The following is a 71,760-nucleotide window of genomic DNA, read 5'->3' as shown; positions in this document are numbered from 1 at the left end:
GTCTCCGTTGTCCAGGGCCGCACCGTGGATCTTGATGACTGGGGGGCAGTGCTGTGTGGCGAGGACAGGCTGCTGGAGGACCTTTGTCTTACGGATGTTTAGCGTAAGGCCCATGCTTTCGTACGCCTCAGTAAATATGTCGACTATGTCCTGGAGTTCAGCCTCTGTATGTGCACAGACACAGGTGTCGTCCCCATACTGTAGCTCGACACAGAGGGTGGGGTGATCTTGGACCTGGCCTGGAGATGGCGAAGGTTGAACAGCTTCCCACTGGTTCTGTAGTTTAGTTCCACTCCACTGGGGAGCTTGTTGACTGTGAGGTGGAACATGGCAGTGAGGAAGATTGAGAAGAGGGTTGGGGCGATGACACAGCTCTGTTTGACCCCGGTCCCGACATGGATTATGTCTGTAATGGATCCGTTGGTAATGATCACGGCCTCCATGTCATCGTGGAGCAGACAGAGGATGTTGACGAACGTTTGGGGGCATCTGAAATGGAGGAGGACGCTCCATAGACCCTCGTGGTTGACAGTGTCAAAGGCCTTCGTAAGGTCGAAGAAGGCCATGGATAAGGGCTGGCGCTGTTCCCTGCATTTTTCCTGCAGCTCTCACGCTGCAAAAATCATGTCCGTTGTATCCCGTAGAGGACAGAATCTGCACTGTGACTCCAGGAGGAGCTCCTCGGCCACAGGGAGAAGACGGTTGAGGAGGACTCTAGCGACGACTTTCCTAGTGGCTGATAGCAGGGAGATTCCTCTGTAGTTGCCGCAGTCGGACTTGTCCCCTTTTTGAAAGATGGTCACGATCACTGCATCTCTGAGATCTCACGGCATGCTCTCCTCCCTCCAGATGAGAGAGATGAGGTCATGTTCATGTACATTCCTGTACATGTAAATACACAAGGTAGTTTATGTTATATCCTGAGATTGTGCTATGGAGCCTTTTCTGAGACTTTGCTATGTTGAGCTAATTATACCTAAAGTAAACCCAAGAGTGATGTAGGAGGTGATGTAATGCCTTTTTAGCTGAGGTTAAAAGCGAGACCATTGTAATTTGAGATTGGGAGCAATCGGAAGGAGGGTGTTAAATTAAAGTGCAGTAACGTGCTGTTCGTGCGGCATCTTATGTAATTTGGCATTAAAAACAAAAGTGCTGAAAATACTCAGCAGGTCAAGTGGCATCATGTGGAGAGAGAGAGAAACAGAGTTAATGTTTCAGGTTGATGACCATTAAACCTTAACTCTGTTTCTCTCTCCACAGATGCTGCCTGGCCTGCTGTGTATTTTCAGCATTTTAAGTTTTTACTTCAGATTTCCAGCATCTGCAGTAATTTGCTTTTGTGTAATGTAATCTTGGTGTTGGCTGTGAGTGCATTGGGTCAAATAACCCTTAATAAACCTCCAACTGCCTTGACTCCATGTTTTGAACTCATTAATATTGGGCCGAAGATTGCGGCCTCTCCGGGTCTGTACGAAATGCGCACACACCCGGCGAGGCCTCGCAAAGCCAGTTCTCGGGGCGCCATGCGTATGCACCGAGAACAGGCTTTTCCGATCTGTCAAAATTTCTCCAACTCATACCCAGAAAATGTCCTTCAAACTCTTATGCCCGGTAAAAGCAAGAGCATAGCTTACTTTTACCAGCGTAACACTTGTAAAACATAGAGAAATTCAATTTAATCATTCATTTTTATATTAAAAACTCTGTCCATTAAGGTAAGTTAATTTTTAACCCTATTAAAACATGTCCAACAAATACTTTTCTTCTAAAACATTTAATTTCAATTAATTTTAAATATGCGAGATGTTTTTTTAAATTTATTGTGCTGTGTTTCGGTGTTTTAGGGGATTGCTTTCATTGATAGTAATTGGAGCCCGTACAAACAGAGCTCCCATTTTTATCAATGAGAATGCTGCATAATGATTGGTGGTCCAGGCCTACGTGACTCCAGCAGATGCATTCATATATGGAAGACAGGTCCCTATATGCTTCGCAGCAAATGAAGCCCTCAGACCAGAATCCTCCGTTCCTCCGGGACCAACAGATAGTTTTGTAGATTTTTTTCGGGGCATTCGTACGAAGGAAGCCGCCGACTGCAATTTTCGGCCCATTATGTTCCGCTAAGTTTTTTTGATGCACTGCCCCTTTAACTGGCTGGGCGACACATGCAAATTTCCGTGCATGCGCGTTTTTCCATTGTAAAGCCTAACTGGAACATTGGATAGGACTTTGCTACAAACTATATCAAAATGCATTCTGTTATATAAACAGTAAAGGTTCAAACTGAGTACTGTAACTAAGCAAGGTACAACCTTGCTTCTGCTTGATTTAGGCCCAAAGTGTCTGACTCACGAAATGGCTGACCTTTTATACCTGAGCAGCACCATGTGCGTGCTGCTCAGTGGCCTCCATAAATGACACCATCTGGTGGCTACAAACAGCATGTACATACATGACAATACCCCTCTCTGCGATCTTATCACAGTCTTTCACAGGTTAAGACGGTCCGGTGCGTTACGCTCCCGGGTTGACCGTCCCAGTTCGATTCCGGCCCTGGGTGAATGTGCGGGGTCTGTTGTGGCTAGTGGCTGGATGGCTGACTTGTTGGGGCTGGCAGTGGCCATGTCAGGAATTGCAAGTCCATTTTTATTGAACAAGTCCGTGATGGAAATTCCGGGTTCAATGATGACCCTTGAGTCCATTGAAGGCTGCTCGTCGACGGTTTCTTCGCCCGACTGCTCTGGCTCGTCTGTGTGCCTCAGCTTTGTTTGATCCATGTGTTTCCTGCAAGTTTGCCCTTTCTTGAGCTTAATAACAAATACTCTGTTGCCCTCCTTGGACATGATCGTACCAGCGGTCCATTTGGGACCCTGACCATAATTCAACACATATACAGGATCATTAACAGAAATCTCGCGTGACACAGTTGCGCGATCGTGGTACCCTTGTTGACTCTGACTTCTGTATTCAACATGATTACTTAAATCCGGGTGTACAAGAGATAACTTGGCTTTAAGACCTCTTTGCATCATGAATTCAGCAGGCGAGACCCCTGTGAGTGTGTGGGGTCTTGTCCTATAACGCAGCAGTATGCAAGACAAGTGGGTCTGCAGTGACCCTTGGGTTACTCTGCTCATGCTTTGCTTGATAATTAGAACTGCACATTCTGCTTGCCTCTGGACGCAGGCTTGAACGGTGCTGACATTATATGTTTTATGCCGTTAAGTTTTATAAACTCCTGAAACACCTGATTGGAGAAGCATGACTCATTGCTGCTCACCACTATGTCAGGCAGACCATGTGTCGCAAACATGACATTGAGATTCTCTATGGTTACCATGGACATACTGGATGACATGATTATGCATTCTATCCACTTCGAATAAGCATCCACCACCACTAAAAACATCTTGCCCAGGGCAAAATTTACATGGATCTAGAGCAAGGTTTGGATGTCCATGACCACAGACTCAGCGGCGATTCCACTGGTGCTTTGCTGAGCTGCATGCAGGTGTTGCAGTGATGCACGCATGCTTCCAGCTCAGAATCAATTCCTGGCCATCATATGTAGGACCTGGCGATGTCCTTCATCATCACTCTACCAGGATGTGTGCTATGTAACTCATGCACAAACTTCTCTCTCCATTTCTTAGGCATTACAACTCGATTGCCCCACAAAATGCAATCTGCTTGAATAGACAGTTCGTCCTTGCGATGAATGTATGGTTTGGCTTCCTCGCACATTTGCTTAGGTATGGCAGATCAATCACCTTTGAGGATGCAACCCTTTACCACTGATAATATCGGGACCTGGTGGTCCAGGTCTTAACTTGTTGAGCCGTGACAGGGATACCTTCACTCTCAAAAGCATCCATGATTAACATTAAATCTGCCGGTTGTGGCTTTTCCACCTCTGGTGTGGGCAACGGCTCAAAGCATCGGTACAATTCTCTGTGCCAGGTCTGTGGCAAATGATATAATCATAGGCAGATAATATCAGCGCCCACCTTTGGATGCAGGATGAAGCGTTGGTATTGATACCTTTGCTCTCGGAAAACAATGAAATGAGCGGATTGTGAACAGTCTCTAATTCAAACCTCGGACCGAACAGGTATTGCATCTTTTTAACACCGTACACACATGCTAAAGCTTCTTTTTCTACCATATTGTAGGCTCTTTCTGCTTCAGACAAACTTTTGGATGCATACATGACAGGTTGAAGTTTCCCCAACTCATTGGCCTGTTGTAACCCGCAACCAATTCCATATGACGATGCGTCATAGGCCAAAACTAAATGTTTACATGGGTCATAATGTATCAGCAGCTTATTCAAACAAAGCAGATTGGTGGCTTTCTCGAAAGCTCTGCCTTGCAATGTACCCCATACCCAGTTGTTGCCCTTTCTCAATAGCATATGCAGTGGTTCAAGTAATGTGCTCAATTTAGGTAGGAAGTTACCAAAGTAGTTGAGTAGACCCAGGAACGAACGCAGCTCAGTCACGTTCTGCAGCTTGGGTGCATTCTTGATGGCTTTGGTTTTCACATCAGTAGGTCTGATGCCATCAGCGGCGATTTTCCTTCCGAGGAATTCAACATCCGGTGCCATGAAGACGCACTTCGAGCATTTAAGTCTGAGTCCCACTCTGTCCAAACGCAGTAGAACCTCTTCCCGGTTGTTAAACTTCATGTTAATCAAAATTGGTTTACTCTTGGTTATGAAAGAGTATAGTCCATACACTTCCTCCTCTGGCATCTCGGATTGTGTATCCGGATCCACGCTAGTCTGACTCTCATCCTCCACGTGGTGTGTCGCAGCTCGCTTGTTCATCTGCAGACACTTGCTGGTGCCGATGATTTCCCCTACAACGCCAACACGGAGAAGTCGGATACTTTCCCGCTGCCGGACTTTGGACAGCCATAGGTTTTGCAAACGCAGCCGGATAGGCCCTGCCATGTGCCGCTCTGCCGAACTGCGAATCATTCGCGAACGCAGCCGGATAGGCCCTGCCATGTGCCGCTCTGCCGAACGCCAAATCAATCGCATTTACAGTACTTGCCGAGGTTCGGTTCTTCACCGATATTTGCTTTAAACTCCTGTCTATCGTCATACATGATTGAGCGATCTGGATGGCCCTTTTAAAATCCAATTCCTCCATCGCCAGAAGTTTGCGCAGGATCACCTCGTGGTTGATACCGATAACTTACACGGGCCTGCTAGACATCTCAGTCGGCAATGAATTCTGCCGTGCTCTGGTCCTCCGATTGAACGTGTGTATAAAACCTGTATCTCAAGATGATGATACCATCATCTGGCTTGAGGTGCTCCCGTACCAATGTACACAACTCCTCGTACGTTTTTTCTGTTGGATCACTAGGCATGAATAGATTCTTTATCAGACTGTAGATCTTTGAACCGCACACAGTGAGGGACACGGCCCGGCGCCGATTTGCATCGTCGACCCCTTTCATTTTGTTGGCCACGAAATACTGTTTCAAACGGCTCACAAAGTCTCCCCAATCTTCTCCCTCCACGAATCGCTCCAAAAATCCAATCATGCTCATTTTGCAAATTAAGGTTCTTGTATTTTCGTCGGCAAATGTTATGTATGCAATAAAGGTTCAAACTGAGTACTGTTTAACTAAGCAAGGTACAACCTTGGCTCTGCTTTATTTAGGCCCAAAGTGCCAGACTCACAAAATGGCTGGCCTTTTATACCAGAGCCTGTACATACATGACACATTCCTAACCCATTTCTTTTCAAATGAGCATGATTTGAAATTGAAACACTTGAACACGTTGATCCATCCACTTGGTTTATCCAGCAGAATACTTAAATTGGACAGTAATGCGTAGTGATTCAAGTTAGCTTTACACATCTCTTACAACATTCAAATATGCACTCTTAATTCAAATAATATTCTAAATTGTTTGAAATTTCAGTCTCATGCCGTTGGGTATCATGTGATCCATTCTGAGGATATTGCAACCTTGTAACACGCTCAAAGCCAATCATTATTCAATACCATATTCACAAAATTATTTTTCTATCAGCACTGACGCAATCTAAAAACAATTTGTTGCAAGAAGTCTTAAGCCCACTGCCTTTTTCCCCCTCAAGTTTTATTCTTGAGAAATTTGCATTGGTAAGAATATTGTATTCATAGTAATCTCAATATTTCTTGGCTTTATACGACCTTCACATACTCATTAAAATCTTTTAAATTCTGTTGCCTGAGGTTGTTTCAATATCTGGTGACCTGTGGTGCAAAACTGAATTAAACCTCAATTTGTAATGACAGTTCTACCCGACACACAAATATTTTGTTGCAATAAGGAAGACAATGGTTTTCAAGTTCTTCTGAAAAGGGTATTATATAAACACGACCTCTCTCAGACATTTCCCCTGAGCCTATTATCTATTGTTGGAACTTTCAGTACTGGGCTGGCACATTAAGCCTTTCAAATTGAACAAGCGAGAGCTGTTGCTGAAAATATTGGGCAGCCTACTTATCAAAACGGAATAACTGCCAAAGATACTGAGGGCTATTTATCAAGAAACATTTATCATCTATTTCAATGAAAATGTGTTCAGTGCTCAGTGTATAGAATACAAAACCATAAATATGTAAAGTACTGATTCTGAATTGGAAACACGTCATTGATGTGTTGAGCTGCAAGATGGACATTTCAATTTTCATCAAAAAAATACAAATAATACAGCATCAGCAAGATCATGATTTCCACGTCACATCCCATATTTGTGTCCAAATTTTGCACTTTTATTTTTTTCCCTAGTACTGCTTCCCAATGACGCACTTCTGCTTTCGGTCAGGATATATAGCTTTGTACCACGAGTGACCACCAACCTTGAACCACTTGCAGGTGAGAATGCGGCTGACTGTTCCACCTCCCTTCAACCTTCCCCTCCACCCCAATTTTGGAAGAGGAAAAGGCCCAAATCTGAACATTAGTTGAACCTGAGATGTGAACTCGAGGAAGTAGCTTGAATCCTTTACCTTTGACAATAGAGACGATTACTAGTGCAAGGCCTTGTTGCTCTCTGTGGCCTGGGCCTGCGACCAGCAGGAGTACATTTACATGCACTACAGGTGGGCTGACAACATAAGGCCAAATGCTCTTCATACATCTTGCATAAATTTACAGATCTACAGCAGATATCCTTTCAGAGTCAATGACACAGGTCACTCCAGTAAGTGGACGACATGTCCCCTATGATCAGGAGTACCACACGACTCTCCAATATCTAGTTCGACAATAGGGTGACCTGGGGTTGTAACAATATAAATGTTGTCACAAGTACTGGATATTATGATCTCACAAGTGTTGCCATATAAGAACATAAGAAATAGGAGCAGGAGTAGGCCATTCGGCCCCTTGAGCATTCAATGTAATCATGGCTGATCTTCGACCTCAACTCCACTTTCCTGCACTATCCCCATATCCCTTGATTCCCTTAATATCCAAAAATCTATCTATCTCAGTCTTGAATATACTCAGAGATTGAGCCTCCACAGCCCTCTGGGGTAGAGAATTCCAAAGATTCACCCCACTGAGTGAAGACGTTTCTCCTCATCTCAGTCCATTATGGCTGACCCCTTATTCTGAGATTGTGAGCCCTGGTTCTAGACTCCCCAGCCAGAGGAAACATCCTCCCTGTCTCTACCCTGTCAAGCCCTGTAAAAATTGTGTATGTTTCAATGAGATCACCTCTGATTCTTCTAAACTCTAGAGAATATAGGCCAAGTCTGCTCATATGCATCCCCTTGCCTTTATAGAAGGCAGACTGAGAAACACTCCTGTCAACTGCAGTCATTTATAAGAAAGAAAGATCTTGCATTTATATATCCTGAAACACTTCACATCCAATGCATTACTTTTGAAGTAGTTACTGTTACATAGGGGAAATTAGTAGCCAATGTTGCACACAGAAAAATCCCCCAAGCAGCAAATGAGACAAACAAGCAGTTAATTTATGTTCTGGTTGTGTTTGTTCAGGGGTGAACATTGACCAGAACACCATGCTCTTTGAATAATTCCCGGAAGCCTTGCACACCACCTCAACCACCAGAATACGTAGATGAGAGAAGCTGTACTCTTTCTGTTTACCACCTCCTACCATGAATGCTGCACATTCGGGCCTAGACTTTACACTTTGGTAGAATTCTGGTGCATCTTTGACTAAAATTAACTCTTTAAAAATGTTTTAAAAAGTGACTTTTGCAGGCCTGGGAACTGAACTGATCAAATTTCAAGTTGAAATCCCCCTCTCTGCAGACCATATAAAAGCTGGGCTCGGCCCCAAATGGCAGAGTATACATCGTATGATGTAATCCCATCATTTACAACTCCTTTAAACTATCCATATTTTGATGGGTGAATTCTACATCCCCCGTCACTTCTGGGACACCCCAGAACATAAGAACATAAGAAATAGGAGCAGGAGTAGGCCATTTGGCCCCTGGAGCCTGCTCCGCCATTCAATAAGATCATGGCTGATCTGATCATGGACTCAGCTCCACTTCCCTGCCCGCTCTCCATAACCGTTTACTCCCTTATTGCTCAAGAATCTGTCTATCTCCGCCTTAAATATATTCAATGACCCAGCCTCCACAGCTCTCTGGGGCAGAGAATTCCATAGATTTACAATGCTCTGAGAGAAGAAATTTCTCCTCACCTCAGTTTTAAATGGGCGGCCCCTTATTCTGAGACTATGCCCCCTAGTTTTAGTTTCCCCTATGAGTGGAAATATCCTCTCTGCATTCACCTTGTCGAGCCCCCTCATTATCTTATATGTGAAAGTAAGAGCAGGGAAGCCAGCAGAACGGCTCCTGAAGGGTTTTTCCAGCCCTGACTGCTGGAGGGAATCCAATCTAAACCTGCCTTCGCTTTATTAGGGCGCTGGGGGTTAAGCCTCTGGTGTTAAAGTGACCATTTTCCTCAGAGCCACTGTCTCCAACAGCCCTTCAACGCTCTCTTCAGTGTATGGGGGCAATTATCAATGTTCCTCCAGCCACCGTCCTCACCAGCGACCAGTCTGCTCCAAAAACACCTTTCAAGTACTGCTGCATTCCGGATTTCCCGCCCAACCCCAAAGGTGCTGCAGCACTCCCTGCAGGCCAGTGGCAGGTAAATGATTTAAAACAATCTGGTCTCACTGAACCCAGTGGGATCAAGTTGCATGCAACAAGCTCAGGTGTGCATGAGCGCACAGGCCATTGTTTGCTCTGATTGGGTAATTGCTTCTACTGCAGGTAACCTACATCAATGTGCATTACTGTGCATTTTTTCACATTAAAGGGGTCATTTTAATCCAATCTGCTGGCGGGACTGGGTCAAGATTAATAGAGTGTAAAATCGAGCGGGGTGTAAAACGGTGTCCGACCTGAACTTGCTCTATTCCCACCAAGTCATTTAGGTAACCAAATCCCTTAAATCTTATCACCAATACTTTGCCCCTCCATTTAAATTCGGCAGATCCATTTGATTGTTTTCCGTTACCTGGGTTTGATGTCATCGACATGAGTACACATAAGAGCAGGAAAGCCAGCACCAACTATGCACTATTCCACTGTAATGTGTGCACCTGTGAGTGTGCTCACAGGTTTGTAGAACTGTTGCATTGTGAGTGGCTTAGCTAGTTATGTGATAGAAACATAGAAACATAGAAAATAGGTGCAGGAGTAGGCCATTCGGCCCTTCTAGCCTGCACCGCCATTCAATGAGTTCATGGCTGAACATGCAACTTCAGTACCCCATTCCTGCTTTCTCGCCATACCCCTTGATCCCCCTAGTAGTAAGGACTTCATCTAACTCCTTTTTGAATATATTTAGTGAATTGGCCTCAACAACTTTCTGTGGTAGAGAATTCCACAGGTTCACCACTCTCTGGGTGAAGAAGTTTCTCCCCATCTCGGTCCTAAATAGCATACCCCTTATCCTTAGACTGTGTCCCCTGGTTCTGGACTTCCCCAACATTGGGAACATTCTTCCTGCATCTAACCTGTCTAACCCCGTCAGAATTTTAAATGTTTCTATGAGGTCCCCTCTCATTCTTCTGAACTCCAGTGAATACAAGCCCAGTTGATCCAGTCTTTCTTGATAGGTCAGTCCCGCTATCCCGGGAATCAGTCTGGTGAACCTTCGCTGCACTCCCTCAATAGCAAGAATGTCCTTCCTCAGGTTAGGAGACCAAAATTGTACACAATACTCCAGGTGTGGCCTCACCAAGGCCCTGTACAACTGTAGCAACACCTCCCTGCCCCTGTACTCAAATCCCCTCGCTATGAAGGCCAACATGCCATTTGCTTTCTTAACCGCCTGCTGTACCTGCATGCCAACCTTCAATGACTGATGTACCATGACACCCAGGTCTCGTTGCACCTCCCCTTTTCCTAATCTGTCACCATTCAGATAATAGTCTGTCTCTCTGTTTTTACCACCAAAGTGGATAACCTCACATTTATCCACATTATACTTCATCTGCCATGCATTTGCCCACTCACCTAACCTATCCAAGTCGCTCTGCAGCCTCTTAGCATCCTCCTCGCAGCTCACACTGCCACCCAACTTAGTGTCATCCGCAAATTTGGAGATACTACATTTAATCCCCTCATCTAAATCATTAATGTACAATGTAAACAGCTGGGGCCCCAGCACAGAACCTTGCGGTACCCCACTAGTCACTGCCTGCCATTCTGAAAAGTCCCCATTTACTCCTACTCTTTGCTTCCTGTCTGACAACCAGTTCTCAATCCATGTCAGCACACTACCCCCAATCCCATGTGCTTTAACTTTGCACATTAATCTCTTGTGTGGGGCCTTGTCGAAAGCCTTCTGAAAATCCAAATATACCACATCAACTGGTTCTCCCTTGTCCACTTTACTGGAAACATCCTCAAAAAATTCCAGAAGATTTGTCAAGCATGATTTTCCTTTCACAAATCCATGCTGACTTGGACCTATCATGTCACCTCTTTCCAAATGCACTGCTATGACATCCTGAATAATTGATGCCATCATTTTACCCACGACTGATGTCAGGCTGACCGGTCTATAATTCCGTTTTCTCTCTCCCTCCTTTTTTAAAAAGTGGGGTTACATTGGCTACCCTCCACTCCATAGGAACTGATTCAGAGTCAATGGAATGTTGGAAAATGACTGTCAATGCATCCTTTATTTCCAAGGCCACCTCCTTAAGTACTCTGGGATGCAGTCCATCAGGCCCTGGGGATTTAAAGGCCTTCAATCCCATCAATTTCCCCAACACAATTTCCCGACTAATAAGGATTTCCCTCAGTTCCTCCTCCTTACTAGACCCTCTGACCCCTTTTATATCCGGAAGGTTGTTTGTGTCCTCCTTAGTGAATACCGAACCAAAGTACTTGTTCAATTGGTCCGCCATTTCTTTGTTCCCCGTTATGACTTCCCCTGATTCTGACTGCAGGGGACCTACGTTTGTCTTTACTAACCTTTTTCTCTTTACATATCTATAGAAACTTTTGCAATCCGTCTTAATGTTCCCTGCAAGCTTCTTCTCGTACTCCATTTTCCCTGCCCTAATCAAACCCTTTGTCCTCCTCAGCTGAGTTCTAAATTTCTCCCAGTCCCCGGGTTCGCTGCTATTTCTGGCCAATTTGTATGCCACTTCCTTGACTTTAATACTATCCCTGATTTCCCTAGATAGCCACGGTTGAGCCACCTTCCCTTTTTTATTTTTACGCCAGACAGGAATGTACAATTGTCGTAGTTCATCCATGCGGTCTCTAAATGTCTGCCATTGCCCATCCACAGTCAACCCCTTAAGTATCATTTGCCAATCGATCCTCGCCAATTCACGCCTCATACCTTCAAAGTTAGCCTTCTTTAAGTTCTGGACCATGGTCTCTGAATTAACTGTTTCATTCTCCATCCTAATGCAGAATTCCACCATATTATGGTCACTCTTCCCCAAGGGGCCTCGCACAATGAGATTGCTAATTAATCCTCTCTCATTACACAGCACCCAGTCTAAGATGGCCTCCCCCCTAGTTGGTTCCTCGACATATTGGTCTAGAAAACCATCCCTTATGCACTCCAGGAAATCCTCCTCCACCGTATTGCTTCCAGTTTGGTTAGCCAAATCTATGTGCATATTAAAGTCACCCATTATAACTGCTGCACCTTTATTGCATACACCCCTAATTTCCTGTTTGATGCCCTCCCCAACATCACTACTACTGTTTGGAGGTCTGTACGCAACTCCCACTGATGTTCACAAGACTCAATAAAACCCCAGTCAGTTGGGTCTAGGTCATCCACGATGAGGCATGTGGTTGTGAGTCTAGTGGATGAACTGGTAACGTGTACTGTGATTGTTAAACCTTTAGTAAACCGACTGCTTCTTAATAGCAATGTGTTGCAATTTATTCTTATGCTGTTGGGGAGGAGTTAAACTGATATTGCAGGGGGATGGGAGCCTATGCAGGGAGACAGAGGGAGACAAGGATGAGGTGGGGGCAGAAGATGGAGAGGAGATGGGGAAGAGTGGAGGGCAGAGAAACCCAGGGCAGGGAACAAGAAGGGCCACTGTACAGCAGAATTCTGGAAGGACAGAGGGTGTTGAAGGAGCAGGCCTGGGGGCTTGAGGGTGTTGAAGGAGCAGGGCCTGGGGGCTTTGGTGTCTTAATGCGGGGAGTATACGCGTGGGGTGGATGAATTGGCTGTGGCAAATAGATGTTAACAGATAGGGTGTGATTGGGATTGCGGAGGCGTGGCTCCGGGGTGATCAGGGCTGGGGCTTGGCATCCAGGGGGTGTTCAACGTTCAGGAAGGATAGAATAGGGGGAGGGGGAGGTGGGGTAGCGTTGCTGGTTAGAGAGGAGATTGATGCAGTAGTTAGGAGGGACATTGGCTTGGATCACTAGGGGGCGGGGGTCGTTGGTGGGAGTTGTGTACGACTCCAAGCAGTGGTGGTGATGTTGGGGAGGGCATCGAACAGGAAATTAGGAGTGGCATGCAGTAAAGGTGCAGCAGTTATGGTTGGTGACTTTAATATGCACATAGATTGGGCTGGCCAGGCTGGAAGCGGTACGGTGGAGGAGGATTTCCTGGAGTGCATAGGGGATGGTTTTCTGGACCAATATGTCGAGGAGCCAACTGGGGGGGAGGCCATCTTAGACTGGGTGTTGTGTAGTGAGAGAGGATTGGTTGGCAATCTTGTTGTGCGGGTCCCTTGGGGAGGAGTGACCGTGATATGGTGGAATTCTGCATTAGGATGGAGAGTGAAACAGTTGGTTCAGAGACCATGGTCCAGAACTTGGAGAAGGGTAACTTTGAGGGTATAGGGCATGAATTGGCTAGGATAGATTGGCTAATGATACTTGGGGGGTTGGCTGTGGATGGGCAATGGCAGACGTTTAGAGACCGCATGAATGAATTACAGCGATTGTACATTCCTGTCTGGCGTAAAAATAAAAAAGGGAGGGTGGCTCAACCGTGGCTATCTAGGGAAATCAGGGATAGTATTAAAGCCAAGGAGGTGGCATACAGGTTGGCCAGAAATAGCAGCGAACCTGGGGACTGCGAGAAATTTGGAGCTCGGCGGAGGAGGACAAAGGGTTTGATTAGGGCAGGGAAAATGGAGTACGAGAAGAAGCTTGCAGGGAACATTAAGGCGGATTGCAGGAGTTTCTATGGGTATGTAAAGAGAAAAAGGTTGGTGAAGACAAACATGGGTCCCCTGCAGTCAGAATCAGGGGAGGTCATGACGGGGAACAAGGAAATGGCAGACCAATTGAACAAGTACTTTGGTTCAGTATTCACTAAGGAGGACACAAACAACCTTCCGGATATAAAAGTGGTGAGAGGGTCTGGTAAGGAGGAGGAACTGAGGGAAATCTTTATTAGTCGGGAAGTTGTGTTAGGGAGATTGATGGGATTGAGGGCCGATGGGTCCCCAGAGCCTGGTGGACTGCGTCCCAGGGTGCTTAGGGAGGTGGCCTTGGAAGTGGCGGATGCATTGACGGTCATTTTCCAGCATTCCATTGACTCTGGATCAGTTCCTTTCGAGTGGAGGGTGGCCGGTGTGGCCCCACTTTTTAAAGGGGGAGGGAGAGAGAAAGCAGTGAATTGTGGACCGGTCAGCCTGACCTCAGTAGTGGGTAAAATGATGGAATCAATTATTAAGGATGTCATAGCAGCGCATTTGGAAAATGGTGACATGATAGGTCCAAGTCAGCATGGATTTGTGAGGGGGAGATCATGCTTGACAAATCTTCTGGAATTTTTTGAGGATGTTTCCAATAAAGTGGACAAAGGAGTACCAGTTGATGTGGTGTATTTGGACTTTCAGAAGGCTTTCGACAAGGTCCCACACAGGAGATTAATGTGCAAAGTTAAAGCACATGGGATTGGGGGTAGTGTCCTGACGTGGATTGAGAGCTGGTTGTCAGACAGGAAGCAAAGAGTGGGAGTAAATTGGTACTTTTCGGAATGGCGGGCAGTGACTAGTGGGGTGCCGCAAGGTTCTGTGCTGGGGCCCCAGCTGTTTACATTGTACATTAATGATTTAGACAAGAGGATTAAATGTAGTATCTCCAAATTTGCAGATGACACTAAGTTGGGTGGCAGTGTGAGCTGCGAGGAGGATGCTATGAGGCTGCAGAGTGACTTGGATAGGTTAGGTGAGTGGGCAAATGAGTGGCAGATGAAGTATAATGTGGATAAATGTGAGGTTATCCACTTTGGTGGTAAAAACAGAGAGACAGACTATTATCTGGATGGTGACAGATTAGGAAAAGGGAAGGTGCAACGAGACCTGGGTGTCATGGTACATCAGTCATTGAAGATTGGCATGCAGGTACAGCAGGCGGTTAAGAAAGCAAATGGCATGTTGGCCTTCATAGCGAGGGGATTTGAGTACAGGGGCAGGGAGGTGTTGCTACAGTTGTACAGGGCCTTGGTGAGGCCACACCTGGAGTATTGTGTACAGTTTTGGTCTCCTAACTTGAGGAAGGACATTCTTGCTATTGAGGGAGTGCAGCGAAGATTCACCAGACTGATTCCCGGGATGGTGGGACTGACCTATCAAGAAAGACTGGATCAACTGGGCTTGTATTCACTGGAGTTCAGAAGAGTGAGAGGGGACCTCATAGAAACATTTAAAATTCTGACGGGTTTGGACAGGTTAGATGCAGGAAGAATGTTCCCAATGTTGGGGAAGTCCAGAACCAGGGGTCACAGCCTAAGGATAAGGGGTAAGCCATTTAGGACCGAGATAAGGAGAAACTTCTTCACCCAGAGAGTGGTGAACCTGTGGAATTCTCTACCACAGAAAGTAGCTGAGGCCAATTCACTAAATATATTCAAAAGGGAGTTAGATGAAGTCCTTACTACTCGGGGGATCAAGGGGTATGGCGTGAAAGCAGGAATGGGGTACTGAAGTTTCATGTTCAGCCATGAACTCATTGAATGGCGGTGCAGGCTAGAAGGGCTGAATGGCCTGCTCCTGCACCTATTTTCTATGTTTCTATGTTTCTAAATAACCCATGAAGCAAATACATTACATCCACCAACCAGAATCTTGTCCATTAGACAATTTTTACTCTTCATTTCAAAGCTAACCTTCAATCCAGGTAGACACCACAGCCCTGAGATTAGAAAGATCTAGCGGGGGGTGGGGGGGAATAAAAAGGGTTATCTGGGCGGGCAAGGGTAGAATTTGGGCGAGACCTGGTTTCATCGAGTACCCACTCCATTTTCCATCCACTTAAAATCCTACCAGAAATGGGTCTGGGCACGTATTACATCTGCTAGCATATGACCGCGCATACATTGGAACAGGAGTAGGCCACTCAACCCTTCCATCATGTTCCATCATTCAAGTAGAAATGTACCTTAACTCCAATTAGCCACCATGGTTCCATATCCTGTAATATCCTTACCTAACAAAAATCTATCAATCTCAGTTTAACATTTTGAATTGACCCTCGGCCTCAACAGCTTTTGGAAGAGAAAAAGTCCCAGATTTCCACAACCCTTTGTGTGAAAGAATGCTTCCACACATCACCTCTGAATAGCCGAGCTCTAATTTTAAGGTTATGCCCCCTTGTTCTGGACTCCCTCACCAGAAGAAATAGTTTCTCTTTATTTACCCTATCAAATTCTTTAATCATCTTAAACACCTCAATTAGTTCACCCCTTAATCTTCAAAACACTTACGCCGGCACTGAAATCACCAGCTGCATCCAAGCGTGAGGCTATCTTTGTAACTGTGATGGGACTAGAGGATCAATATTTAAAGCAGAGGAGTATGCAGAACTATGGCAAGAGAGTGGGGCCGTGAAATTAGTTTAGGATGTTCTAGCCCACAGCTGACAGAGGCATGATCAGCCAAATAGCCCGCTTCTGTGCTGTAAATGTTTATGGTTCTGTGATGTGATAGTGACCATTGAAAAAATAGAAAGTACAGTAATTAATTAATCACTATTTAATTCTGCTTTCCCAATTTTTCTCTGCTGAGTTGATCCCTCTCCTCCTGAACACATCTGATCTCATCTTCTCCCGATACCCGTCCTCACGTAGTAGGACTGCTAGATACTGATCAGGAAGATAAACCCTTGCTGACTTTCCCTTCCCCTAGCCTCTTGGACCAACGAAAGCACTCCTAACATTGTCCTGACTGAGATGTACTAACTCAGTACAGAAATAAAGATTTGTAGTTATATAGCTCTTTTCCTGATCCCAGGACATTCCAAAATACAATAACCAGATCTTTTGTTTTAGATGTTGGTTGAGGGATTAATGCTGGCCATGAAACCAGAAGACCTCCCCTGCCCTTCTTTGAATAGTGCCGTGGGATCTTTTACGTCCACCAGAGAGGGTAGACAAGTCCTCGGTTTAACACCTCATCTGAAAATTGGCAACTCCGACAATGCAGCACTCCCTCAGCACTGCACTGAAGTGCCAGCCTAGAAAATGTGCTCAAGTCTCTGGACTGGGGCTTGAACCCACAAACCTCTGACTCATAAGAGAGAGTGCTATTACTGAGTCAAGGCTGACACCTAGTACAGACTGCATCAGCTCACAACCCTCACAGTTGCAGCCATTTGGGGAGATAGATAAAAGTTGTAATTATAAAATTGTTCATTTTCAGGGGCAAAGCAATGCTCTTGATGACTTTGGAATTGTAGTAATTTACACTTGACTCACTCCATCCTGATGTGCCATGTGTTGCTCTGCTGTGAGATCATGTCAGATAAATTAAAATTATCTGCCTCAAGGCCTCATATAACTAACAGCATCTGCTCAATGTCATTCCAACCTTATTTATATGTTGTTAAACTACTACTTAATAATAGACTCATTGGAACAAAAAAGGTCATTCACTGGATCTGGTGTGGCATTGAGAACTGGGATTGTTGCAAAGGAACATTACCTCCCCGACGGACAAAATATCCAATTGCACAAACTACACGGTACGATAGTGTAAAACACATGGGGAGAGAAATTCGGCCATGCCTCCGTTGCGGCGTTAACCCGGGCAGAACAGTAAATTTTGCGGCGGGAAATGGTTTGTGTCTCCAGCCGCAAAATTCACCAGCTGGGCCCTGAGTGTGGAGCGGAGCGCTAAGGGAGGTGTTCGACACGTCCTTTAGGGCACTAGGCCGACTGAGCAAATGAAAATCCCGAGGTCACCAACCGGCCTCGGAGCGCCCTAAGAGAGGCTTCCGTGAAACAAAATGTGAGATATAAAAAAACATTCCAAACATGTTACTCACGCCACCACAACATAAATCTCACAATTAAAAACATTTAAAACAATTACACTTAACTCACGTCAACACTACTTACCTCCCTGTGAACGCTACAGCTTGCAACGGCAGCTTCCACAGGTGTTCCCGTTAGGGCGCCACCAGGGACGTTGCACACCGGCTCGTCTGTTCCGGACGGTTATGCTCCGCTCCCCCTCGAAACCGGCACCGAATGTTCCGGCGGGATGCTGGAAGCTGGCCACCCGCCCGGAAGTGCTCATCGCCGCCATTGCTGCCCCTCCGGGATGCTAACACCGGCGGCAGAAAATCGAAAATCTGACCCCAAGATAGTGAATCAGCAGCCCGTTTTACACCTCTTCTGATTTTTATTTCAATTGACTTCAAAATCTATCCCAGGATGGCTGGAGTGAGAAATTAAAAGAATCTGTACCAGTGAGATAGATGAGGGAGCTCTTCTGAAATTCAGGTAAAGGCACAAGCTGAGTAACAGTAAGGCTGTGAGCTGACCTGTCTGCATTGCATGTTCGGTTGTTTAGTCTAACAGATTATGCATATTCAGGGTAATATTTCAGACCTGAAAAAAACAGTTTATCATATTGCTCCAATGGCCACCCATTGCTATGAAGTTTCAGCACAGACCAGCTTAACCCCTCTAGCAATATCAATGAGATAATTGAGTGTTGCTCGATTGTCTGTCGTGCATTAGGTATCTCATGTGTTATTGTATAACCGTGTCACTTATCACTCTAAAGATGCAACCCGTTTAGCTGAACTGGCAATTGTAGTTGCAAGCCAGAGTGAAGAACCCACTGAGGAATCTTCCTGGTCAGATGTCTCTTATCAAAATATTGCGGCAGAAATTAATCTTGGGAGGTGGCACAAAATGGGCGATAGCGAATCAGCAGTTCATTTCACACAGTGTCCGATGTTCTTTTCCATTGACTTCAATTGGGCGGATTGTAAACCAGGCTGCCGATTCATTACTGCCCAAGATGCATTTATATCGCAATGACACGATTCAAAAGGAAACATTAGAATGAATGTCACATTGCTCATTAATTCCCAAGTTCCACAGACTAGAGTTCGCCTAAAGCATTTCTGCAAAAGAACTGCTGTTGCAAAGATATCTTCCCAAATGTGTCACAAATATCTTCCTGCAGTATTAGGCTAATGAACTACAAAAATTTGGCAGATGGAGTATAATGTTGGAAAGTGTGAGGTCATGCACTTTGGCAGGAAAAAAATCAAAGAGCAAGTTATTATTTAAATGGAGAAAGATTGCAAAGTGCTGCAGTACAGCAGGACCTGGGGGTACTTGTGCATGAAACACAAAAGGTTAGTATGCAAGTACAGCAAGTGATCACGAAGGCCAATGGAATCTTGGCCTTCATTGCAAAGGGATGGAGTATAAAAGCAGGAAAGTCTTGCTACAGTGGTACAGGATATTGGTGAGGCCACACCTGGAATACTGCGTGCAGTTTTGGTTTCCATATTTACGAAAGGAGGCAGTTCAGAGAAGGTTCACAAAGTTGATTCCAGAGGTGAAGGGGTTGACTTATGAGGAAAGGTTGAGTAGGTAGGGCCTCTACTCATTGGAATTCAGAAGAATGAGAGGTGATCTTATTGGAATGTATAAGATTATGAGGAGGCTTGACAAGGTGGACGCAGAGAGGATGTTTCCACTGATAGGGGAGACTAGAATTAGAGGGCATAATCTTAGAATAAGGGGCCGCCCATTTAAAACTGAGATGAGGAGAAATTTCTTCTTTCAGAGGGTTGTGGATCTGTGGAATTCGCTGCCTCAGAGAGCTGTGGAAGCTGGGACATTGAATACATTTAAGATCGAAATAGACAGTTTCTTAAACGATAAGGGAATAAGGCGTTATGGAGAGCAGGCAGGGAAGTGGACCAGAGTCCATGATCGGATCAGCCATGGTCGTATTAAATGGCGGAGCAGGCTCGAGGGGTCGTATGGCCTACTCCTGCTCTTATTTCTTATGTTCTTATGTTCTGATGTAAATCCAGACTTAACTGAAGTTGGGCCAAAAATTGCGGTCGGAGACTTCCCGCGGACAGACACCTGCAACCAAAATGTTTTTAAAGTACCTGGTGGTCCCGGAGGAACGAACACTTCTAGTCCGAGGCCTCACTGTGCAGCCCAGTGCAGAGGCCCACTCATCCCTGTATTGTAAGTGCATCCTGGGATGATGTGGGCCTGGATCACCAATGAACATGGAGTATTCTCATTAATAATAATGTTGATTTCCATTTGTACGAACTCCCATTACTATCAATGAGAGTATCCCCCAAAACACAGAAACACAGCACAATAAATTTAAAAAACACCTTGCATATTTAAAATGAATTGAAATTGAATTCAATAAAATGTTTTGGGAAAAAAAAATGTTTTGAAAATGTTTAAAAAGTGTTTTAATAGGATTCAAAAATAAACTTATCTTAATGGACAGGGTTTTTAGTATAAAAATTAGTTATACCATTAAAATTTTCAATCTTTTAAAAATCTTATGCTGGTAAAAGCAGGCCTTACACCTGCTTTTACCGTAAGAGTCTTAAGGACATTGGCTGGGCAATAGTTGGGCAAATAACCCAAATCTCTGCCCGCAAAAGCCCTTCTCCTGCGGATGCGTTGGATCTGTCAAAGGATCGCACATGCCGGATTTGGGCACATGCGCTTCGTGCGCCGACACCCTGTCATATATGTATACTCTGTGTATGTACTATGCTGGTACCACTAGAGGGTGCAACTGTGGGAGGCCCAGGCAGGAGCTGTATAAAAGGCTGGTCACCAGACAGTGAAGGCAATCTGCAGACAATAAAGAGACGAAAATCACAGCAGTTCAAGCACAGCACTAGGCCTCGTGGAGTTATTCTACAGATAATTAAGATGAATTAACTAGCGACGAATACATATCATGGACTTACACGCAGAGATAGCTGCCGTTGGTAGTTTGGAAAAGTTTACAGAGGATGAAACCTTTACTTGGGATTCGCTGGCCAGGTATCGCTTCTAAACACACCACCGCACCGAGGGCCAGGATTTAGTGGAATATGTCGCAGACCTATGAAGGCTCGCGGCACCATGCGAATTTGGCGAACTCCTCAACAATGTGTTGCGGGACGTTTTCGCGACAGGACAGGACGTGAAGCAGACCATCACTGTAAGCCAGGCATTCATGACCTCAACGTTGAGATTCTCCCAGAATCAAAACTCACTGGCAAGTACTGTGCAGAAAATAACTGTTGATCAAAGAATTAGTCCGAATCAGAGTCTGCCAAGGAGTGTGAATGTGAATCGTTTAACATGCTGGCATTGTGGGGGTAACCATCGGGTCCATCTGTGTTGATTCAGACACTATGTGTGCAAAGGCTGTGGTCAAAAGGGCCACCCACTGCGAATGTGCAGAAAAACTGTGACTCAAAACATGGCAGAGGAGTCGGCAGGGGGTTTCCGATCCAGCAAGGATCATAAAGTACAATCTAGAGAGGCGACTCAGCCCGAGGAAGCAATGCACAGAGTGCACACCTTCACTACCAAAAGTCCCCCCGTGATGATGAAAGTCAAGATAAATGGCATTCCTGTTTCCCTGGAGTTGGATACGGAGGCGAGTCAGTCACTGACGACTATATCTGCAGGAAGTGTATCCACCTCAAGCTCCTGACGGTCCGCGTTGCGGAGTTGGAGCTGAGGGTGGATTCACTCTGGAGCATCCACGATGCTGAGAATGACGTGAGTAGCACGTGCAGCGAGTTGGTCGTACCGCAGGGAAAGGGTCCACAGCCAGATAGGGAATGGAAGACCAACAGGAAGAGCAGTGCAAGGAAGGTAGTGCAGGATTCCCCTGTGGTCATCCCCCTGCAAAACAGATACACTGCTTTGGGTACTGTTGAGGGGGATGACTCATCAGGGGAGGGCAGCAGCAGCCAAGTTCATGGCACCATGGCTGGCTCTGCTGCACAGGAGGGCAGGAAAAAGAGTGGGAGAGCAATAGTGATTGGGGATTCAATGGTGAGGGGAATAGATAGGCGTTTCTGCGGCTGCAACCGAGACTCCAGGATGGTATGTTGCCTCCCTGGTGCAAGGGTCAAGGATGTCTCGGAGCGGGTGCAGGACATTCCAAAAAGGGAGGGAGAACAGCCAGTTGTCGTGGTGCACATTGGTATCAACGGCATAGGTAAAAAAAGGGATGACGTCCTATGAAACGAATTTAAGGAGCTAGGAGCTAAATTAAAAAGTAGGACCTCAAAAGTAGTAATCTCGGGATTGCTACCAGTGCCACGTGATAGTCAGAGTAGGAATCACAGGATAGCGCAGATGAATACGTGGCTTGAGCAGTGGTGCAGCAGGGAGGGATTCAAATTCCTGGGGCATTGGAACCGGTTCTGGGGGAGGTGGGACCAGTACAAACCAGACGGTCTGCACCTGGGCAGGACCAGAACCAATGTCCTAGGGGGAGTGTTTGCTAGTGCTGTTGGGGAGGATTTAAACTAATATGGCAGGGGGATGGGAACCAATGCAGGGAGACAGAGGGAAACAAAAAGGAGGCAAAAGCAAAAGACAGAAAGGAGATGAGGAAAAGTGGAGGGCAGAGAAACCCAAGGCAAAGAACAAAAAGGGCCACTGTACAGCAAAATTCTAAAAGGACAAAGGGTGTTAAAAAAACAAGCCTGAAGGCTTTGTGTCTTAATGCAAGGAGTATCCGCAATAAGGTGGATGAATTAACTGTGCAAATAGATGTTAACAAATATGATGTGATTGGGATTACGGAGACATGGCTCCAGGATGATCAGGGCTGGGAACTCAACATCCAGGGGTATTCAACATTCAGGAAAGATAGAATAAAAGGAAAAGGAGGTGGGGTAGCATTGCTGGTTAAGGAGCAAATTAAGGCAATAGTTCGGAAGGACATTAGCTTGGATGATGTGGAATCTATATGGGTAGAGCTGCAGAATACCAAAGGGCAAAAAACGTTAGTGGGAGTTGTGTACAGACCTCCAAACAGTAGTAGTGATGCTGGGGAGGGCATCAAACATGAAATTAGGGGTGCGTGCAATAAAGGTGCAGCAGTTATAATGGGTGACTTTAATATGCACATAGATTGGGTTAACCAAACTGGAAGCAATACGGTGGAGGAGGATTTCCTGGAGTGCATAAGGGATGGTTTTTTAGACCAATGTGTCGAGGAACTAACTAGGGGGGAGGCCATCTTAGACTGGGTGTTGTGTAATGAGAGAGGATTAATTAGCAATCTCGTTGTGCGAGGCCCCTTGGGGAAGAGTGACCATAATATGGTGGAATTCTGCATTAGGATGGAGAATGAAACAGTTAATTCAGAGACCATGGTCCAGAACTTAAAGAAGGGTAACTTTGAAGGTATGAGGCATGAATTGGCTAGGATTGATTGGCGAATGATACTGAAGGGGTTGACTGTGGATGGGCAATGGCAGACATTTAGAGACCGCATGGATGAACTACAACAATTGTACATTCCTGTCTGGCGTAAAAATAAAAAAGGGAAGGTGGCTCAACCGTGGCTATCAAGGGAAATCAGGGATAGCATTAAAGCCAAGGAAGTGGCATACAAATTGGCCAGAAATAGCAGCGAACCCGGGGACTGGGAGAAATTTAGAACTCAGCAGAGGAGGACAAAGGGTTTGAATAGGGCAGGGAAAATGGAGTACGAGAAGAAGCTTGCAGGGAACATTAAGACGGATTGCAACATTTTCTATAGATATGTAAAGAGAAAAAGGTTAGTAAAGACAAACGTAGGTCCCCTGCAGTCAGAATCAGGGGAAGTCATAACGGAGAACAAAGAAATGGCAGACCAATTGAACAAGTACTTTGGTTCGGTATTCACTGAGGAGGACACAAACAACCTTCCGGATATAAAAGGGGTCGGAGGGTCTAGTAAGGAGGAGGAACTGAGGGAAATCCTTATTAGTCGGGAAATTGTGTTGGGGAAATTGATGGGATTGAAGGCCGATAAATCCCCAGCGCCTGATGGACTGCATCCCAGAGTACTTAAGGAGGTGGCCTCGGAAATAGTGGATGCATTGACAGTCATTTTCCAACATTCCATTGACTCTGAATCAGTTCCTATGGAGTGGAGGGTAGCCAATGTAACCCCACTTTTAAAAAAGGAGGGAGAGAGAAAACAGGGAATTATAGACCGGTCAGCCTGACATCAGTAGTGGGTAAAATGATGGAATCAATTATTAAGGATGTCATAGCAGTGCATTTGGAAAGAGGTAATATGATAGGTTCAAGTCAGCATGGATTTGTGAAAGGGAAATCATGCTTGACAAATCTTCTGGAATTTTTTGAGGATGTTTCCAGTAGAGTGGACAAGGGAGAACCAGTTGATGTGGTATATTTGGACTTTCAGAAGGCTTTCGACAAGGTCCCACACAAGAGATTAATGTGCAAAGTTAAAGCACATGGGATTGGGGGTAGTGTGCTGACATGGATTGAGAACTGGTTGTCAGACAGGAAGCAAAGAGTAGGAGTAAATGGGGACTTTTCAGAATGGCAGGCAGTGACTAGTGGGGTACCGCAAGGTTCTTAGCTGGGGCCCCAGCTGTTTACACTGTACATTAATGATTTAGACGAGGGGATTAAATGTAGTATCTCCAAATTTGCAGATGACACTAAGTTGGGTGGCAGTGTGAGCTGCGAGGAGGATGCTATGAGGCTGCAGAGCGACTTAGATAGGTTAGGTGAGTGGGCAAATGCATGGCAGATGAAGTATAATATGGATAAATGTGAGGTTATCCACTTTGGTGGTAAAAACAGAGAGACAGACTATTATCTGAATGGTGACAGATTAGGAAAAGGGGAGGTGCAAAGAGACCTGGGTGTCATGGTACATCAGTCATTGAAGGTTGGCATGCAGGTACAGCAGGCGGTTAAGAAAGCAAATGGCATGTTGGCCTTCATAGCGAGGGGATTTGAGTACAGGGGCAGGGAGGTGTTGCTACAATTGTACAGGGCCTTGGTGAGGCCACACCTGGAGTATTGTGTACAGTTTTGGTCTCCTAACCTGAGGAAGGACATTCTTGCTATTGAGGGAGTGCAGCGAAGGTTCACCAGACTGATTCCTGGGATGGCCGGACTGACCTATCAAGAAAGACTGGATCAACTGGGCTTGTATTCACTGGAGTTCAGAAGAATGAGAGGGGACCTCATAGAAACGTTTAAAATTCTGACGGGGTTCGACAGGTTAGATGCAGGAAGAATGTTCCCAATGTTGGGGAAGTCCAGAACCAGAGGACACAGTCTAAGGATAAGGGGTAAGCCATTTAGGACCGAGATGAGGAGGAATTTCTTCACCCAGAGAGTGGTGAACCTGTGGTATTCTCTACCACAGAAAGTTGTTGAGGCCAATTCACTAAATATATTCAAAAAGGAGTTAGATGAAGTCCTTACTACTAGGGGAATCAAGGGGTATGGTGAGAAAGCAGGAATGGGGTACTGAGGTTGCATGTTCAGCCATGAACTCATTGAATGGTGGTGCAGGCTAGAAGGGCCGAATGGCCGACTCCTGCACCTATTTTCTATGTTTCTATGTTTCTATGAGCCAGAAGGCATTTGAGAGGCTGTAGGGCAACAAAGAACAAAGACCCAAGCTGAGCCCGATTCAGACAAAGTTGCGCACTTACACCAAGAAACTGATCCCAGTTATCGGCAGTGCGAACGTAAAAGTATCTTATGATGGAGACATACACGAATTGCCACTGTGGGTTGTACCAGGTGAGGGGCCAACGCTGCTTGGCAGAAGCTGGATGGGGAAGATTCGGTGGAACTGGGAAGACATCAAAGCACTATCTTCAGTGGACGAAGCTTCCTGTGCCCAAGTGCTGAGCAAGTTCCCATCCTTATTTGAACCACGCATCGGCAACTTCACAGGCGCCAAAGTGCAGATCCACTTGGTCCCCGAGGCATGGCCTGTTCATCACAAGGCTCGAGCGGTCCCTTACATGATGAGGGAGTAAGTGGAGATCGAATTGGACAGACTTCAACACGACGGAATCATATCACCAGTCGAGTTCAACGAGTGGGCCAGCCCAATTGTTCCAGTACTAAAGAGCGATTGCATGGTCAGAATCGTCGGCGACTACAAGGTAACGATCAACCGAGTTTCATTACAGAACCAGAACCCGCTATCCAAAGTCAATGATCTCTTTGCAACATTAGCAGGGGCAAAAGCATTCACCAAACTGGATCTAACCTCCGCATGCATGACCCAGGAGCTGGCTGAGACATCGAAAAAATTAACGTGCATTAGCACACACAAGGGACTGTTTTTGTATCACAGGTGCCCATTTGGGATCCGCTCGGCTGCAGCCATCTTCCAAAGGAACATGGAGAGTTTGTTGAAATTGGATCCACGCACCGTTGTATTTCAGGATAACATTCTAATCACTGGTCACGACACCACCGAACACCTGCACAACCTGCAAGAGGTTTTACGTCAAATAAACAGAGTCGGACTCTGGCTGAAATGATCCAAGTGTATCTTCCTGCCGCCAGAGGTAGAATTCCTGGAGAGGAAGATTGCGGCAGACGGCATCAGGCCCACGGACTCAAAGGCAGAGGCCATAAAGAATGCACCCAGACCATGAAATGTAACGGAGCTGCGCTCGTTCCTGGGACTCCTCAACTATTTCGGTAACTTTCTTCCAGGGTTGAGCACTTTGCTCGAACCGTTGCACAAGTTGCAACGCAAGGGAGACGACTGGGTTTGGGGTCAAAATCAAGAGGCCGCCTTCAAAAAGGCCAGAAACTTGCTGTGTTCGAACAAGTTGCTTGTATTGTATGACCCAGGTAAACGTCTAGTTTTAGCATGTGACGCGTCGTCGTACAGTGTGTTTTACAGCAAGAAAATGTAGCGGGCAAACATCAACTGGTTGCATATGCATCTAGAAGTCTATCCAAGGCCGAAAGAGTCTACAGTATGGTCGAGAAGGAGGCTTTGGCCTGTGTCTATGGGGTAAAAAAAATGCACAAGTATGTGTTCGGACTCAGGCTCGAGTTAGAAACCGACCACAAGCCCCTAATCTCACTGTTTTCAGAAAGCAAAGGCATAAACACCAATGCTTCATCGCGAATCCAAAGATGGGCACTAATACGATCCACCACAGGGCAGGCACCGAGAACTGCGTCGATGCCCTCACCCGGCTACCGTTGCCCACCACCAGGGTGGAAATGGCGCGGCTCGCAGACCTGTGCCTGGTCATGAACATCTTCGAAAGTGAAAGGTCACCCGTAACAGCCTGCCAGATCAGGACCTGGACCAACAGGACTCTGTGTTATCTCTTGTAAAAAATTGTGTCCTCAACGGGGGCAGGTCAACGGTCCCAAGAGAAATACAAGACCAGATAAAGCCGTTTCGCCGTCATAAAGACGAAATGTCCATCCAATCAGATTGCCTCTTATGGGGCAACTGCATCGTCCTGCCAAAAAAAGGTAGGGCAACCTTCATACGCGACCTGCACAGTGCCCACCTAGGCATAGTCATGTTGAAGGTTATCACCAGTTCCCACGTCTGGTGGCCCAGCATTGACTCGGACTTGGAGTCATGCGTGCGCCAGTGTAATACTTGCTCACAATTGAGCAATGCCCCCAGGGAGGCTCCACTTAGTCTGTGGTCCTGGCCCTCAAAACCATGGTCCAGGATCCACGTAGATTATGCGGGCCCCTTTCTAGGAAAAATCTTCTTCGTTGTAGTGGACGCCTACTCTAAGTGGATCGAATGTGTAATAATGGCATCCAGCATGTCCAACGCCACCATTGAAAGCCTCAGGGCTATGTTCGCCACCCATGGCTTGCCCGACATTCTGGTCAGCGACAATGGTCCGTGTTTCACCAGCTCGGAATTCAATGAATTCATGACCCACAATGGCATCAAGCATGTCAGGTCTGCCCCGTTCAAGCCCGCATCCAACAGCCAAGCGGAGCGGGCAGTCCAAACCATAAAGCAGAGCTTGAAACGCGTCACGGAAGGCTCCTTACAAAACCGCCTATCCCGGGTGCTGATCAATTATAGGACATGACCCCACTCATTTACAGGGGTCCCCCCTACAGAGTTACTAATGAAACATGCATTCAAAACCAGGCTCTCCTTAGTCCACCCTGACCTCACCAATCAGATGGAAACCAGGCGTTATCGGCAAAACATGTACCATGATCACGCGACTGTATCACACGACATCACTGTAAACGGCCCGGTGTTTGTGCTGAATCACGGTCATGGCCCCAAATGAGTCGCTGGCACTGTTTTCGCCAAGGAGGGGAATAGAGTGTTTGTTGTCAAACTGCTTAACGAACAAACGTGCAGAAAGCATTTGGACCAGACCAAATTGCGATTTACAGGAACCAGGAACTACCGGGAGAGAACCTTACCTTCAGCAATCCACCAACACACACCCAATCAGCAACAGACCTAGCTGCCAACCACAAGGATAATCCCACCATCTCCAACAGTCCAGTCAGACCAACAGTGCTGCAAGACAGTAGTGGCCCGGCCAACTTACCCATGCCAGAAGTGACACTCAGACGATCAATCAGGGAGCACAGTGTTACTGATCACCTCAACCTGTAATTAACTCACATCAAAAACTTTGGGGGGTAATATTGTCATATATTTATACTTTGTGTGTATATACTATGCTGGTACCACTAGAGGGTGCAACTGTGGGAGACCCAGGCAGGAGCTGTATAAAAGGCTGGTCACCACGCGGTGAAGGCACTCTGCAGACAATAAAACGACTAAGGTCACAGCAGTTCAAGCACAGCACTACGCCTCGTGGAGTTATTCAACAGATAAGTAGAGACATATTACACCCGTAACTTGCGGGTCTCTTCGGGCTCGTGCGCACCAGGAGAGGCCGCAATTCACGGCTCAAGATGTCCAGCTTTCTGTGTCAATTGATGAAACCCGTTGATATTCATGGGATCCATCTACCTTCATAGTCCTCACATTCTCAGGCTAAAGTAATGGAGGGGTCTGGCATGGTGTTGTGACTAACCGAGAAGTTGTGAAGTCTTGTTAAATTGTACCGATTTGTGCTCTAATCCAGAAACCCACTGTGGCATTTTGACAAACACTGGCTTAGTGAGTTATTGGAAGAAATTGTGCGACAATTTGCCAAAGGCCAAGTCACAATTCAAAGCCTTTCTGATCCATGAGCTTTGGCATTTGCTTGTCAATGTTCTTAAGTTAGCTTTAAAGTTCTCCATTGTAGGCACAAATGCTATTGATTCCATCACTCACTGAAATGCCTTGTTTAAATATTCATGCAAACGGAATTGCAGTTTTTGATTGAATGGGAATGAGTCCAAGACTCGCCCCTTAAAGAAAAAAGCTGGGAAAAATAATTCTAGAGCCCCCTGGATGTCTAGGGACTTACAGGGGAGGATTAAGAAAAAAAGGGATGCTTATGTCACATATCAATGGCTAAATACTTTAGAATCTTTGGTGGAATACAGAAAGATAAGAGGTAAAATTAAAAAGGATATTAGGAAGGCTAAGAGAGAGCACGAGAAATTCTTGGCCAGTAAAATTAAGGAAAACCCTCAGATATTCTATAAATATATTAAGAGTAAGAGGGTAACTAAGGAAAGGGTCGGGCCTATTAGAGACCATGAAGGTAATCTTTGTGAGGAGGCGGAAGATGTTGGTAAATGAATACTTTGCATCTGTTTTCACAAAGGAAAGAGGTAATGCAGATATTGCTATGGAGGAGGAGTGTCATATTCTGGATGAAATAAATATAGTGAGAGAGGAAGTATTAAGGGGTTTAGCAGCTTTGAAAGTAGATAAGACCCTAGGCCCAGATGAAATGCATCCCAGGTTGTTGAGCGAAGTAAAAGAGGAAATAGCAGAGGCCTTGACCATCATTTTCCAGTCCTCTTTGGATATGGGCATGGTGCCGGAGGATTGGAGGACTGCTAATGTGGTACCTTTGTTTAAGAAGGGAGAAAGGGATAAGCTGAGTAATTACAGGCCTGTCAGCCTAACATCAGTGGTGGGAAAATTATTGGAAAAAATCCTGAAAGGCAAGATAAGTCTGCATTTGGATAGGCAAGGAATAATTTGTGACAGTCAGCACCGATTTTTTAAGGGAAGATAGTGTTTGACGAACCTGATTAAATTTTTTGAGGAGGTAACCAAGAGGGTCGATGAGGGTAGTACGTACGATGTCGACTATATGAAATTTAGCAAGGCTTTTGATAAGGGCCTGCATGATAGACTGGTCATGAAGATTAAAGCCCATGGGATCCAGGGAAAAGTGGCAAGTTGGATCCAAAATTGGCTTGGAGGTAGGAAGCAAAGGATAATGATTGATGGATGGTTTTGTGACTGGAAGGATGTTTCCAGTGGGGTTCCGCAGGGCTCAGTACTGGGTCCCTTGCTTTTTATGGTATATATCAATGATTTAGATTTGAATATAGGAAGTATGATTAAGAAGTTTGCAGACGACAATAAAATTAGCTGTGTGATTGATAATGAAGAGGAAAGTCATAGGCTGCAGGAAAATATCAATCTACTGGTCAGGTGGGCAGAGCGGTGGCAAATGGAATTTAATTCAGAAAAGTGTGAGGTGGTGCACTTTGGGAGGGCTAATAAGGAAAGGGTATACACATTAAGCAGTAGGCCACTTAATAGTGGAGATGAACAAAGAGATCTTGGAGTGCTTGTCCTCGGATCCCTGAAAGTAGCAGGCCAGGTGGATAAGGTGGTTAAGAAGGCATTCGGAATGCTTGCCTTTATTGGCCATGGCATAGAATATAAAAGCAGGGAGGTTATACTTAAATGGTATAATATTTTGGTTAGGCCACAGCAGGTGTACTGCGTGCAGTTCTGGTTGCCATATTATAGGAAGGACGTGATTGCATTAGAGAGGGTGCAGAGGAGATTTACTAGGATGCTGCCTGGAATGGAGAATCTTAGTCATGAGGACAGATTGGATAGGCTGGGTTTGTTCTCATTGGAACAGAGGAGGTTGAGAGGAGACCTCATTGAGGTGTACAAAATATTGAGGGACCTGGACATAGTGGATAGTAAGGGTCTATTTCCATTGGTGGAGGGGTCTATCACGAGGGGGCATAGTTTTAAGATGTTCAGTGGAAGGTTTAGAAGGGATTTGAGGGGGGGCTTCTTTACGCAGAGGTTTGTGGGGATCTGGAACTTGCTGCCTGGAAGAGTGGTGGATGCAGAAACCCTCACCACTTTTAAGGGATGGTTGGGTGGGCACTTAATTTGCCGTAACCTGCAGGGTAACGAACTCAGAGCTGGTAATTGGGATTAGACTAGATGACCTTTTGTTGGTCGGCGCAGATATAATGGTAAGTACTGCAGGAAATAGAATACGGCCAGGGTGATCTCCTGAACTAGTTTCGATCACCTGGATGGGTCGGAGAGGAATTTTCCCAGATTTTTTCTCCCTAAAGAGGGAACTCAGGGACACTTCTGGTGTCCCTGACGACTATGTGTGTGAGAAGTGTATCCGCCTCCATCTCCTGACGGACCGCATTGCGGAATTGGAACTAAGGGTGGATTCATTCTGGAGCATCCACGATGCTGAGAATGACATAAGTGGCACGTGTAGTGATTTGGTCTTACCGCACGAGAAGGATCCACAGCCAGCTAGGGAATGGAAGACCAGCAGGAAGAGTAGTACAAAGAAGGTAGTGCAGGGGTCCCATCTGGCATCCCCCTGCAAAACAGATACACTGCTTTGGGTACTGTTGAGGGGGATGACTCATCAGGGGAGAGCAGCAGCAGCCAAGTTCATGGCACCGTGGCTGGCTCTGTTGCACAGGAGGGCAGGAAAAAAAGTGGGAGAGCGATAGTGATAGGGGATTCAATCATAAGGGGAATAGATAGGCGTTTCTGCGGCCGCAACCGAGACTCCAGGATGGTATGTTGCCTCCCTGGTGCAAGGGTCAAGGATGTCTCCGAGCGCGTGCAGGACATTCTAAAAAGGGAGGGAGAACAGCCAGTTGTCGTGGTGCACATTGGTACCAACGACAAAGGTAAAAAAAGGGATGAGGTCCTACGAGATGAATTTAAGGAGCTAGGAGCTAAATTAAATAGTAGGACCTCAAAAGTAGTAATCTCGGGATTGCTACCAGTGCCACGTGCTAGTCAGAGTATGAATCGCAGGATAGCACAGATGAATACGTGGCTTGAGCAGTGGTGCAGCAGGGAGGGATTCAAATTCATGGGGCATTGGAACCGGTTCTGGGGGAGGTGGGACCAGTACAAACTGGACGGTCTGCACTTGGGCAGGACCGGAACCAATGTCCTAGGGGGAGTGTTTGCTGGTGCAGTTGGGGAGGAGTTAAACTAATATGGCAGGGGGATGGGAACCAATACAGGGAGACAGAGGGAAACAAAAAGGAGACAAAAACAAAAGACAGAAAAGAGATGAGTAAAAGTGGAGGGCAGAGAAACCAAAGGCAAGAAACAAAAAGGGCCACTGAATATAAAGGGCTGCAGGAGGGGTCAAAACTAAAAATCATGGTTTAAAAACTAGTATTAAAACACTCTACCTAAATGCACGCAGCATTTGAAATAAAGTAAATGAGTTGACGGCACAAATTATTACAAATGGGTATGATTTGGTGGCCATTACAGAAACATGGTTGCAGGGTGGCCAAGACTGGGAATTAAACATACAGAGGTATCTGACGATTCAGAAAGATAGGCAAGAAGGGAAAGGAGGTGGGGTAGCTCTGTTAATAAAAGATGATATCAGGGCAGTTGTGAGGGATGATATTGGCTCCAATGAACAAAATGTTGAATCATTGTGGGTGGAGATTAGAGATAGTAAGGGGAAAAAGTCACTGGTCGGCGTAGTTTATAGGCCCCCAAATAATAACTTCACGGTGGGGTGGGCAATAATCAAGGGAATAATGGAGACATGTGAAAAAGAAACGGCAGTAATCATGGGGGATTTTAACCGACATATCGATTGGTCAAATCAAATCGCACGGGGTAGCCTGGAGGAAGAATTCATAGAATGCATACGGGATTGTTTCTTAGAACAGTATGTAACAGAACCTACAAGGGAGCAAGCCATTTTAGATCTGGTCCTGTGTAATGAGACAGGAAAAATAAACGATCTCCGAAGTAAAAGATCCTCTCGGAATGAGTGATCACAGTATGGTTGAATTTGTAATACAGATTGAGGATGAGGAAGTTATGTCAGAAATGAGCATACTATGCTTAAACAAAGGGGATGAGGGCAGAGTTGGCTAAAGTAGACTGGAAACAAGGACTAAACGGTGGCACAATTGAGGAACAGTGGAGGACTTTTAAGGAGCTCTTTCATAGTGCGCAACAAAAATATAATCTAGTGAAAAAGAAGGGCGGTAAGAGAAGGGATAACCAGCCGTGGATAACCAAGGAAATAAAGGAAAGTATCAAATCAAAGACCAATGCGTATAAGGTGACCAAGGTTAGTGGGAAACTAGAGGATTGGGAAAATTTTAAGCAACAGCAAAGAATGACTAAAAAAGCAATAAAGAAAGGGAAGATAGATTACGAAGGTAAACTTGCGCAAAACATAAAAACAGATAGTAAAAGCTTTTACAGATATATAAATCGGAAAAGAGTGACTAAAGTAAATGTTGGTCCCTTAGAAGATGAAAAGGGGGATTTAATAATGGGAAATGTGGACATGGCTGAGACCTTAAAAAATTATTTTGCTTCCGTCTTCACAGTGGAAGACACAAAAACTATGCCAAGATTTGCAGGCCACAGGAATGTGGGAAGGGAGGACCTTGAGACAATCACTATCACTAGAGGGGCAGTGCTGGACAGGCTAATGGGACTCAAGGTAGACAAGTCCCCTGGTCCTGATGAAATGCATCCCAGGGTATTAAAAGAGATGGCGGAAGTTATAGCAGATGCATTCGTTATAATCTACCAAAATTCTCTGGACTCTGGGGAGGTACCAGCGGATTGGAAAGCAGCTAATGTAACGCCTCTGTTTAAAAAAGGGGGCAGGCAAAAGGCAGGTAACTATAGGCCAGTTAGTTTAACATCTGTAGTGGGGAAAATGCTTGAAACTATCATTAAGGAAGAAATAGCGGGACATCTAGATAGGAATAGTGCAATCAAGCAGACGCAGCATGGATTCATGAAGGGGAAATCTGTTTTAACTAACTTACTGGAATTCTTTGAGGATATAACGAGCATGGTGGATAGAGGTGTACCGATGGATGGGGTGTATTTAGATTTCCAAAAGGCATTCGATAAGGTGCCTAACAAAAGGTTACTGCAGAAGATAGAGGTACGTGGCGTCGGAGGAAATGGATTAGCATGGATAGAGAATTGGCTGGCGAACAGAAAGCAGAGAATCGGGATAAATGGGTCCTTTTCCGGTTGGAAATCAGTGGTTAGTGGTGTGCCAGAGGGATCAGTACTGGGACCACAACTGTTTACAATATACATAGATGACCTAGAAGAGGGGACAGAGTGTAGTGCAACAAAATTTGCAGATGACACTAAGATTAGTGGGAAAGCGGGTTGTGTAGAGGACTCAGAGAGGCTGCAAGGAGATTTGGATAGGTTAAGCGAATGGGCTAAGGTTTGGCAGATGGAATACAATATCGGAAAGTGTGAGGTCATCCACCTTGAGAAAAAAACAGTAAAAGGGAATATTATTTGAATGGGGAAAAATTACAACATGCTGGGGGTCCTTGTGCATGAAACTCTTTTGAGTTTACCTGAAAAAAAACATAAACATTAAACCGTGCCACCCTCCTGGGTGACACAGCAGACATTTTCAAGGCCCCCTTTTTTTTTCCTTTTTTTGTGTTTTTTTTTCTTCTTTCTTTTTGGGGCGCTAAAATCACATTTTTCCAAGTGCCCCCTATAAAAGGGGAGGGGGACACTAAAAGCACCGGCAATTTAAACAAATTAAACTTTAAAACGTAAAATCAAATTAAAATTTGGTTGCCGGGCGTGATGATGCACTCCAGTCCCTCCGGTGCCCACCTCTCGCGGAAGGCCGCGAGCGTACCGGTGGACACCGCGTGCTCCATCTCCAAGGACACCCTGGACCAGATGTAAGAGCGGAAGAGAGGCAGGCAGTCAGGTTGAACGACCCCCTCGACCGCCCGCTGCCTGGATCGGCTGATGGCACCCTTGGCCGTGCCCAGGAGCAGTCCTACGAGGAGGCCTTCGGACCTACCTGCTCCCCTCCGCACAGGGTGCCCAAAGATCAGGAGAGTGGGACTGAAGTGCAGCCAGAATTTCAGGAGCAGCCCCTTCAAATAATAAAACAGGGGCTGCAACCTTGTGCATTCCATAAAAACATGGAACACGGACTCTTCCAGACCGCAGAAATTGCAGGCGGCCTGGGAGTCCGTGAACCAGCTTAAAAATTTGTTGCACGGCACTGCTCCGTGCACCATCCTCCAGGCCAAGTCCCCGATGAATAGTGGGAGGACCCCCGTGTAGAGTGCCCTCCATCGGGGACCCCCGCCTCCTCCGGTCCTTGTGCATGAAACTCTTTTAGAGTTTATCTGTCAAACAAAACATTAAACCGTGCCACCCGAACTGGGTGACACACCAGACATTTACAAGGCCCTTTTTTTCCTTTTTTTTTTGTGTTTTTCTTTTTTTGGTTTTTTTTTTTGGGCACTAAAATCACAATTTTCCCCAGTGCCCCCTATAAAAGGGAAGGGGACACTAAAAGCACCGGCAATTAAAACAAATTAAACTTAAAAACGTAAAATCAAATTAAAATTTGGTTGCCGGGCGTGATGATGCACTCCAGTCCCTCCGGTGCCCACCTCTCGCGGAAGGCCGCGAGCGTACCGGTGGACACCGCGTGCTCCATCTCCAAGGACACCCTGGACCGGATGTAAGAGCGGAAGAGAGGCAGGCAGTCAGGTTGAACGACCCCCTCGACCGCCCGCTGCCTGGACCGGCTGATGGCACCCTTGGCCATGCCCAGGAGCAGTCCTACGAGGAGGCCTTCGGACCTACCCGCTCCCCTCCGCACAGGGTGCCCAAAGATCAGGAGAGTGGGACTGAAGTGCAGCCAGAATTTCAGGAGCAGCCCCTTCAAATAATAAAACAGGGGCTGCAACCTTGTGCATTCCATAAAAACATGGAACACGGACTCTTCCAGACCGCAGAAATTGCAGGCGGCCTGGGAGTCCGTGAACCGGCTTAAAAATTTGTTGCACGGCACTGCTCCGTGCACCACCCTCCAGGCCAAGTCCCCGATGAATAGTGGGAGGACCCCTGCGTAGAGTGCCCTCCATCGGGGACCCCCGCCTCCTCCGGACGGCAAGATGGTACGCCATGGCGTGTCCGGACGGCCGGCGAGGATGGCAAAGTTGAGAGTGTGCAGGAGCAGCCCGTACAGGAAACCCCTCCGCGCGGAACTGAAAGGCACGGAGGGGATTTCCCCGAGGCGGCTCAAGTTGTGAGGCGCCGGCCCCCGAGGGAGGTTCTCCTTGTGCATGAAACTCTTTTGAGTTCACCTGCAAAACATAAAACATTAAGACCATGCCACCCGACCTGCGTGACACAGCAGACATTTACAAGGCCCCTTTTTTTTTGGTTTTTTTTTTGGGGCGCTAAAATCAAATTTTCCCAGTGCCCCCTATAAAAGGGGAGGGGGACACTAAAAGCACCGGCAATTAAAACAAATTAAACTTTAAAACGTAAAATCAAATTAAAATTTGGTTGCCGGGCGTGATGATGCACTCCAGTCCCTCCGGTGCCCACCTCTCACGGAAGGCCGCGAGCGTACCGGTGGACACCGCGTGCTCCATCTCCAAGGACACCCTGGACCGGATGTAAGAGCGGAAGAGAGGCAGGCAGTCAGGTTGAACGACCCCCTCGACCGCCCGCTGCCTGGACCGGCTGATGGCACCCTTGGCCGTGCCCAGGAGCAGTCCTACGAGCAGGCCTTCGGACCTACCCGCTCCCCTCCGCACAGGGTGCCCAAAGATCAGGAGAGTGGGACTGGAATTCTCTACCACAGAAAGTTGTTGAGGCCAATTCACTAAATATATTCAAAAAGGAGTTAGATGAGGTCCTTACTGCTAGGGGGATCAAGGGGTATGGCGAGAAAGCAGGAATGGGGTACTGAAGTTGAATGTTCAGCCATGAACTCATTGAATGGCGGTGCAGGCTAGAAGGGCCGAATGGCCTACTCCTGCACCTATTTTCTATGTTTCTATGTTTCTATGAAGTGCAGCCAGAATTTCAGGAGCAGCCCCTTCAAATAATGGAACAGGGGCTGCAACCTTGTGCACTCCATAAAAACATGGAACACGGACTCCTCCAGACCGCAGAAATTGCAGGCGGCCCGGGAGTCCGTGAACCGGCTTAAAAATTTGTTGCACGGCACTGCTCCGTGCACCACCCTCCAGGCCAAGTCCCCGATGAATAGTGGGAGGACCCCTGCGTAGAGTGCCCTCCATCGGGGACCCCCGCCTCCTCCGGACGGCAAGATGGTACGCCATGGCGTGTCCGGACGGCCGGCGAGGATGGCAAAGTTGAGGGTGTGCAGGAGCAGCCCGTACAGGAAACCCCTCCGCGCGGAACTGAAAGGCACGGAGGGGATTTCCCCGAGGCGGCTCAAGTTGTGAGGCGCCGGCCCCCGAGGGAGGTTCCGGGGTTTGGCGCCGATGAGGAATTCCGTCCGGACGGGGGTCAGTTCGGACGGGATCTCCCCACGTGCTTGAGCCTCCTCGATGCACCTAACGGAGTCAGGGCCCAGAGCTGTTTTTAGCGACTCGATGGCATCGGCCGCGTGGCGGACGTTGGCAGAATTTAGGCGCCGCGCCAGCGTGTCTGGCGCCATCCAGCCCGCTCCTCCGCCATCGAGCAGGTCCCTGACCCTGGTCACCTCACCAGCCACAGCCCTCTCTTCCGACCGCCACATAAAGCCTCGGCCGTGGAGGTATGGATTCCCGAGCAGCGGTTCCTGCAGGACGGCCGCCACTCCAGCCGGCGGAGAGCTGCGCTTGGTGGAGACTTTGTTCCAGACCCTGATGAGTTCCCTGTAAAAGACAGGCAGCTCCCGGAGGGCGGTCCTGGCACCCCCCAAGTTCACAAACAGGAGCTGCGTGTCATAATTGAGGTCGAGCTGCTGGCGGAAGAAATACCTCGCCAGAGCGCACCACCTAGGAGGGGGCTCGACGTAAAGGTATCTCTGCAGGGTCTGAAGACGGAAAGTCGCGAGCTGGGCGCTGACGCACACCAACGACTGACCGCCCTCCTCAAGCGGGAGACTCAAGACCGCGGCAGAGACCCAGTGCTTCCTGTTGTTGCAGAAGAAGTCCACCAGCTTCTTCTGTATCTTGGCGACAAACGCAGGGGGAGGGGTCAAAGTGACCAGCCGGTACCACAACATTGCGGCCACCAGCTGGTTTATGACTAGCGCTCGACCCCTGTAGGACAGCACTCGGAGCAGTCCTGTCCAGCGCCCTAGGCGAGCGGCGACCTTGGCCTCCAGCTCCTGCCAGTTCGCCGGCCAGGCTCCCTCGTCGGGGCTAAGGTAGACTCCCAGATAGAGGAGATGGGTCGTGCTCCAGGCAAAAGGCCTGAGCTCCTCCGGCAGGGAGTCCACCCGCCACTGACCCACCAGGAGTCCGGAACATTTCTCCCAGTTGATCCTGGAGGAGGACGCGGCCGAGTAAATCTCCTGGCACTCACGCATCCTCCGCAGGTCAGCGGGATCCTCTACCGCGAGGAGCACGTCATCGGCGTAAGCCGAGAGGACGACCTCCACGCCCGGCCCTTGCAGAGCCAGTCCCGTCAACCTCGTCCGCAAGAGGCGCAGGAAAGGCTCCACGCAAACGGCGTATAACTGGCCGGACATGGGGCATCCCTGGCGCACCCCTCTCCTAAAGCGAAGGGGCGCCGTCAAGGACCCGTTAACCTTAATCAGACACTCCGCGGCGGCGTACAAAAGTCGGATCCGGGCGACGAAATGCGTCCCGAACCCGAAAGCGCGCAGAGTTCCGAGCAGATAGTCGTGATCCACCCTGTCGAACGCCTTCTCTTGGTTGAGGGATAGGAAGGCGACCGACAGACCAGCCTCCTGGGAACAATGGATGAGGTCCCGGACCAGATGGATGTTATCGTGGATTGTCCGGCCCGGGACCGTGTATGACTGGTCGGGGTGGATCATGTGGTCCAGCACGGCACCAAGGCGAGCAGACATCGCCCTGGCGAAGATTTTGTAGTCCGTGCTGAGGAGGGAGACCGGGCGCCAGTTCTTAAGGAGGCGGAGAACGCCCTTCTTAGGCAGCAGGACGATGACTGCCCTGCGCCAAGAGAGGGGCATCTCCCCGGTCGCCAGACTTTCCCCCAGGACCCGCGCGTAGTCGCTCCCCAGGACGTCCCAGAACGCCCTGTGGAACTCCACGGTCAGCCCGTCCAGCCCCGGGGATTTTCCCCTCGAGAGCCGGGCGAGGGCACCGGTCAGCTCCGCCAGGCTTAGCGGAGCTTCCAGATTTTCGGCGCCCTCCGGGCTGACCTTCGGCAGGTCCTCCCACAAAACTCTACGCGCTTCCTCGCTGGACGGATCCGGAGAGAACAGAGCCCCGTAATATTCACGGACCCTGTTGTTGACGCCCTCCGGATCCGAGACGAGAGAGCCGTCGTCGGCCAGCAGCGTCAAGAGCTGCTTACGGACACTCTGCCTTTTTTCCAGCGAGTAGAAGAAGGGGGAGCCGCGGTCCAGATCCCGCAGGAACCGGATCCGCGACCTCACGAACGCGCCTCGGGACCCGACGAGCTGCAGGTCCTTCAGCGCGGCCTTCTTCACTTCGTACACCGTCCGCAGGGCCGGGTCCTGGACGACTTGACCGAGACGGGCTTCCAGGTCGAGCACCTCTTTTTCTAGGCGCCCGACTCTGGCCGCCCGCCTCTTGGTCGACCCCCTCGCGTACTCTTGACAGAAGACGCGGACGTGAGCCTTGCCCACGTCCCACCATAGCCTCAAGGAGGGGAAGCCCCCCTGCTTCCTTCTCCAGTCGGACCAGAATCGACGGAACGAGTCCTGGAACCGCACGTCCTCCAGCAGCCGGTTGTTAAAGTGCCAGTACGCGGACCCCGTCCTCGCGCGTAGCGAAGCGAGCTCCGCCCACACCAGGTGGCGGTCCGAACACGGCACCGGCCGCATGGAGGCCGCCGGGACGCAGGAAACGTACGCCCGAGACACGTAAAGGCGGTCGACTCTAGACCATCCAACTCCAGGCCTCACCCAAGTAAAGGCGCTGGAGTCGGGGTGGAGATTTCGCCAGACGTCCACCAAGTCGAAGGACCCGACCAGGTCCCTCAACTTCTCCATCGCCGTCATGCACTGCGGGGCACCGGAGCGGTCCCTCGCCTCGAGGGTGCAGTTAAAATCCCCCCCGAGGACAATGCAGTCGCCGACGTCGACGGAGCCAAGAAGAGCGGACACCTCTTCAAAGAAGCGCGTCTGCTGCGGGCCGGGATGAGGGGCGTACACGTTCACGAGATGGAGCGGCACGTCCCCCAGGCGAACCGTTACGTGCAGCAAGCGGCCTGGCACGGGCTCCTCGACCCCCAAGATCTCCGGCTAAAAATGCGGGCCCAGCAAGATGGCCACCCCACTAGAAATGGCGGTGAGGTGGCTCATGCGGACCTCTCCTTGCCATTCCAGGAGCCACGTGGCTTCGTCTCCCGGAACGGTGTGGGTTTCTTGCAGGAAGCACACCGCATATTTCCCCTCCCGCAGGAGCGAAAAATTGTCAAATCTACGGCGTGCCCCTCTGCCGCCGTTGATGTTGAGGCTGGCTATGGTTATCTTCATGGCAAAAGCATAGTGCAACCTCTACCTTAACCTATTGTGGGGGAGGGAGCGGAGTCTTTTGTTGAACTCCGCTCCCTCCGCAGCCCAGCGAGGAGTCCCTCGAGCTCGCGCAGCTCAAGGTGTTGCGCCTTTGTCAGGGGCCCGCCCGCGGCCAAGGTTTTGACGGCGGCGCGAACGGACGCCTTGATCAGCTCTGGCTCGGACCATTTTTCCAGGGCCAGTCGGGCTTGGTCGCAGCGACCCCGGCTCTGGGCCAAAAAGTCCCGGAGTTCCTTTGCAGGAATGAGGATGGTCTCGGCGGCGGCCGCGAGCAGATCCACCGCCTCGCTGGCGGTGGTCTCTAGGTCTTCACCCGCGTCCCCCACCGAGTCCCCGTCCTCCTCCGGGAGGTGGCCGCCAGCAGCCAGCCCATCGACCGCTCAAGGTACGGCAAATGAACCGGCCGCTCCAACCGGCCCTGGCACTGCCCCGATCCCACCCCCAGGATCGTCGGCAGTGGAGTCCCCACTGGGCTCTTTTAAAAATGGTGCTGGGTCGGGAAATGACAGCGGAAGGGGTTCCCCCTCCGCCCCAGGAACCGGGGAACAAGGAGAGACCCGGCCATGGGAAATCCCCAGGCTCCCCAAGTGCACCAGCTCCAAAGTAAGGGGCGAGGGTGGGTGTTCCTCCCCCTCCCCGCTGCCACCCCCCGGCCCAGCATCTACAGTTTCATTAAAAACAGTTTGTGTTTCTGCCGGGTCGAGCGACTCCCGGGGGAAGTTGGGTATTGGCTGGGCGGGCTCAGGTTCGGCCTTTTCGGCCCCGCCCGCCTCAGTCCCCGGGACGCCCGGCCCGGCGGCTACGCATTCCTCCGCGGTCCCCACGCCCCCCACGACAGGCAGATCTTCCACTCCATCCCCAGGAGGCAGCGGCTGGGCAGCCTCGACTGCCTCACCCTCCCCGGGGACAGACTCTTCGCGCCTGCAGCGCAATTTGGGAGCGCTGGTGGGGGACGCGGGACACGCGGCGGGCACCGACTCCTCCGCGGAGGGATGTTGTTCCCCCTCCGCCTCATCGGAGCCGCGCCTCCTTTTGTTCCTGGGGGTGCGCGGAGGCAGGGAGACCCCCATGTCTGCCGAGGCCTCCCGCTCCGCCCCCCCCTTTTCCTTTCCTTTCCCGCGCCCGGGCCCCTCTGTGGTGTTATTCAAGGGCTCGGGCACGGGCTCGGGGCACCACGCGCTCGCCGGTGACTGGGTTGGGCTGAGCGCGGTGGTCAAATTATCTGGCGCACCGAGGGGACCCGCCTCTAGATGTTTTGCCTTCTTCCGCGCCTTCTTTCCGGTCGGACGCTCTCCCTCCCCCCCGCCGGAGGCCCTGAAAACAAAGGCCTCCGACGATGCCCGCGCACCCATGGCTCCCGGCACGCGGACGCAACTAGGGGGAGGGGTGGCGGCGGCGCCAGCCTTGGCCGCCTTCGGTGGTTTGGCGGCCTTGGAGGCGGGGCAGTTCTTACGAACATGCCCCACCTCCCTGCAGGCATGGCACCGCACGCCGTCCGACGTCCAGAAGACGCGGTAGGCAGTCCCCTCGTGCACCACATTAAAATTCCCCTCCGTCGTGTCCTCCCGCGCCAGCCGGACAAAGAGCTGGCGGCGGAAGGAGAACACGTGGCGCAGGCTGTTCTCCCTGAGGCCGAGCGGTATGGGGTTGATCCCTGACCTTACCTCCCCCAGTTGTTGTAGGTGAGGGAGGAGGAGCTCAGCGGGAACAAAGGGCGGGACGTTCGAAATGATGACCCTCTGCGCGGTGGCCTCGAGAGGGTCCACCGGCAGAAACGTCCCGCCCACCGTGAGCCCCTTTTCGAGGGCCAGGGACACCGCCCGCTCCGACCCCAGGAAGAACACGGCCTTCCCAGACATCTTGGAGGCTGCGACAATGGCCGAGGGGCCGACTACCCCAGCCATCGCCCGCACGCACTCCTCGATGGTCATTGTGGGGTGAGTGTAGCTCTTGACCCCGTGTTTTTTAGTAATGAGTCTGAAAGGTGGCAGGGCAGCGGGTGGCGCAGGAGGGGCCGTGGAAGCGGTTGCCACCTGTGCATATGTCCTTGCTGGCCCTGCCACCGGCGTGGATGGGGTCGCCATCACGGGGTCCCTTTAAGGGCTACACCCACCCCAAAGTCACAGGCCTTAATGGTCTTTAATGGCCTCGTATATTAACTGAGCAGAGGAGCCCTTAACGAGGCACCTCTCCCCTCGTTGACAATTGGGGAGAGGCCTTGCTCCCTCTGCTCAGTTGTCTTAATTGGGTTTTGTTTTTAAAATTAGGAAGAAAAGGGGCCTCAGAGAGAGAGGGGAGAAACAGAGGGTAACGGAGAAAGAGAGAGGGGGGTGGGAAGGGGGGGGGGGCTGCGAGGGCAGGTCTCCCCTCGCAGCTGTGGGTGGGTGCACTCCCCAGATGGCAAAACACACAAAAAACACAGTCTTTAGGTTGGTCTTCAGGTGGGGGGAGAAGACGTCTTCACCTGGGGTAGCTGGAGCCACCAGGCACACAATCCTAAACGATCTTTAATAGGATGATTAATGACAATCTTCAGCCTGGTAGCTCCAGCTATCCCAGACTAGGCAAATGTGGGGGGGGGTGGGGGGGGTTCCAATTGTGGGGGGGGCCTAGTTGTAAGCAAGGCCCCCACACACACTACCACACTCACACACACCCCCCGCGATGTTCCGGCCCTCAGTGGTCTTCTTTCCTCCCCCCACCGATACAACAAAGTCTGTTTGGGGAAAATGCACCCACACCCACCTGTAGAGATAGTAGAGTCTCCCTCCTTCCACACTGGATGTTGTTGGTTTTTCCCCCTCTCTCCAACTCCTTGCAGAAATGATAAAGATGTTTAAAGTTTTCTTTTCTCCTCCTCTCCCTCTGGTTAAAGTTGGTGTTGAAGCCCCTTCCTTCCTTCTCCTCCTGGGCTGGTCTCAGGGCTCTCCAGGCAGGAGCTCAAGTTGCTAGCTGCTCCTCTCACTGCTCACAGCTCCAACTAAACAGGACACGCCTCCACTGCTCCACAATTGGTCCTTGTGCATGAAACTCTTTTTTTTTGAGTTTACCTGCGAAAACATAAAACATTAAAGAGTGCCACCCGACCTGGGTGACACTCCAGACATTTACAAGGCCCTTTTTTTCCCCCCTTTTTTTTTTGTGTTTTTCTTTTTTTGGTTTTTTTTTGGGCACTAAAATCACAATTTTCCCCAGTGCCCCCTATAAAAGGGAAGGGGACACTAAAAGCACCGGCAATTAAAACAAATTAACTTTAAAACGTAAAATCAAATTAAAATTTGGTTGCCGGGCGTGATGATGCACTCCAGTCCCTCCGGTGCCCACCTCTCGCGGAAGGCCGCGAGCGTACCGGTGGACACCGCGTACTCCATCTCCAAGGACACCCTGGACCGGATGTAAGAGCGGAAGAGAGGCAGGCAGTCAGGTTGAACGACCCCCTCGACCGCCCGCTGCCTGGACCGGCTGATGGCACCCTTGGCCGTGCCCAGGAGCAGTCCTACGAGGAGGCCTTCGGACCTACCCGCTCCCCTCCGCACAGGGTGCCCAAAGATCAGGAGAGTGGGACTGAAGTGCAGCCAGAATTTCAGGAGCAGCCCCTTCAAATAGTGGAACAGGGGCTGCAACCTCGTGCATTCAATAAAAACATGGAACACGGACTCCTCCAGACCGCAGAAATTGCAAGCGGCCTGGGAGTCCGTGAACCGGCTTAAAAATTTGTTGCACGGCACTGCTCCGTGCACCACCCTCCAGGCCAAGTCCCCGATGAATAGTGGGAGGACCCCTGCGTAGAGTGCCCTCCATCGGGGACCCCCGCCTCCTCCGGACGGCAAGATGGTACGCCATGGCGTGTCCGGACGGCCGGCGAGGATGGCAAAGTTGAGGGTGTGCAGGAGCAGCCCGTACAGGAAACCCCTCCGCGCGGAACTGAAAGGCACGGAGGGGATTTCCCCGAGGCGGCTCAAGTTGTGAGGCGCCGGCCCCCGAGGGAGGTTCCGGGGTTTGGCGCCGATGAGGAATTCCGTCCGGACGGGGGTCAGTTCGGACGGGATCTCCCCACGTGCTTGAGCCTCCTCGATGCACCTAACGGAGTCAGGGCCCAGAGCTGTTTTTAGCGACTCGATGGCATCGGCCGCGTGGCGGACGTTGGCAGAATTTAGGCGCCGCGCCAGCGTGTCTGGCGCCATCCAGCCCGCTCCTCCGCCATCGAGCAGGTCCCTGACCCTGGTCACCTCACCAGCCACAGCCCTCTCTTCCGACCGCCACATAAAGCCTCGGCCGTGGAGGTACGGATTCCCGAGCAGCGGTTCCTGCAGGACGGCCGCCACTCCAGCCGGCGGAGAGCTGCGCTTGGTGGAGACTTTGTTCCAGACCCTGATGAGTTCCCTGTAAAAGACAGGCAGCTCCCGGAGGGCGGTCCTGGCACCCCCCAAGTTCACAAACAGGAGCTGCGTGTCATAATTGAGGTCGAGCTGCTGGCGGAAGAAATACCTCGCCAGAGCGCACCACCTAGGAGGGGGCTCGACGTAAAGGTATCTCTGCAGGGTCTGAAGACGGAAAGTCGCGAGCTGGGCGCTGATGCACACCAACGACTGACCGCCCTCCTCAAGCGGGAGACTCAAGACCGCGGCAGAGACCCAGTGCTTCCTGTTGTTCCAGAAGAAGTCCACCAGCTTCTTCTGTATCTTGGCGACAAACGCAGGGGGAGGGGTCAAAGTGACCAGCCGGTACCACAGCATTGCGGCCACCAGCTGGTTTATGACTAGCGCTCGACCCCTGTAGGACAGCACTCGGAGCAGTCCTGTCCAGCGCCCTAGGCGAGCGGCGACCTTGGCCTCCAGCTCCTGCCAGTTCGCCGGCCAGGCTCCCTCGTCGGGGCTAAGGTAGACTCCCAGATAGAGGAGATGGGTCGTGCTCCAGGCAAAAGGCCTGAGCTCCTCCGGCAGGGAGTCCACCCGCCACTGACCCACCAGGAGTCCGGAACATTTCTCCCAGTTGATCCTGGCGGAGGACGCGGCCGAGTAAATCTCCTGGCACTCACGCATCCTCCGCAGGTCAGCGGGATCCTCTACCGCGAGGAGCACATCATCGGCGTAAGCCGAGAGGACGATCTCCACGCCCGGCCCTTGCAGAGCCAGTCCCGTCAACCTCGTCCGCAAGAGGCGCAGGAAAGGCTCCACGCAAACGGCATATAACTGGCCGGACATGGGGCATCCCTGGCGCACCCCTCTCCTAAAGCGAAGGGGCGCCGTCAAGGACCCGTTAACCTTAATCAGACACTCCGCGGCGGCGTACAAAAATCGGATCCGGGCGACGAAATGCGTCCCGAACCCGAAAGCGCGCAGAGTTCCGAGCAGATAGTCGTGATCCACCCTGTCGAACGCCTTCTCTTGGTCGAGGGATAGGAAGGCGACCGACAGACCAGCCTCCTGGGAACAATGGATGAGGTCCCGGACCAGATGGATGTTATCGTGGATTGTCCGGCCCGGGACCGTGTATGACTGGTCGGGGTGGATCATGTGGTCCAGCACGGCACCAAGGCGAGCAGACATCGCCCTGGCGAAGATTTTGTAGTCCGTGCTGAGGAGGGAGACCGGGCGCCAGTTCTTAAGGAGGCGGAGATCGCCCTTCTTAGGCAGCAGGACGATGACTGCCCTGCGCCAAGAGAGGGGCATCTCCCCGGTCGCCAGACTTTCCCCCAGGACCCGCGCGTAGTCGCTCCCCAGGACGTCCCAGAATGCCCTGTGCAACTCCACGGTCAGCCCGTCCAGCCCCGGGGATTTTCCCCTCGAGAGCCGGGCGAGGGCACCGGTCAGCTCCGCCAGGCTTAGCGGAGCTTCCAGATTTTCGGCGCCCTCCGGGCCGACCTTCGGCAGGTCCTCCCACAAAACTCTACGCGCTTCCTCGCTGGACGGATCCGGAGAGAACAGAGCCCCGTAATATTCACGGACCCTGTTGTTGACGCCCTCCGGATCCGAGACGAGAGAGCCGTCGTCGGCCAGCAGCGTCAAGAGCTGCTTACGGACACTCTGCCTTTTTTCCAGCGAGTAGAAGAAGGGGGAGCCGCGGTCCAGATCCCGCAGGAACCGGATCCGCGACCTCACGAACGCGCCTCGGGACCCGACGAGCTGCAGGTCCTTCAGCGCGGCCTTCTTCGCTTCGTACACCGTCCGCAGGGCCGGGTCCTGGACGACTTGACCGAGACGGGCTTCCAGGTCGAGCACCTCTTTTTCTAGGCGCCCGACTCTGGCCGCCCGCCTCTTGGTCGACCCCCTCGCGTACTCTTGACAGAAGACGCGGACGTGAGCCTTGCCCACGTCCCACCATAGCCTCAAGGAGGGGAAGCCCCCCTGCTTCCTTCTCCAGTCGGACCAGAATCGACGGAACGAGTCCTGGAACCGCACGTCCTCCAGCAGCCGGTTGTTAAAGTGCCAGTACGCGGACCCCGTCCTCGCGCGGAGCGAAGCGAGCTCCGCCCACACCAGGTGGTGGTCCGAACACGGCACCGGCCGCATGGAGGCCGCCGGGACGCAGGAAACGTACGCCCGAGACACGTAAAGGCGGTCGACTCTAGACCATCCAACTCCAGGCCTCACCCAAGTAAAGGCGCTGGAGTCGGGGTGGAGATTTCGCCAGACGTCCACCAAGTCGAAGGACCCGACCAGGTCCCTCAACTTCTCCATCGCCGTCATGCACTGCGGGGCACCGGAGCGGTCCCTCGCCTCGAGGGTGCAGTTAAAATCCCCCCCGAGGACAATGCAGTCGCCGACGTCGACGGAGCCAAGAAGAGCGGACACCTCTTCAAAGAAGCGCGTCTGCTGCGGGCCGGGATGAGGGGCGTACACGCTCACGAGATGGAGCGGCACGTCCCCCAGGCGAACCGTTACGTGCAGCAAGCGGCCTGGCACGGGCTCCTCGACCCCCAAGATCTCCGGCTGAAAATGCGGGCCCAGCAAGATGGCCACCCCACTAGAAATGGCGGTGAGGTGGCTCATGCGGACCTCTCCTTGCCATTCCAGGAGCCACGTGGCTTCGTCTCCCGGAACGGTGTGGGTTTCTTGCAGGAAGCACACCGCATATTTCCCCTCCCGCAGGAGCGAAAAATTGTCAAATCTACGGCGTGCCCCTCTGCCGCCGTTGATGTTGAGGCTGGCTATGGTTATCTTCATGGCAAAAGCATAGTGCAACCTCTACCTTAACCTATTGTGGGGGAGGGAGCGGAGTCTTTTGTTGAACTCCGCTCCCTCCGCAGCCCAGCGAGGAGTCCCTCGAGCTCGCGCAGCTCAAGGTGCTGCTCCTTTGTCAAGGGCCCGCCCGCGGCCAAGGTTTTAACGGCGGCGCGGACGGACCCCTTGATCAGCTCCGGCTCGGACCATTTTTCCAGGGCCAGTCGGGCTTGGTCGCGGCGACCCCGGCTCTGGGCCAAAAAGTCCCGGAGTTCCTTTGCAGGAATGAGGAGGGCCTCAGCGGCGGCCGCGAGCAGATCCACCGCCTCACTGGCGGTGGTCTCTAGGTCTTCACCCGCGTCCCCCACCGAGTCCCCGTCCTCCTCCGGGAGGTGGCCGCCAGCAGCCGGCCCATCGACCGCACAAGGTACGGCAAATGAACCGGCCGCTCCAACCGGCCCTGGCACTGCCCCGATCCCACCCCCAGGATCGTCGGCAGAGGAGTCCCCACTGGGCTCTTTTAAAAATGGTGCTGGGTCGGGAAATGACAGCGGAAGGGGTTCCCCCTCCGCCCCAGGAACCGGAGAACAAGGAGAGACCCGGCCATAGGAGATCCCCAGGCTCCCCAAGTGCTCCAGCCCCAAAGTAAGAGGCGAGGGTGGGTGTTCCTCCCCCTCCCCGCTGCCACCCCCCGGCCCAGCATCTACAGTTTCATTAAAATCAGTTTGTGTTTCTGCCGGGTCGAGCGACTCCCGTGGGAAGTTGGGTATTAGCTGGGCGGGCTCAGGTTCGGCCTTTTCGGCCCCGCCCGCCTCAGTCCCCGGGACGCCCGGCCCGGCGGCAATGCATTCTTCCGCTGGCCCCACGCCCCCCACGACAGGCAGATCTTCCACTCCATCCCCAGGAGGCAACGGCTGGGCAGCCTCGACTGCCTCACCCTCCCCGGGGACAGACTCTTCGCGCCTGCAGCGCAATTTGGGAGCGCTGGTGGGGGACGTGGGACACGCGGCGGGCACCGACTCCTCCGCGGAGGGATGTTGTTCCCCCTCCGCCTCATCGGAGCCGCGCCTCCTTTTGTTCCTGGGGGTGCGCGGAGGCAGGGAGACCCCCATGTCTGCCGAGGCCTCCCGCTCCGCCCCCCCCTTTTCCTTTCCTTTCCCGCGCCCGGGCCCCTCTGTGGTGTTATTCAAGGGCTCGGGCACGGGCTCGGGGCACCACGCGCTCGCCGGTGACTGGGTTGGGCTGAGCGCGGTGGTCAAATTATCTGGCGCACCGAGGGGACCCGCCTCTAGATGTTTTGCCTTCTTCCGCGCCTTCTTTCCGGTCGGACGCTCTCCCTCCCCGCCGCCGGAGGCCCTGAAAACAAAGGCCTCCGACGATGCCCGCGCACCCATGGCTCCCGGCACGCGGACGCAACTAGGGGGAGGGGTGGCGGCGGCGCCAGCCTTGGCCGCCTTCGGTGGTTTGGCGGCCTTGGAGGCGGGGCAGTTCTTGCGAACGTGCCCCACCTCCCTGCAGGCATGGCACCGCACGCCGTCCGACGTCCAAAAGACGCGGTAGGCAGTCCCCTCGTGCACCACATTAAAGTTCCCCTCCGTCGTCTCCTCCCGCGCCAGCCGGACAAAGAGCTGGCGGCGGAAGGAGAACACGTGGCGCAGGCTGTTCTCCCTGAGGCCGAGCGGTATGGGGTTGATCCCCGACCTTACCTCCCCCAGTTGGTGTAGGTGAGGGAGGAGGAGCTCAGCGGGAACAAAGGGCGGGACGTTTGAAATGATGACCCTCTGCGCGGTGGCCTCGAGAGGGTCCACCGGCAGGAACGTCCCGCCCACCGTGAGCCCCTTTTCAAGGGCCAGGGACACCGCCCGCTCCGACCCCAGGAAGAACACGGCCTTCCCAGACATCTTGGAGGCTGCGACAATGGCCGAGGGGCCGACTACCCCAGCCATCGCCCGCACGCACTCCTCGATGCTCATTGTGGGGTGAGTGTAGCTCTTGACCCCGTGTTTTTTAGTAATTAATCTAAATGGTGGCAGGGCAGCGGGTGGCGCAGGAGGTGCCGTGGATGTGGACACCGCCTGCGCATACGTCCTTGCTGGCCCTGCCACCGGCGTGGATGGGGTCGCCATCACGGGGTCCCTTTAAGGGCTACACCCACCCCAAAGTCACAGGCCTTAATGGTCTTTAATGGCCTCGTATATTAACTGAGCAGAGGAGCCCTTAACGAGGCACCTCTCCCCTCGTTGGCAATTGGGGAGAGGCCTTGCTCCCTCTGCTCAGTTGTCTTAATTGGTTTTTTTTTAAATTAGGAAGAAAAGGGGCCTCAGAGAGAGAGGGGAGAAACAGAGGGTAACGGAGAAAGAGAGAGGGGGGTGGGAAGGGGGGGGGGGCTGCGAGGGCAGGTCTCCCCTCGCAGCTGTGGGTGGGTGCACTCCCCAGATGGCAAAACACACAAAAAACACAGTCTTTGGGTTGGTCTTCAGGTGGGGGGAGAAGACGTCTTCACCTGGGGTAGCTAGAGCCACCAGGCACCCACTCCTAAACGATCTTTAATAGGGAGATTAATGACAATCTTCAGCCTGGTAGCTCCAGCTATCCCAGGCTAGGCAAATGTGGGGGGGTGGGGGGGGTTCCAAATGTGGGGGGGGCCTAGTTGTAAGCAAGGCCCCCACACACACTCCCACACACACACACACCCCCCGCGATGTTCCGGCCCTCAGTGGTCTTCTTTCCTCCCCCCACCGATACAACAAAGTCTGTTTGGGGAAATGCACCCACACCCACCTGTAGAATTGTAGAGTCTCCCTCCTTCCACACTGGATGTTGTTGGTCTTTTCCCCCTCTCTCCAACTCCTTGCAGAATGGTAAAAAGATGTTAAATGTTTTCTGTTCTCCTCCTCTCCCTCTGGATAGAAGTTGGTGTTGAAGCCCCTTCCTTCCTTCTCCTCCTGGGCTGGTCTCAGGGCTCTCCAGGCACGAGCTCAAGTTGCTAGCTGCTCCTCTCACTGCTCACAGCTCCAACTGAGCAGGACACGCCTCCACTGCTCCACAATTGGTCCTTGTGCATGAAACTCTTTTGAGTTTACCTGCAAAACATAAAACATTAAGACCATGCCACCCGACCTGGGTGACACAGCAGACATTTTCAAGGCCCCTTTTTTTTTTAAATTATTTTTTTTGGTTTTTTTTTTGGGGCGCTAAAATCAAATTTTCCCAGTGCCCCCTATGAAAGGGGAGGGGGACACTAAAAGCACCGGCAATGAAAACAAATTAAACTTTAAAACGTAAAATCAAATTAAAATTTGGTTGCCGGGCGTGATGATGCACTCCAGTCCCTCCGGTGCCCACCTCTCGCGGAAGGCCGCGAGCGTACCGGTGGACACCGCGTGCTCCATCTCCAAGGACACCCTGGACCGGATGTAAGAGCGGAAGAGAGGCAGGCAGTCAGGTTGAACGACCCCCTCGACCGCCCGCTGCCTGGACCGGCTGATGGCACCCTTGGCCGTGCCCAGGAGCAGTCCTACGAGGAGGCCTTCGGACCTACCCGCTCCCCTCCGCACAGGGTGCCCAAAGATCAGGAGAGTGGGACTGAAGTGCAGCCAGAATTTCAGGAGCAGCCCCTTCAAATAGTGGAACAGGGGCTGCAACCTTGTGCATTCAATAAAAACATGGAACACGGACTCCTCCAGACCGCAGAAATTGCAGGCGGCCTGGGAGTCCGTGAACCGGCTTAAAAATTTGTTGCACGGCACTGCTCCGTGCACCACCCTCCAGGCCAAGTCCCCGATGAATAGTGGGAGGACCCCTGCGTAGAGTGCCCTCCATCGGGGACCCCCGCCTCCTCCGGACGGCAAGATGGTACGCCATGGCGTGTCCGGACGGCCGGCGAGGATGGCAAAGTTGAGGGTGTGCAGGAGCAGCCCGTACAGGAAACCCCTCCGCGCGGAACTGAAAGGCACGGAGGTGATTTCCCCGAGGCGGCTCAAGTTGTGAGGCGCCGGCCCCCGAGGGAGGTTCCGGGGTTTGGCGCCAATGAGGAATTCCGTCCAGACGGGGGTCAGTTCGGACGGGATCTCCCCACATGCTTGAGCCTCCTCGATGCACCTAACGGAGTCAGGGCCCAGAGCTGTTTTTAGCGACTCGATGGCATCGGCCGCGTGGCGGACGTTGGCAGAATTGAGGCGCCGCGCCAGCGTGTCTGGCGCCATGCAGCCCGCTCCTCCGCCATCGAGCAGGTCCCTGACCCTGGTCACCTCACCAGCCACAGCCCTCTCTTCCGACCGCCACATGAAGCCTCGGCCGTGGAGGTACGGATTCCCGAGCAGCGGTTCCTGCAGGACGGCCGCCACTCCAGCCGGCGGAGAGCTGTGCTTGGTGGAGACTTTGTTCCAGACCCTGATGAGTTCCCTGTAAAAGACAGGCAGCTCCCGGAGGGCGGTCCTGGCACCCCCCAAGTTCACAAACAGGAGCTGCGTGTCATAATTGAGGTCGAGCTGCTGGCGGAAGAAATACCTCGCCAGAGCACACCACCTAGGAGGGGGCTCGACGTAAAGGTATCTCTGCAGGGTCTGAAGACGGAAAGTCGCGAGCTGGGCGCTGATGCACACCAACGACTGACCGCCCTCCTCAAGCGGGAGACTCAAGACCGCGGCAGAGACCCAGTGCTTCCTGTTGTTCCAGAAGAAGTCCACCAGCTTCTTCTGTATCTTGGCGACAAACGCAGGGGGAGGGGTCAAAGTGACCAGCCGGTACCACAGCATTGCGGCCACCAGCTGGTTTATGACTAGCGCTCGACCCCTGTAGGACAGCACTCGGAGCAGTCCTGTCCAGCGCCCTAGGCGAGCGGCGACCTTGGCCTCCAGTTCCTGCCAGTTCGCCGGCCAGGCTCCCTCGTCGGGGCTAAGGTAGACTCCCAGATAGAGGAGATGGGTCGTGCTCCAGGCAAAAGGCCTGAGCTCCTCCGGCAGGGAGTCCACCCGCCACTGACCCACCAGGAGTCCGGAACATTTCTCCCAGTTGATCCTGGCGGAGGACGCGGCCGAGTAAATCTCCTGGCACTCACGCATCCTCCGCAGGTCAGCGGGATCCTCTACCGCGAGGAGCACGTCATCGGCGTAAGCCGAGAGGACGACCTCCACGCCCGGCCCTTGCAGAGCCAGTCCCGTCAACCTCGTCCGCAAGAGGCGCAGGAAAGGCTCCACGCAAACAGCATATAACTGGCCGGACATGGGGCATCCCTGGCGCACCCCTCTCCTAAAGCGAAGGGGCGCCGTCAAGGACCCGTTAACCTTAATCAGACACTCCGCGGCGGCGTACAAAAGTCGGATCCGGGCGACGAAATGCGTCCCGAACCCGAAAGCGCGCAGAGTTCCGAGCAGATAGTCGTGATCCACCCTGTCGAACGCCTTCTCTTGGTCGAGGGATAGGAAGGCGACCGACAGACCAGCCTCCTGGGAACAATGGATGAGGTCCCGGACCAGATGGATGTTATCGTGGATTGTCCGGCCCGGGACCGTGTATGACTGGTCGGGGTGGATCATGTGGTCCAGCACGGCACCAAGGCGAGCAGACATCGCCCTGGTGAAGATTTTGTAGTCCGTGCTGAGGAGGGAGACCGGGCGCCAGTTCTTAAGGAGGCGGAGATCGCCCTTCTTAGGCAGCAGGACGATGACTGCCCTACGCCAAGAGAGGGGCATCTCCCCGGTCGCCAGACTTTCCCCCAGGACCCGCGCGTAGTCGCTCCCCAGGACGTCCCAGAACGCCCTGTGGAACTCCACGGTCAGCCCGTCCAGCCCCGGGGATTTTCCCCTCGAGAGCCGGGCGAGGGCACCGGTCAGCTCCGCCAGGCTTAGCGGAGCTTCCAGATTTTCGGCGCCCTCCGGGCCGACCTTCGGCAGGTCCTCCCACAAAACTCTACGCGCTTCCTCGCTGGACGGATCCGGAGAGAACAGAGCCCCGTAATATTCACGGACCCTGTTGTTGACGCCCTCCGGATCCGAGACGAGAGAGCCGTCGTCGGCCAGCAGCGTCAAGAGCTGCTTACGGACACTCTGCCTTTTTTCCAGCGAGTAGAAGAAGGGGGAGCCGCGGTCCAGATCCCGCAGGAACCGGATCCGCGACCTCACGAACGCGCCTCGGGACCCGACGAGCTGCAGGTCCTTCAGCGCGGCCTTCTTCGCTTCGTACACCGTCCGCAGGGCCGGGTCCTGGACGACTTGACCGAGACGGGCTTCCAGGTCGAGCACCTCTTTTTCTAGGCGCCCGACTCTGGCCGCCCGCCTCTTGGTCGACCCCCTCGCGTACTCTTGACAGAAGACGCGGACGTGAGCCTTGCCCACGTCCCACCATAGCCTCAAGGAGGGGAAGCCCCCCTGCTTCCTTCTCCAGTCGGACCAGAATCGACGGAACGAGTCCTGGAACCGCACGTCCTCCAGCAGCCGGTTGTTAAAGTGCCAGTACGCGGACCCCGTCCTCGCGCGGAGCGAAGCGAGCTCCGCCCACACCAGGTGGTGGTCCGAACACGGCACCGGCCGCATGGAGGCCGCCGGGACGCAGGAAACGTACGCCCGAGACACGTAAAGGCGGTCGACTCTAGACCATCCAACTCCAGGCCTCACCCAAGTAAAGGCGCTGGAGTCGGGGTGGAGATTTCGCCAGACGTCCACCAAGTCGAAGGACCCGACCAGGTCCCTCAACTTCTCCATCGCCGTCATGCACTGCGGGGCACCGGAGCGGTCCCTCGCCTCGAGGGTGCAGTTAAAATCCCCCCCGAGGACAATACAGTCGCCGACGTCGACGGAGCCAAGAAGAGCGGACACCTCTTCAAAGAAGCGCGTCTGCTGCGGGCCGGGATGAGGGGCGTACACGTTCACGAGATGGAGCGGCACGTCCCCCAGGCGAACCGTTACGTGCAGCAAGCGGCCTGGCACGGGCTCCTCGACCCCCAAGATCTCCGGCTGAAAATGCGGGCCCAGCAAGATGGCCACCCCACTAGAAATGGCGGTGAGGTGGCTCATGCGGACCTCTCCTTGCCATTCCAGGAGCCACGTGGCTTCGTCTCCCGGAACGGTGTGGGTTTCTTGCAGGAAGCACACCGCATATTTCCCCTCCCGCAGGAGCGAAAAATTGTCAAATCTACGGCGTGCCCCTCTGCCGCCGTTGATGTTGAGGCTGGCTATGGTTATCTTCATGGCAAAAGCATAGTGCAACCTCTACCTTAACCTATTGTGGGGGAGGGAGCGGAGTCTTTTGTTGAACTCCGCTCCCTCCGCAGCCCAGCGAGGAGTCCCTCGAGCTCGCGCAGCTCAAGGTGCTGCTCCTTTGTCAAGGGCCCGCCCGCGGCCAAGGTTTTAACGGCGGCGCGGACGGACCCCCCGATCAGCTCTGGCTCGGACCATTTTTCCAGGGCCAGTCGGGCTTGGTCGCGGCGACCCCGGCTCTGGGCCAAAAAGTCCCGGAGTTCCTTTGCAGGAATGAGGAGGGCCTCAGCGGCGGCCGCGAGCAGATCCACCGCCTCACTGGCGGTGGTCTCTAGGTCTTCACCCGCGTCCCCCACCGAGTCCCCGTCCTCCTCCGGGAGGTGGCCGCCAGCAGCCAGCCCATCGACCGCACAAGGTACGGCAAATGAACCGGCCGCTCCAACCGGCCCTGGCACTGCCCCGATCCCACCCCCAGGATCGTCGGCAGAGGAGTCCCCACTGGGCTCTTTTAAAAATGGTGCTGGGTCGGGAAATGACAGCGGAAGGGGTTCCCCCTCCGCCCCAGGAACCGGAGAACAAGGAGAGACCCGGCCATAGGAGATCCCCAGGCTCCCCAAGTGCTCCAGCTCCAAAGTAAGAGGCGAGGGTGGGTGTTCCTCCCCCTCCCCACTGCCACCCCCCGGCCCAGCATCTACAGTTTCATTAAAATCAGTTTGTGTTTCTGCCGGGTCGAGCGACTCCCGGGGGAAGTTGGGTATTGGCTGGGCGGGCTCAGGTTCGGCCTTTTCGGCCCCGCCCGCCTCAGTCCCCGGGACGCCCGGCCCGGCGGCAATGCATTCTTCCGCTGGCCCCACGCCCCCCACGACAGGCAGATCTTCCACTCCATCCCCAGGAGGCAGCGGCTGGGCAGCCTCGACTGCCTCACCCTCCCCGGGGACAGACTCTTCGCGCCTGCAGCGCAATTTGGGAGCGCTGGTGGGGGACGCGGGACACGCGGCGGGCACCGACTCCTCCGCGGAGGGATGTTGTTCCCCCTCCGCCTCATCGGAGCCGCGCCTCCTTTTGTTCCTGGGGGTGCGCGGAGGCAGGGAGACCCCCATGTCTGCCGAGGCCTCCCGCTCCGCCCCCCCCTTTTCCTTTCCTTTCCCGCGCCCGGGCCCCTCTGTGGTGTTATTCAAGGGCTCGGGCACGGGCTCGGGGCACCACGCGCTCGCCGGTGACGGGGTTGGGCTGAGCGCGGTGGTCAAATTATCTGGCGCACCGAGGGGACCCGCCTCTAGATGTTTTGCCTTCTTCCGCGCCTTCTTTCCGGTCGGACGCTCTCCCTCCCCCCCGCCGGAGGCCCTGAAAACAAAGGCCTCTGACGATGCCCGCGCACCCATGGCTCCCGGCACGCGGACGCAACTAGGGGGAGGGGTGGCGGCGGCGCCAGCCTTGGCCGCCTTCGGTGGTTTGGTGGCCTTGGAGGCGGGGCAGTTCTTGCGAACGTGCCCCACCTCCTTGCAGGCATGGCACCGCACGCCGTCCGACGTCCAAAAGACGCGGTAGGCAGTCCCCTCGTGCACCACATTAAAGCTCCCCTCCGTCGTCTCCTCCCGCGCCAGCCGGACAAAGAGCTGGCGGCGGAAGGAGAACACGTGGCGCAGGCTGTTCTCCCTGAGGCCGAGCGGTATGGGGTTGATCCCCGACCTTACCTCCCCCAGTTGGTGTAGGTGAGGGAGGAGGAGCTCAGCGGGAACAAAGGGCGGGACGTTTGAAATGATGACCCTCTGCGCGGTGGCCTCGAGAGGGTCCACCGGCAGGAACGTCCCACCCACCGTGAGCCCCTTTTCAAGGGCCAGGGACACCGCCCGCTCCGACCCCAGGAAGAACACGGCCTTCCCAGACATCTTGGAGGCTGCGACAATGGCCGAGGGGCCGACTACCCCAGCCATCGCCCGCACGCACTCCTCGATGGTCATTGTGGGGTGAGTGTAGCTCTTGACCCCGTGTTTTTTTGTAATGAGTCTGAATGGTGGCAGGGCAGCGGGTGGCGCAGGAGGTGCCGTGGAAGCGGTTGCCACCTGCGCATACGTCTTCGCTGGCCCTGCCACCGGCGTGGATGGGGTCGCCATCACGGGGTCCCTTTAAGGGCTACACCCACCCCAAAGTCACAGGCCTTAATGGTCTTTAATGGCCTCGTATATTTAACTGAGCAGAGGAGCCCTTAACGAGGCCCCTCTCCCCTCGTCGGCAATTGGGGAGAGGCCTTGCTCCCTCTGCTCAGTTGTCTTAATTGGGTTTTTTTTTTAAATTAGGAAGAAAAGGGGCCTCAGAGAGAGAGGGGAGAAACAGAGGGTAACGGAGAAAGAGAGAGGGGGGTGGGAAGGGGGGGGGCTGCGAGGGCAGGTCTCCCCTCGCAGCTGTGGGTGGGTGCACTCCCCAGATGGCAAAACACACAAAAAACACAGTCTTTGGGGTGGTCTTCAGGTGGGGGGAGAAGACGTCTTCACCTGGGGTAGCTAGAGCCACCAGGCACACAATCCTAAACAATCTTTAATAGGGTGATTAATGACAATCTTCAGCCTGGTAGCTCCAGCTATCCCAGGCTAGGCAAATGTGGGGGGGGGTTCCAATTGTGGGGGGGGGCCTAGTTGTAAGCACGGCCCCCACACACACTACCACACTCACACACACCCCCCGCGATGTTCCGGCCCTCAGTGGTCTTCTTTCCTCCCCCCACCGATACAACAAAGTCTTTTTGGGAAATGCACCCACACCCACCTGTAGAAATGTAGAGTCTCCCTCCTTCCACACCGGATGTTGTTGTGGTTTTTCCCCCTCTCTCCAACTCCTTGCAGAAATGATAAAGTTGTTGCAAAGTTTTCTGTTCTCCTCCTCTCCCTCTGGATGAAAGTTGAAGTGAAGCCCCTTCCTTCCTTCTATTCCTGGGCTGGTCTCAGGGCTCTCCAGGCAGGAGCTCAAGTTGCTAGCTGCTCCTCTCACTGCTCACAGCTCCAACTGAGCAGGACACGCCTCCACTGCTCCACAATTGGTCCTTGTGCATGAAACTCTTTTGAGTTCACCTGTGAAAACATAAAAAACAATAAACGGTGCCACCCGACCTGGGTGACACTCCAGACATTTTCAAGGCCCTTTTTTTCCCCCCTTTTTTTTTGGTTTTTTTTTTGTGTGTGTGTGTTTTTTTTTTTTTTTTTTTTTTTTGGCACTAAAATCACAATTTTCCCCAGTGCCCCCTATAAAAGGGAAGGGGGACACTAAAAGCACCGGCAATTAAAACAAATTAAACTTAAAAAAACTTAAAATCAAATTAAAATTTGGTTGCCGGGCGTGATGATGCACTCCAGTCCCTCCGGTGCCCACCTCTCGCGGAAGGCCGCGAGCGTACCGGTGGACACCGCGTGCTCCATCTCCAAGGACACCCTGGACCGGATGTAAGAGCGGAAGAGAGGCAGGCAGTCAGGTTGAACGACCCCCTCGACCGCCCGCTGCCTGGACCGGCTGATGGCACCCTTGGCCGTGCCCAGGAGCAGTCCTACGAGGAGGCCTTCGGACCTACCCGCTCCCCTCCGCACAGGGTGCCCAAAGATCAGGAGAGTGGGACTGAAGTGCAGCCAGAATTTCAGGAGCAGCCCCTTCAAATAATGGAACAGGGGCTGCAACCTTGTGCACTCCATAAAAACATGGAACACGGACTCCTCCAGACCGCAGAAATTGCAGGCGGCCCGGGAGTCCGTGAACCGGCTTAAAAATTTGTTGCACGGCACTGCTCCGTGCACCACCCTCCAGGCCAAGTCCCCGATGAATAGTGGGAGGACCCCTGCGTAGAGTGCCCTCCATCGGGGACCCCCGCCTCCTCCGGACGGCAAGATGGTACGCCATGGCGTGTCCGGACGGCCGGCGAGGATGGCAAAGTTGAGGGTGTGCAGGAGCAGCCCGTACAGGAAACCCCTCCGCGCGGAACTGAAAGGCACGGAGGGGATTTCCCCGAGGCGGCTCAAGTTGTGAGGCGCTGGCCCCCGAGGGAGGTTCCGGAGTTTGGCGCCGATGAGGAATTCCGTCCGGACGGGGGTCAGTTCGGACGGGATCTCCCCACGTGCTTGAGCCTCCTCGATGCACCTAACGGAGTCAGGGCCCAGAGCTGTTTTTAGCGACTCGATGGCATCGGCCGCGTGGCGGACGTTGGCAGAGTTTAGGCGCCGCGCCAGCGTGTCTGGCGCCATCCAGCCCGCTCCTCCGCCATTGAGCAGGTCCCTGACCCTGGTCACCTCACCAGCCACAGCCCTCTCTTCCGACCGCCACATGAAGCCTCGGCCGTGGAGGTACGGATTCCCGAGCAGCGGCTCCTGCAGGACGGCCGCCACTCCAGCCGGCGGAGAGCTGCGCTTGGTGGAGACTTTGTTCCAGACCCTGATGAGTTCCCTGTAAAAGACAGGCAGCTCCCGGAGGGCGGTCCTGGCACCCCCCAAGTTCACAAACAGGAGCTGCGTGTCATAATTGAGGTCGAGCTGCTGGCGGAAGAAATACCTCGCCAGAGCGCACCACCTAGGAGGGGGCTCGACGTAAAGGTATCTCTGCAGGGTCTGAAGACGGAAAGTCGCGAGCTGGGCGCTGACGCACACCAACGACTGACCGCCCTCCTCAAGCGGGAGACTCAAGACCGCGGCAGAGACCCAGTGCTTCCTGTTGTTCCAGAAGAAGTCCACCAGCTTCTTCTGTATCTTGGCGACAAACGCAGGGGGAGGGGTCAAAGTGACCAGCCGGTACCACAGCATTGCGGCCACCAGCTGGTTTATGACTAGCGCTCGACCCCTGTAGGACAGCACTCGGAGCAGTCCTGTCCAGCGCCCTAGGCGAGCGGCGACCTTGGCCTCCAGCTCCTGCCAGTTCGCCGGCCAGGCGCCCTCGTCGGGGCTAAGGTAGACTCCCAGATAGAGGAGATGGGTCGTGCTCCAGGCAAAAGGCCTGAGCTCCTCCGGCAGGGAGTCCACCCGCCACTGACCCACCAGGAGTCCGGAACATTTCTCCCAGTTGATCCTGGCGGAGGACGCGGCCGAGTAAATCTCCTGGCACTCACGCATCCTCCGCAGGTCAGCGGGATCCTCTATCGCGAGGAGCACGTCATCGGCGTAAGCCGAGAGGACGACCTCCACGCCCGGCCCTTGCAGAGCCAGTCCCGTCAACCTCGTCCGCAAGAGGCGCAGGAAAGGCTCCACGCAAACGGCGTATAACTGGCCGGACATGGGGCATCCCTGGCGCACCCCTCTCCTAAAGCGAAGGGGCGCCGTCAAGGACCCGTTAACCTTAATCAGACACTCCGCGGCGGCGTACAAAAGTCGGATCCGGGCGACGAAATGCGTCCCGAACCCGAAAGCGCGCAGAGTTCCGAGCAGATAGTCGTGATCCACCCTGTCGAACGCCTTCTCTTGGTCGAGGGATAGGAAGGCGACCGACAGACCAGCCTCCTGGGAACAATGGATGAGGTCCCGGACCAGATGGATGTTATCGTGGATTGTCCGGCCCGGGACCGTGTATGACTGGTCGGGGTGGATCATGTGGTCCAGCACGGCACCAAGGCGAGCAGACATCGCCCTGGCGAAGATTTTGTAGTCCGTGCTGAGGAGGGAGACCGGGCGCCAGTTCTTAAGGAGGCGGAGATCGCCCTTCTTAGGCAGCAGGACGATGACTGCCCTGCGCCAAGAGAGGGGCATCTCCCCGGTCGCCAGACTTTCCCCCAGGACCCGCGCGTAGTCGCTCCCCAGGACGTCCCAGAACGCCCTGTGGAACTCCACGGTCAGCCCGTCCAGCCCCGGGGATTTTCCCCTCGAGAGCCGGGCGAGGGCACCGGTCAGCTCCGCCAGGCTTAGCGGAGCTTCCAGATTTTCGGCGCCCTCCGGGCCGACCTTCGGCAGGTCCTCCCACAAAACTCTACGCGCTTCCTCGCTGGACGGATCCGGAGAGAACAGAGCCCCGTAATATTCACGGACCCTGTTATTGACGCCCTCCGGATCCGAGACGAGAGAGCCGTCGTCGGCCAGCAGTGTCAAGAGCTGCTTACGGACACTCTGCCTTTTTTCCAGCGAGTAGAAGAAGGGGGAGCCGCGGTCCAGATCCCGCAGGAACCGGATCCGCGACCTCACGAACGCGCCTCGGGATCCGACGAGCTGCAGGTCCTTCAGCGCGGCCTTCTTCGCTTCGTACACCGTCCGCAGGGCCGGGTCCTGGACGACTTGACCGAGACGGGCTTCCAGGTCGAGCACCTCTTTTTCTAGGCGCCCGACTCTGGCCGCCCGCCTCTTGGTCGACCCCCTCGCGTACTCTTGACAGAAGACGCGGACGTGAGCCTTGCCCACGTCCCACCATAGCCTCAAGGAGGGGAAGCCCCCCTGCTTCCTTCTCCAGTCGGACCAGAATCGACGGAACGAGTCCTGGAACCGCACGTCCTCCAGCAGCCGGTTGTTAAAGTGCCAGTACGCGGACCCCGTCCTCGCGCGGAGCGAAGCGAGCTCCGCCCACACCAGGTGGTGGTCCGAACACGGCACCGGCCGCATGGAGGCCGCCGGGACGCAGGAAACGTACGCCCGAGACACGTAAAGGCGGTCGACTCTAGACCATCCAACTCCAGGCCTCACCCAAGTAAAGGCGCTGGAGTCGGGGTGGAGATTTCGCCAGACGTCCACCAAGTCGAAGGACCCGACCAGGTCCCTCAACTTCTCCATCGCCGTCATGCACTGCGGGGCACCGGAGCGGTCCCTCGCCTCGAGGGTGCAGTTAAAATCCCCCCCGAGGACAATGCAGTCGCCGACGTCGACGGAGCCAAGAAGAGCGGACACCTCTTCAAAGAAGCGCGTTTGCTGCGGGCCGGGATGAGGGGCGTACACGTTCACGAGATGGAGCGGCACGTCCCCCAGGCGAACCGTTACGTGCAGCAAGCGGCCTGGCACGGGCTCCTCGACCCCCAAGATCTCCGGCTGAAAATGCGGGCCCAGCAAGATGGCCACCCCACTAGAAATGGCGGTGAGGTGGCTCATGCGGACCTCTCCTTGCCATTCCAGGAGCCACGTGGCTTCGTCTCCCGGAACGGTGTGGGTTTCTTGCAGGAAGCACACCGCATATTTCCCCTCCCGCAGGAGCGAAAAATTGTCAAATCTACGGCGTGCCCCTCTGCCGCCGTTGATGTTGAGGCTGGCTATGGTTATCTTCATGGCAAAAGCATAGTGCAACCTCTACCTTAACCTATTGTGGGGGAGGGAGCGGAGTCTTTTGTTGAACTCCGCTCCCTCCGCAGCCCAGCGAGGAGTCCCTCGAGCTCGCGCAGCTCAAGGTGCTGCTCCTTTGTCAAGGGCCCGCCCGCGGCCAAGGTTTTAACGGCGGCGCGGACGGACCCCTTGATCAGCTCCGGCTCGGACCATTTTTCCAGGGCCAGTCGGGCTTGGTCGCGGCGACCCCGGCTCTGGGCCAAAAAGTCCCGGAGTTCCTTTGCAGGAACGAGGAGGGCCTCAGCGGCGGCCGCGAGCAGATCCACCGCCTCCCTGGCGGTGGTCTCTAGGTCTTCACCCGCGTCCCCCACCGAGTCCCCGTCCTCCTCCGGGAGGTGGCCGCCAGCAGCCGGCCCATCGACCGCACAAGGTACGGCAAATGAACCGGCCGCTCCAACCGGCCCTGGCACTGCCCCGATCCCACCCCCAGGATCGTCGGCAGAGGAGTCCCCACTGGGCTCTTTTAAAAATGGTGCTGGGTCGGGAAATGACAGCGGAAGGGGTTCCCCCTCCGCCCCAGGAACCGGAGAACAAGGAGAGACCCGGCCATAGGAAATCCCCAGGCCCTCCAAGTGCTCCAGCTCCAAAGTAAGGGGCGAGGGTGGGTGTTCCTCCCCCTCCCCGCTGCCACCCCCCGGCCCAGCATCTACAGTTTCATTAAAATCAATAAATTGTTTTTCTGCCGGGTCGAGCGACTCCCGGGGGAAGTTGGGTAAGAGCTGGGCGGGCTCAGGTTCGGCCTTTTCGGCCTCGCCCGCCTCAGTCCCCGGGACGCCCGGCCCGGCGGCTACGCATTCCTCCGCGGTCCCCACGCCCCCCACGACAGGCAGATCTTCCACTCCATCCCCGGGAGGCAGAGGCTGGGCAGCCTCAACTGTCTCACCCTCCCCGGGGAAAGACTCCTCGCGCCTGCAGCGCAATTTGGGAGCGCTGGTGGGGGACGCGGGACACGCAGCGGGCACCGACTCCTCCACGGAGGGATGTTGTTCCCCCTCCGTCTCATCGGAGCCGTGCCTCCTTTTGTTCCTGGGGGCGCGCGGAGTCAGGGAGACCCCCATGTCTGCCGAGGCCTCCCGCTCCGCCCCCCCCTTTTTCTTTTCTTGCCCGCGCCTGGGCCCCTCTGTGGTGTTATTCAAGGGCCCGGGCACGGGCTCGGGGCACCCCGCGCTCGCCGGTGACTGGGTTGGGCTGAGCGCGGTGGTCAAACTTTCCGGCGCACCGAGGGGACCCGCCTCTAGATGTTTTTCCTTCTTCCGCGCCTTCTTTCTGCTCGGACGCTCTCCCTCCCCCCCGCCGGAGGCCCTGAAAACAAAGGCCTCCGACGATGCCCGCGCACCCATGGCTCCCGGCACGCGGACGCAACTAGGGGGAGGGGTGGCGGCGGCGCCAGCTATGGCCGCCTTCGGTGGTTTGGCGGCCTTGGAGGCGGGGCAGTTCTTACGAACGTGCCCCACCTCCCTGCAGGCATGGCACCGCACGCCGTCCGACGTCCAGAAGACGCGGTAGGCAGTCCCCTCGTGCACCACATTAAAGTGCCCTTCTGTCATGTCCTCCCGCGCCAGCCGGACAAAGAGCTGGCGGCGGAAGGAGAACACGTGGCGCAGGCTGTTCTCCCTGAGGCCGAGCGGTATGGGGTTGATCCCCGACCTTACCTCCCCCAGTTGGTGTAGGTGAGGGAGGAGGAGCTCAGCGGAAACAAAGGGCGGGACGTTTGACACGATGACCCTCTGCGCGGTGGCCTCGAGAGGGTCCACCGGCAGGAACGTCCCGCCCACCGTGAGCCCCTTTTCAAGGGCCAGGGACACCGCCCGCTCCGACCCCAGGAAGAACACGGCCTTCCCAGACATCTTGGAGGCTGCGACAATGGCCGAGGGGCCGACTACCCCAGCCATCGCCCGCACGCACTCTTCAATGCTCATTGTGGGGTGAGTGTAGCTCTTGACCCCGTGTTTTTTTGTTATAAGTGTAAATGGTGGCAGGGCAGCGGGTGGCGCAGGAGGTGCTGTGGAAGCGGTTGCCACCTGCGCATACGTCTTCGCTGGCCCTGCCACCGGCGTGGATGGGGTCGCCATCACGGGGTCCCTTTAAGGGCTACACCCACCCCAAAGTCACAGGCCTTAATGGTCTTTATTGGCCTCTTGTATAATGACTGAGCAGAGGAGCCCTTAATGAGGCACACCTCTCCCCTAGTTGGCAATTGGGGAGGGGCCTTGCTCCCTCTGCTCAGTTGTCTTAAATTGTTTTGTTTTTTTTTTAAATTAAATTTGGAAGGAAGGGCTCTCAGAGAGAGAGGGGAGAAACAGAGTAACAGAGAAAAGAGAGAGGGGGGTGGGAAGGGGGGGGGGCTGCGAGGGCAGGTCTCTCCTCGCAGCTGTGGGTGGGTGCACTCCCCAGATGGCAAAACACACAAAAAACACAGTCTTTGGGGTGGTCTTCAGGTGGGGGGAGAAGATGTCTTCACCTGGGGTAGCTGGAGCCACCAGGCTCACACTACCAACGATCTTTAATTGGGTGATTAAGAAAAACAATCTTCAGCCTGGTAGCTCCAGCTATCCCAGGCTAGGCAAATGTGGGGGGTGGGGGGGGTTCCAATTGTGGGGGGGGCCTAGTTGTAAGCAAGGCCCCCACACACACTACCACACACACACACACACCCCCCGCGATGTTCCGGCCCTCAGTGGTCTTCTTTCCTCCCCCCACCGAAACAACAAAGTCTGTTTGGGGAAATGCACCCACACCCACCTGTAGAATGTAGAGTCTCCCTCCTTCCACACTGGATGGTTGTTGTGGTTTTTCCCCCTCTCTCCAACTCCTTGCAGAATGGTAAAGTTGTTTAAAAGTTTTCTGTTCTCCTCCTCTCCCTCTGGATAGAAGTGATGGTGAAGCCCCTTCCTTCCTTCTCTTCCTGGGCTGGTCTCAGGGCTCCCTAGGCAGGAGCTCAAGTTGCTAGCTGCTTCCCTCACTGCTCACAGCTCCAACTGAGCAGGACACGCCTCCACTGCTCCACGATTGGTCCCTTGTGCATGAAACTCTTTTTGGAGTTCACCTGCAAAAACATAAAACATGTATCCGTGCCACGCGACCTGGATGACACACACAAGACATTTACAAGGCCCCTTTTTTATTTATTTTTTTGTGTTTTTTTTTTGGGGCACTAAAATCAAATTTTTCCTTTTTCCAGTGCCCCCTATAAAAGGAGAGGGGGACACTAAAAGCACCGGCAATTAAAACAAATTAAACTTTAAAACGTAAAATCAAATTAAAATTTGGTTGCCGGGCGTGATGATGCACTCCAGTCCCTCCGGTGCCCACCTCTCGCGGAAGGCCGCGAGCGTACCGGTGGACACCGCGTGCTCCATCTCCAAGGACACCCTGGACCGGATGTAAGAGCGGAAGAGAGGCAGGCAGTCAGGTTGAACGACCCCCTCGACCGCCCGCTGCCTGGACCGGCTGATGGCACCCTTGGCCGTGCCCAGGAGCAGTCCTACGAGGAGGCCTTCGGACCTACCCGCTCCCCTCCGCACAGGGTGCCCAAAGATCAGGAGAGTGGGACTGAAGTGCAGCCAGAATTTCAGGAGCAGCCCCTTCAAATAATAAAACAGGGGCTGCAACCTCGTGCATTCCATAAAAACATGGAACACGGACTCCTCCAGACCGCAGAAATTGCAGGCGGCCTGGGAGTCCGTGAACCGGCTTAAAAATTTGTTGCACGGCACTGCTCCGTGCACCACCCTCCAGGCCAAGTCCCCGATGAATAGTGGGAGGACCCCTGCGTAGAGTGCCCTCCATCGGGGACCCCCGCCTCCTCCGGACGGCAAGATGGTACGCCATGGCGTGTCCGGACGGCCGGCGAGGATGGCAAAGTTGAGGGTGTGCAGGAGCAGCCCGTACAGGAAACCCCTCCGCGCGGAACTGAAAGGCACGGAGGGGATTTCCCCGAGGCGGCTCAAGTTGTGAGGCGCCGGCCCCCGAGGGAGGTTCCGGGGTTTGGCGCCGATGAGGAATTCCGTCCGGACGGGGGTCAGTTCGGACGGGATCTCCCCACGTGCTTGAGCCTCCTCGATACACCTAACGGAGTCAGGGCCCAGAGCTGTTTTTAGCGACTCGATGGCATCGGCCGCGCGGCGGACGTTGGCAGAATTTAGGCGCCGCGCCAGCGTGACTGGCGCCATCCAGCCCGCTCCTCCGCCATCGAGCAGGTCCCTGACCCTGGTCACCTCACCAGCCACAGCCCTCTCTTCCGACCGCCACATGAAGCCTCGGCCGTGGAGGTACGGATTCCCGAGCAGCGGTTCCTGCAGGACGGCCGCCACTCCAGCCGGCGGAGAGCTGCGCTTGGTGGAGACTTTGTTCCAGACCCTGATGAGTTCCCTGTAAAAGACAGGCAGCTCCCGGAGGGCGGTCCTGGCACCCCCCAAGTTCACAAACAGGAGCTGCGTGTCATAATTGAGGTCGAGCTGCTGGCGGAAGAAATACCTCGCCAGAGCACACCACCTAGGAGGGGGCTCGACGTAAAGGTATCTCTGCAGGGTCTGAAGACGGAAAGTCGCGAGCTGGGCGCTGACGCACACCAACGACTGACCGCCCTCCTCAAGCGGGAGACTCAAGACCGCGACAGAGACCCAGTGCTTCCTGTTGTTCCAGAAGAAGTCCACCAGCTTCTTCTGTATCTTGGCGACAAACGCAGGGGGAGGGGTCAAAGTGACCAGCCGGTACCACAGCATTGCGGCCACCAGCTGGTTTATGACTAGCGCTCGACCCCTGTAGGACAGCACTCGGAGCAGTCCTGTCCAGCGCCCTAGGCGAGCGGCGACCTTGGCCTCCAGCTCCTGCCAGTTCGCCGGCCAGGCTTCCTCGTCGGGGCTAAGGTAGACTCCCAGATAGAGGAGATGGGTCGTGCTCCAGGCAAAAGGCCTGAGCTCCTCCGGCAGGGAGTCCACCCGCCACTGACCCACCAGGAGTCCGGAACATTTCTCCCAGTTGATCCTGGCGGAGGACGCGGCCGAGTAAATCTCCTGGCACTCACGCATCCTCCGCAGGTCAGCGGGATCCTCTACCGCGAGGAGCACGTCATCGGCGTAAGCCGAGAGGACGACCTCCACGCCCGGCCCTTGCAGAGCCAGTCCCGTCAACCTCGTCCGCAAGAGGCGCAGGAAAGGCTCCACGCAAACGGCGTATAACTGGCCGGACATGGGGCATCCCTGGCGCACCCCTCTCCTAAAGCGAAGGGGCGCCGTCAAGGACCCGTTAACCTTAATCAGACACTCCGCGGCGGCGTACAAAAGTCGGATCCGGGCGACGAAATGCGTCCCGAACCCGAAAGCGCGCAGAGTTCCGAGCAGATAGTCGTGATCCACCCTGTCGAACGCCTTCTCTTGGTCGAGGGATAGGAAGGCGACCGACAGACCAGCCTCCTGGGAGCAATGGATGAGGTCCCGGACCAGATGGATGTTGTCGTGGATTGTCCGGCCCGGGACCGTGTATGACTGGTCGGGGTGGATCATGTGGTCCAGCACGGCACCAAGGCGAGCAGACATCGCCCTGGCGAAGATTTTGTAGTCCGTGCTGAGGAGGGAGACCGGGCGCCAGTTCTTAAGGAGGCGGAGATCGCCCTTCTTAGGCAGCAGGACGATGACTGCCCTGCGCCAAGAGAGGGGCATCTCCCCGGTCGCCAGACTTTCCCCCAGGACCCGCGCGTAGTCGCTCCCCAGGACGTCCCAGAACGCCCTGTGGAACTCCACGGTCAGCCCGTCCAGCCCCGGGGATTTTCCCCTCGAGAGCCGGGCGAGGGCACCGGTCAGCTCCGCCAGGCTTAGCGGAGCTTCCAGATTTTCGGCGCCCTCCGGGCTGACCTTCGGCAGGTCCTCCCACAAAACTCTACGCGCTTCCTCGCTGGACGGATCCGGAGAGAACAGAGCCCCGTAATATTCACGGACCCTGTTGTTGACGCCCTCCGGATCCGAGACGAGAGAGCCGTCGTCGGCCAGCAGCGTCAAGAGCTGCTTACGGACACTCTGCCTTTTTTCCAGCGAGTAGAAGAAGGGGGAGCCGCGGTCCAGATCCCGCAGGAACCGGATCCGCGACCTCACGAACGCGCCTCGGGACCCGACGAGCTGCAGGTCCTTCAGCGCGGCCTTCTTCGCTTCGTACACCGTCCGCAGGGCCGGGTCCTGGACGACTTGACCGAGACGGGCTTCCAGGTCGAGCACCTCTTTTTCTAGGCGCCCGACTCTGGCCGCCCGCCTCTTGGTCGACCCCCTCGCGTACTCTTGACAGAAGACGCGGACGTGAGCCTTGCCCACGTCCCACCATAGCCTCAAGGAGGGGAAGCCCCCCTGCTTCCTTCTCCAGTCGGACCAGAATCGACGGAACGAGTCCTGGAACCGCACGTCCTCCAGCAGCCGGTTGTTAAAGTGCCAGTACGCGGACCCCGTCCTCGCGCGGAGCGAAGCGAGCTCCGCCCACACCAGGTGGTGGTCCGAACACGGCACCGGCCGCATGGAGGCCGCCGGGACGCAGGAAACGTACGCCCGAGACACGTAAAGGCGGTCGACTCTAGACCATCCAACTCCAGGCCTCACCCAAGTAAAGGCGCTGGAGTCGGGGTGGAGATTTCGCCAGACGTCCACCAAGTCGAAGGACCCGACCAGGTCCCTCAACTTCTCCATCGCCGTCATGCACTGCGGGGCACCGGAGCGGTCCCTCGCCTCGAGGGTGCAGTTAAAATCCCCCCCGAGGACAATGCAGTCGCCGACGTCGACGGAGCCAAGAAGAGCGGACACCTCTTCAAAGAAGCGCGTTTGCTGCGGGCCGGGATGAGGGGCGTACACGTTCACGAGATGGAGCGGCGTCCCCCAGGCGAACCGTTACGTGCAGCAAGCGGCCTGGCACGGGCTCCTCGACCCCCAAGATCTCCGGCTGAAAATGCGGGCCCAGCAAGATGGCCACCCCACTAGAAATGGCGGTGAGGTGGCTCATGCGGACCTCTCCTTGCCATTCCAGGAGCCACGTGGCTTCGTCTCCCGGAACGGTGTGGGTTTCTTGCAGGAAGCACACCGCATATTTCCCCTCCCGCAGGAGCGAAAAATTGTCAAATCTACGGCGTGCCCCTCTGCCGCCGTTGATGTTGAGGCTGGCTATGGTTATCTTCATGGCAAAAGCATAGTGCAACCTCTACCTTAACCTATTGTGGGGGAGGGAGCGGAGTCTTTTGTTGAACTCCGCTCCCTCCGCAGCCCAGCGAGGAGTCCCTCGAGCTCGCGCAGCTCAAGGTGCTGCTCCTTTGTCAAGGGCCCGCCCGCGGCCAAGGTTTTAACGGCGGCGCGGACGGACCCCTTGATCAGCTCCGGCTCGGACCATTTTTCCAGGGCCAGTCGGGCTTGGTCGCGGCGACCCCGGCTCTGGGCCAAAAAGTCCCGGAGTTCCTTTGCAGGAACGAGGAGGGCCTCAGCGGCGGCCGCGAGCAGATCCACCGCCTCCCTGGCGGTGGTCTCTAGGTCTTCACCCGCGTCCCCCACCGAGTCCCCGTCCTCCTCCGGGAGGTGGCCGCCAGCAGCCGGCCCATCGACCGCACAAGGTACGGCAAATGAACCGGCCGCTCCAACCGGCCCTGGCACTGCCCCGATCCCACCCCCAGGATCGTCGGCAGAGGAGTCCCCACTGGGCTCTTTTAAAAATGGTGCTGGGTCGGGAAATGACAGCGGAAGGGGTTCCCCCTCCGCCCCAGGAACCGGAGAACAAGGAGAGACCCGGCCATAGGAAATCCCCAGGCCCTCCAAGTGCTCCAGCTCCAAAGTAAGGGGCGAGGGTGGGTGTTCCTCCCCCTCCCCGCTGCCACCCCCCGGCCCAGCATCTACAGTTTCATTAAAATCAATAAATTGTTTTTCTGCCGGGTCGAGCGACTCCCGGGGGAAGTTGGGTAAGAGCTGGGCGGGCTCAGGTTCGGCCTTTTCGGCCTCGCCCGCCTCAGTCCCCGGGACGCCCGGCCCGGCGGCTACGCATTCCTCCGCGGTCCCCACGCCCCCCACGACAGGCAGATCTTCCACTCCATCCCCGGGAGGCAGAGGCTGGGCAGCCTCAACTGTCTCACCCTCCCCGGGGAAAGACTCCTCGCGCCTGCAGCGCAATTTGGGAGCGCTGGTGGGGGACGCGGGACACGCAGCGGGCACCGACTCCTCCACGGAGGGATGTTGTTCCCCCTCCGTCTCATCGGAGCCGTGCCTCCTTTTGTTCCTGGGGGCGCGCGGAGTCAGGGAGACCCCCATGTCTGCCGAGGCCTCCCGCTCCGCCCCCCCCTTTTTCTTTTCTTGCCCGCGCCTGGGCCCCTCTGTGGTGTTATTCAAGGGCCCGGGCACGGGCTCGGGGCACCCCGCGCTCGCCGGTGACTGGGTTGGGCTGAGCGCGGTGGTCAAACTTTCCGGCGCACCGAGGGGACCCGCCTCTAGATGTTTTTCCTTCTTCCGCGCCTTCTTTCTGCTCGGACGCTCTCCCTCCCCCCCGCCGGAGGCCCTGAAAACAAAGGCCTCCGACGATGCCCGCGCACCCATGGCTCCCGGCACGCGGACGCAACTAGGGGGAGGGGTGGCGGCGGCGCCAGCTATGGCCGCCTTCGGTGGTTTGGCGGCCTTGGAGGCGGGGCAGTTCTTACGAACGTGCCCCACCTCCCTGCAGGCATGGCACCGCACGCCGTCCGACGTCCAGAAGACGCGGTAGGCAGTCCCCTCGTGCACCACATTAAAGTGCCCTTCTGTCATGTCCTCCCGCGCCAGCCGGACAAAGAGCTGGCGGCGGAAGGAGAACACGTGGCGCAGGCTGTTCTCCCTGAGGCCGAGCGGTATGGGGTTGATCCCCGACCTTACCTCCCCCAGTTGGTGTAGGTGAGGGAGGAGGAGCTCAGCGGAAACAAAGGGCGGGACGTTTGACACGATGACCCTCTGCGCGGTGGCCTCGAGAGGGTCCACCGGCAGGAACGTCCCGCCCACCGTGAGCCCCTTTTCAAGGGCCAGGGACACCGCCCGCTCCGACCCCAGGAAGAACACGGCCTTCCCAGACATCTTGGAGGCTGCGACAATGGCCGAGGGGCCGACTACCCCAGCCATCGCCCGCACGCACTCTTCAATGCTCATTGTGGGGTGAGTGTAGCTCTTGACCCCGTGTTTTTTTGTTATAAGTGTAAATGGTGGCAGGGCAGCGGGTGGCGCAGGAGGTGCTGTGGAAGCGGTTGCCACCTGCGCATACGTCTTCGCTGGCCCTGCCACCGGCGTGGATGGGGTCGCCATCACGGGGTCCCTTTAAGGGCTACACCCACCCCAAAGTCACAGGCCTTAATGGTCTTTATTGGCCTCTTGTATAATGACTGAGCAGAGGAGCCCTTAATGAGGCACACCTCTCCCCTAGTTGGCAATTGGGGAGGGGCCTTGCTCCCTCTGCTCAGTTGTCTTAAATTGTTTTGTTTTTTTTTTAAATTAAATTTGGAAGGAAGGGCTCTCAGAG

This window comes from Pristiophorus japonicus, chromosome 17 (assembly GCF_044704955.1).
Source record: "Pristiophorus japonicus isolate sPriJap1 chromosome 17, sPriJap1.hap1, whole genome shotgun sequence".
Taxonomy (NCBI): domain Eukaryota; kingdom Metazoa; phylum Chordata; class Chondrichthyes; family Pristiophoridae; genus Pristiophorus; species Pristiophorus japonicus.
Note: the sequence above shows the minus strand (reverse complement) of the source record.